The 72089-nt window shown below is 35.0% G+C and overlaps 1 protein-coding gene across 1 annotated transcript; it reads left to right on the top strand.

The window, feature by feature from the left end:
• Nucleotides 1-22848: 22848 nt before the first annotated feature.
• Nucleotides 22849-67299, top strand: LOC101397693 (tubulin alpha chain-like; the record flags this gene model as incomplete). The annotated part of the gene is given in 4 exon segments (XM_014792356.2): nucleotides 22849-23386; nucleotides 23389-23447; nucleotides 65474-65588; nucleotides 67109-67299. Coding segments are annotated over 4 exon segments (903 nt in total), but the record flags the coding sequence as incomplete, so codon positions are not given.
• Between the last annotated feature and the right edge of the window lie 4790 nt (nucleotides 67300-72089).

The following is a 72089-nucleotide window of genomic DNA, read 5'->3' as shown; positions in this document are numbered from 1 at the left end:
AATGATTTTTAATAAAAAGTTTTATAAAAGTTGGATAACCTACCTCAAGATGTTTTATATATGAAATAGTTACCCAAACATTTCAAGTATCAGAATCATGTAATTACTAGAACCCTTTCAATATATATACTAGAAGATTGAGACATGCATACCATAGTTGCCTCTCTTTGTTTGTATTTTATCACTGTATATATTATAGTATTATTGTCAGAGAAGAGAGATTAAGAATTTGGATAATATGAAGTCAGAAGTCAAATGGACAAGTACTGAATTGCGTTCCTATGGTGTGCTTTGTTAGGCATTATTACAAATGTAAGAGTAATATAAAATTGTCACTGTACTCAATGAATTTAAAATTGATTCATGAAGAAAGCTTACACATACACACTTCTCCCCTCACACTTGGCAGTTTATTTCATATTTCAAAGAGGGGGGAAAAAGCATGCTAAAACAGTTACTTTCTTAAATTACTACCATCAAATCCAGAAACTCACCTGCATTGAAGCATATCCTCTGTTTCCTCCGGGTACAACAGATGAATTGTTCCAACTTTTGCATTACCTTCAGTTCCATCTGGTTTCCTTGGGAATTTTTGATCTGTTGATTATTCCCATGTCCCTCTATAGAAAATGATTGCCATCAATGGTTAAAGATATTCAAGTCCCTAAAATAATTTAAAAAGTAGAAACCAATAAATAATAAATACAACGAAAATCTTTTTCAACATAAACACCACTTCAGTTCCTTTCTTATTCTATTTCTTTGTATTTATGGCTAACCTTCAGGAAAGAGGTAAGTGGTAACTGAGGAAGCAGACACACAGTACAAATGACTCTTTCCTAAAGGAATCTTGTTTCTGCTCAGTCATTTTAATTAAAATTATCTTTTCAAGGCACTAGTGACTTCCTGGTGGCCAAATCCAATGGGTATATTTTAGTCCTCAGCTTAATTGATGAACACATTCTTTAACAACATTGATCACAACCGCCTCTTGATTTTGTGAAACCAGGTGTTACAGACTGAATGTTTGTGTCCTCCCAAAATGCATACGCTGGAGCTCTAACCACCACTGTGATGGTATTGGAGGTGGGGCCTTTGGGAGGTAATTAGGTTTAGATGAGGTCATGAGGGTGGGGTCTCCTTGATGAGATTAGTCCCCTTATAAGAAGAAGAGGGACCAGAGCTCTTTTCACCACCTGAGGACACAGTGAGAGGGCTGCCACAAGCCAGGAGGCCTCTTACCAGGAACCAAATCTGCTGGCACCTTGATCTTGGATTTCCCAGCTTCCACACAGTGAGAAATAAATGTCTGTTGTTTAGACTACCCCGTCTATGGTATTTTCTTATAGCAGCTTGAGCATATTAACACACCATGCATTTGTGGTCTTCCTCCTTTCTCCCTGGTCATTCCTTCCAAGCATGCTCTCAGGATTTTTTATCACAGCACATATTTCAAATATTGGAATTCTTAGTGGATTTTTGTTTGTTTATTTTGTTTTGTTTTGTTTTTTGTCCTAAGACGTCTTCTTTTTTCACACTTGACATTACACATTTGACTTTGGTGAGCACATACAATCCCTATAGCTTCAATAACTATCTACAAATTGTGATGACAACTAAATTTATATATCCACCCATGATAATACTCAGTAAATCTTATTTATATATATCAAATGCATTCTTAAAAATTCCACTTGGAAGTTCCACTGATGTCATAAAAGTGTCCAAAATTGAATTCATTATCTTTCCATTCAAATAATCTGAAAAATGTCTTCTTTGACTGTTGCCTTTCACAATCAATGAACTACTAATTATCACATTCTATCAAATCAATTTCCCAAGTATTTCTCAAATATTTTTCAATTCTGTTTCTCTTCATAGCCACTACAACAGTCTAGGGCACCATTTTTTCCCACCTGGATTAATTACAAAAAAAAAAACATAGTAACTGATTTTTTTTCTCTCCAGTATTTATTTTAGGTTTTATTAATATACCATCTATTTATTTTATAATTACAAATCTAAAACATATTTATAAAAAATAAGAAAGTTTAGAAAACATTAAAATTATAACTTCTTATAATACCACCATATTTTCAGTGTTTGGTAGGGAGATGTGTAAAACAAAAAGTAAAGTCTCTCCTCCACACCCACCAACTATTTATTCTAGAGATGGCTAAATGTTCTGTGTACACCTTCTGATATTTTTTATATTTACATAAGCATACATACCAACTTATGCACAACATATATAAAATTTCCTCCAAAGTGTGATCAAGCTATACATATTCTCTGCAATTAACTCTTTCCCATCTAATATTTCATGGAGAGCTTTGCAAATGGTTACATTACAGTATGCATCATTTTAATGGCTGTATATTATTGTATTTTATAGATGGTCCATCAATGAGCACTCCTTATTGATGGACATTTATGTCCAATATTTTGTTATCTCAACCCATATTTTTTTATGCTGCACTGCATAACTTTATGACTACACCCTCTCACATTTCTGCCAGTATTTCTGTAGACCCACTTCTTGAGAAATTCAATTTCTGGGTCAAAAGCTTTTAATTTTGAAATTTATTGTATATTTCCCTCCAAAATAATTGCTCCAAATTACATTCTATGAGTAGAGCCCATTTCCTTGTCATATTCAAAACTTAAATCTTTTAATTATAATTTCTGTTAATCTGAGATGCAAAAAAAATCTTATTTATATAATTGGTATCTTTCATTAGCAAATTTAAACAGCTTTTTATATATTTTTCATTTCTGTATATTATGTAAATTTACTAAACAGCTTTATGCTCAATTTGCTATTTGTATTTTTTCTTATTTATTCATAAAAGATTTTTTAATATAGATATAAAGCCCTGTTAGTTACTTGTGTTGTCTTTCTCCTGCTTTTGTTTTTTTTCTTAGTGTTTTTCTCTCTCAGTGATTTCTGAATTTTGGGCCATGCTTAGAAAGGCATTAGCCACTCCAAGCCACAATATTTGTATTCATTTTCTATTACTTATGCATAATTAGAAACATAAGTGCCATGTGTTTGATTAAAGATATAAGCAAAAATGTAGTTATATGATTAATTTTACTTGTCAGTGATCTTCCTCCAATTAATAAATAGACAATATTGAAGAAATAGAGAAGATTTCTCTATGTGCTTGGGGATCTCACTCCATCTTCAGGCACTATCGGGATTGATGCTCTGTTTATATTCCCTTCATATTTCATTCTGTCTTTTGGATTCTGCCCAAAGCTAATTGCTTTGAAAATGAGTATATCCAGAGATTTATCCCTAGGGCAAAAAGTTCCATGAACTGAAACATCCTAATGTATATTCTAGGAAAAAAATCAAGAAAATTTCAGAATATTAATTACATAAAAATAATGACATAGATTGATTAGCCTTGTCTTCAGAACAATAGTAATAATAATTAAATACTATGCAAAGTGCCTATATTAAATAGGTTCAAGAAGGATGTGTTTATCTTTCCATTGGAAAATAGTTGAATAAACTAATTTTATCATTTATTTGTCATGAAAGATAATATATATCATTTAATTAGGTAGTATAAGCCCATTATTAAAAAATGGGAACTACACTTCTCATGTGGCAATAATGGCTACAAGGTCCTCCTAGAAAATGTGCTTGTGTTCTTTTATGGTTAAAGAATTACAGTTTTACAGGTTGGAAAGTTTGTCATATTCTAATAGGCCAGGAGCCCTGACAAATAGAGGGATCTCAGAAAAAGATATTATCTTTTCAGCTATTGGTATTATAAGTGAAACCTGATAGAGGTGTGTTAAGTGTTTTTTAGTAGACGTCACAAGAGCAATAAATATTCAGATACATAAAAATAAATTATAACTGTAGAAACATTGCAAAGCCTCAAGACAGAAATAAAATTTTAAGCCATAATTGGAAGCGGTTGCCAGAACAATAAGGAAATCACTTTTATAAATCAACACTTCTTGTTACACCAATGTAAATTAAATGGTCAAGTAAAACAAAACATTAAATTATTAATACGAAATGAGAAAATCATTAAGCAACTTATGAAGTCAAATATGTACCTTAGAAGTTGAAATTGGACCACAAGAGAGATAAGATAGAAATATTGCTCCTGTTCACATCTTATTTTACGGTCTCTCAAACACACACATACACACACACACACTTTTCACCCTGAAAGAAACCAAAATTAATAGGGTTACTCAGTCTAATTTTGGTGCCCAAAATAAGTAAGCCCTTGAACATTATTGCAAGACTAGATTCCTTGTTGTTAGTGCTGTCAAGTTGATTCCAACTCCTAGCGACCCTGTGTACAACAGAGCAGAACCTTACCCGGTCTTTTTGAGCCATCCTTTCACCTTCCAGCACTATATCAGAAAATGCTCCACTTTTCTCACTATCTTGACTTCTACAACTGCAAAGCACGCTTTGATTATCACTCTCCTAGGCTACTATGATAGTCTTCTAAGTGGTCCCCCTATATCCTCTCTCCTCTTCCTCAAATGCCTTCTCAGCAAAACCATCAGAGTGATAGTATTAAACATGCAAGTTTGATTAGGTATCTCCTTTTATCATTATTGTTCAATGCCTTATGATTTCTATTAAAGTAAAGATTAAACTTTCAAAATATCCTGTAAAACACTTCACCATCTTTTACATACTTAATTCTCTAACTATATCCTTATCCATTGCCAACCTCTAACTTTTTATTCTATCCAACTAAAATTACTTTAGTTCTTATAATACACTTAGTTCTTTTTTGCCTTTGTCTTTGAAAGATTGACTTATTCTGCTTGGAACTATGTTCATTTCCCCTTCTTGCTTGCCGTTATAACTGCTGCTAATCTATCATTTCCATCTATCTACTTTATCTATTTATCTATCTATCTATCTATCTATCTATCTATCTATCTATCTATCTATCTATCTATGTATTATGGTTACCAGGATAAGCTTTCCATGAGCCCTCAAAAATGGGTTAGGTACACATGTCCTGTGCTTCAACAGCATCCTATACTGTCTTTTTTGGTGTTTTTATTGTAAGCAGATGTTTTGGTTGTCTCCCCAACTATATTTTAAAATTTATGAAAGTATTCAGCGTTCATTTTTATATACTCAGTGCCTCACATAGTGTCCAATATATAGGAGGTCCCAAGAAATATTTGTTGAACTAAATTTGATTGGATACGGGTGACAACAGGGAACAAGACTCCTCAGAGAAAGAATTGATGGGTGCAACCTGGAGTAATGAGACATTTCACGCTTTATGGTAGAAATTGAACAGATGGAGAGAACTAAGGGAGAAACTAATGTAGTGAACAGCAGGAATAAAGGCAAAGAAGAGGAGATGAACATATCCTAATCTTACCAAGAAGTAGCTATGTCACCATAGGCAAATTATTCAATTTTTCTGTGTTTAAATTTTGTCAAACAGAACACTGTGCACCAGTTATCAATCCCAGGGGAGCAGAACACTGGGCATCCATTACCAATCCCAGGGGAGGACTCTAAACACTTCTGCCCATTTCAACTTGGTATTAGAATTGCCAAGGAAAAGACAATGCAGTCTAGCACTGGATGGAACATTGTTTTACTTACATAGAGAAGAAATGGAGCAAGATCAGTTTCAGTAGTGAGCATCAGTCTCCCATGACCAGCAGTTCTCTCCTCACAGCCAACACAGGGCTATTCACCTATATGCACCTCTCTTCTGCCACAGTGGAAGGACCCAGTCTACTCCCCATGAGAGACAGATAAAGTCATGTGGTTGGCAATGTGCCATATGACACACATGCTTAAGCAGAAACAAAAGAGCACACCTTGGGCTTGCAACAGAGAAAGATATTTCCACACAAGGTGAGAAACCCATCACAGGCTGTGTGGCTCTTTATCTCTTGGTAAGGAGTTGTTCCAGGCCCAAGGCCTATTCTTATGTGGCCAGGTGGGGGTCAAAAGACTGCCTGCAGGAGACTGCATTTTCCAACAATTTTCCTCTCAGCAAAACCAGGAAAATAATGGTATGTATTATTGCCATTATTTATAATATATAATCTCATATATAAATTTATGGCAGATTTAAATTGTTCAAAAATGTCTATAATAAATTAATATATTTTATTTTATCATTGAAAATTGCATTAATTATCGATTGCTGTTTAGCAAATTACCCCAAAACTTCATGGCTTAAAACAACAATATTTTTTCACAGTTTCTCTGAGTCAGGAAGCCAGGTGTGGCTCAACTTAGTGTGAACTAAGAGTCAGGATGCCTCACAAAACTGTAATTAAGGTGTCAGCCAAAGCTGTAGTCTCATATGAAAGCTTAACTGGGAAAGGACCCACTGCCAAGTTCAATCACATGATTGTTGGCAGGATTCAGTTCCTTGAAGTTTATTAGACTGAGAAACTCATTTTCTTGCCAGGTGGCCGACTTCTTTAAGCCAAGTATGTGAGAAGAGCCAGAGAAGAAGAAAATACTAGTAAGACAGTAATTGTAGTAATTTATGACCTAATCTTGGAATTGACATCTCATTACTTTTCCCTGTTCTATTCATGAAATGCAAATCAATAAGTCTAACCCACATGTAAGGGGAGAAGATTATATAAGGGTGTGAATAACAGGAGGCAAAGGCAAAGATCATTGGAAGCCAGTTTAAAAGGATACCTAATACAGCCCTTTTTTAAAAAAAGTAAAATGAGCGTATAGCAGTTATGCTGCTAATATGTGGAAGAACCATCATGTAAATGTAAGTTGGGCTCCTAAGACAATGCGTTTTTTTCCAGTGTTGCCCAAACATACATAAGGTAAAATATTAGGTAAGTAGGTGGCATTACAAGGAAAAACATTCTCAATTATATAATGGAAATGCTGAATTAAACAAAGTTAAATATTTTATTTGTAGGATTTCTCAAAAATTTTAATTTAACAAGCTCATTGCTTTGAATCCACAGTGTTTGGTTTATACTATCCAGTTTTTCCCAGATATATTTGATCAAATGACTAGTGTTACATGAAAATCACATTGGGGAAATTTCTTTATACTATGCTGCCTACTGTGGTGAGTTTAAAGGGTGGATTGAAGTGGGAAAAAGAGGTTATGGCTTAGAAGACTATTGTGGTAATTTGGATGTATAGTGGTGAGTATTTAAACTCATTGAGGCAGTGAAAATAGAGATGGAGATAATCTAAGAAAAATCTTTCTGACTCTTCTGGTCTTGGTTTCTTGCCTTTCTCACAAGATGCATGAGTCTTCTGATCTCAAATGCAGGATTTGTTATAAATACTATATGTAAGGAATGCTAGCACTGTTTTGTTTTGTTTGTTTTAGCTACGATAGTGTCTAGATGTCATCCGAATTATGGAAGCAGTCTTTTCACTGCAGTTATTAGAATCAGGGCAATTACATCTAGCCTATGACTACTCACGTGAAACTCCAAAGCATTTCAATGAGCATACAGACAAAAAACTAAACATATATGAAACTCTTCTGTCTATGACAAATGACATGTGTGTTCATTTTGGTTATCTTACAATTCCCAGTAGAACTGGAATAAAAGCAGAATAATAGAAAACAACAATTTCAAGAAAAGTCTGAACTAGGTAAGAAAAAGAAGATAGGCTTTTAATTTTCCAAGGATTTTCTGGGTTATTATGTTGTTCTCTCTATTAATGTTCTTGCTCTTCAGGCATAAGGGCTGCAGGAAATGATTCTCAGATATCAGTCACAGCTATTCCTTCTCAGGTAATGCTGGGAATGTGGTGAGGGCCAGATTGAGTTCATTGGCAATCATTGTTCTTAAAGAATAAAACATGAAACTAAAACTGCTTTCATTGTTTCTCTTTTTTTATTGCAGTAAGAACATTTAATATGAGATCCAACCCTCTTAAGTTTTTGTGTACAACACATTATTGTTAACTATTGGCACAATGTTCTGTAACAGATGTCCAGAACTTATTCATCTTGTATAACTGAAATTTTATACTTGCTGAACAGCAACTCCAATGTCCCCCTCCTCACAGTCCATGAAAACTGCCATTTTACATTCTGCTTCTATGGGTTTGACTATTTTAGATACCTCATACAAGTGGAATCATGCAGTATTTCCATCTGTGACTGGCTTATTTCACTTAGCAGTGTTCTTAAAGTTCTTCCATGTTGTTGCATATGGCAGGATTTCCTTCACTTTTAAGGCTGAATAACATTCCATCATATGTATATACCATATTTGCTTTATCAATTCATCTGTCAATGGACTTGAGACTGTTTCCACAAATTGGCTATCATGAACAATAGTGCAGGGAACATGGGAGTTCAGGTATCTCCTTAAGATCCTGATTTCAATTCTTTTGGATAAATATCCAGAATTGGGATTGCTGGATCATATGGCAGTTTTATTTTTAAATTTTTGAATAATCTCCATACTGTTTTCCATAGTGGCTGTGGAAACATACATTCCCACCAACAGTGTCCAAGGGTTCCCTTTTCTCCACATTCTCAGAAAACACATGATATCTTTTGTTTTTTTGACAATGTCCATCCTAACAGATGTGAAGTAACAGCTCATTTTGGTATCGACTTGCATTTCCCTGATGATTAGTGATGTTGAGTATTTTTTCATATATCTCTTGGCCATTTGTATATCTTTTTTAGAGAAATGTCTACTCAGGTCTTTTGCCTCTTTTAATCACGTTACTTTTTGTCTGTTTTTGTTTTTGCTATTGAGTGGTAGGAGACCTATATATTTAGATGTTAACCTCTTACCAGATATACGGTTTGCAAATATTTTCTCTCATTCTGTAAATTGCTTTTTCTCTCTGTTAATTGTTTCCTTTGCCGTGCAGAAGCTTTTTAGTTTGATGTAGTCCCACTTGTTTATTTTTGCTTCTGTTGCTTGTGCTTTTGGTGACATATTCAAAAAATTATTGCCAAGGCAAAAGTCATGAAGATTTTCCCATATATTTTCTTCTAGGACTTACATAGTCTCAGGTTTTAAGTTTTTAATACATTTTTGGTAGATTTTTCTATTATGGTGTAATAAATAAGTGCAACTTCATTTTTTACGTGTGGATATCCAGTTTTTGCGGCATCATTTGTTGAAGAGAATATCCACACCCCATTGGGTATTCTCGGCACCCTGTCAAATATCGGTTGCCCGTATATGTATGAGTTTACTTCTGAACTCTCTATTCTATTCTACATATCTATAGATATATAGATTTTTATGACAGTACCATACTGTTTTAATTATTGTAGGTTTGTAATATAATGTGAAATCAGAGTGTGTGATACCTCCGGGTTTGTTTTTCTTTCTCAGTATAGATTTGGCTATTTAGGATTGTTCTTTGTGATTCTATTAGAATTTTAAGATTTTTTTTCTATTTCTATAAAAAATGACCTTGGGACTTTCACAGGGATTGTGCTGAATCTATAGAGTGCTTTGGGTATTGTGGACATTTTAATAATGTTAAGTCTTCCAATTCATGAACACAGGATGTCTTTCCACTTATTTGTGATTTCTTTCATCAATGATTTATTGTTTTAAGTATACGTCTTTCACTTCCTTAGTTAAGTTTATTCCTAAATATTTTATTATTTTTGATGCAATTGTAAATGAGATTTTTTTTTAATTTCCTTTTTGGATAGGTCCTTGTTAGTGTATAGAATCACAACTGATTTCTGTATGTTGATTTTGTATCTTGCAAATTTGCTGAATTTGTTTCTTAGTTCTACCAGTTTTTTTTTTTTTTGGGGGGGGGTCTTCAAAAATTTTCACATACAAGAGAATGTCAGCAGCAGACAGAGATAATTTTACATCTTCCTTTCCAATTTGGATGCATTTTATTTCTTTTTCTTGCCTCATTGCTCTGGCTATGGCTTCCTGTACTATGTTGAATAGAAGTGGTGAAAATGGACATCTTTGACTTGTTTCAGATCTTAGAGGAAAATCTTTCAGTTTTTCACCATTGAGTATGATGTTAGCTATGGGCTTGTCATATGTAACCATTATTATATTGAAGTAATTTCCTTCTAGTCCTAGTTTGTTGAGAGCTTTTATCATAAAAAGGCTGTTGAATTTTATCAGAAATTTTTCTACATCTATTGAGATGATATTGTAATTTTTGTCCTTCATTCTATTAATGTGGTGTATTACATTAATTGGTTTTTGTTATTTTAAAGCATATTTGCATCCTAGGGATAAATACCCCTTGGTCTTGGTGTATGATGCTTTTAACATGCTGTTGAATTCAGTTTGCTAGGATTTTGTTAAAGATTTTTGCATCTATGTTCATCAGGGATATTGCCTGTAGTTTTCTTTTCTTGTAGTGTGTTTGTCTGACTTTGGTATCAGAGTAACGCTGGCCTCATAAAATGTGTTTGGAAGTGTTCCCTCCTTTTCAATATTTTGGGAGAGTTTGAGAAGAATTGTCATTCATTCTTTAAACGTTTGGTGAAATGCTCCGGTGCAGCCGTTTATTCTCAGGCTCTTCTTTGTTGGTAGGTTTTGATTACTGACTCAATGTCCTTACTATTTATATGTCTGTTCACATTTTCTATTTCTTCTTGAATCAGTCTCGGTAGTTTGTATGTTTTTAGGAATTTATTCATTTGGTTTAGATTATCCAATTTGTTGGCATATAATTGTTCACAGTAGTCTCTTGTGATCCTCTTTATTTATGTGCTGTCAGTTATAATGTTTCCTATTTCATTTGTGCTTTTATTTATTTGAGTAGTCTTCGTTATTTTCGTAGTTTATCTAGCTAAAAGTTTTTCAGGTTTATCTTGTAAAAAAATCAACTATTAAGTTTGTTGATTCTTTTCTACTGTTTTATATTCTCTATTTCATTTGTTCCTGCCCTAATGTCTATTATTGACTTATTTGTGCTAACTTTGGTTATTCTTTTTCTCTTAGTTTATTCTTTTTTTATTTTCTTGACCTGTAAAGTCAGATTGATTATTTGGTATTTTTTTTTCTTTTTACTGTAAGTGTTTATTACTATAAACTTCCCCTTAGTACTGATTTGCTGCATCCATAGGTTTTGTATGTTGTATTTTCATTTTTGTTTGTTTCAAGGTATTTTCTAATTTTCCTTTTGATTTTTTCTTTGACCTGTTGGTTGTTCAGAAGTGTGTTGTTTAATTTCCAAATATTTTTTAATTTTCTATTTTTCCTTTTACTATTGATTTCTAGTTTCATTCCTCTATGATCTGAAAAGAATTGGTAGGTTTTAAATCTTCTTATATTTGTTAAGACTTGCTTTGTGACCTAACGTGTTCTATCCTGGAGAAGGTTCCATCTGTGCTTGAGAAGAATGTATATTCTGCTGCTATTGTGTGGAGTGTTCTGTATGTGTCTGTTAGGTCCATTTGGTCTATAGAATTGTTCAAGTCCGTTGCTCTCTTATTGATTTTCTGTCTGGATGTTCTATCCATTACCGAATGTAGAGTATTGAAGTCTCCTATCATTATTATATTGCTGTCTATTTCTCCCTTCAGTTCTGTCAATGTTTGCTTTACATATTTAGGTGCTATGATGTTGGGTGAATATTTATTTATAATTGTTGTATGCTCCTGGTGAAATGACCCTTTTATCTTTATATAATGTTCTTCTTTGTCTCTTGTCAGAGTTTTTGACTTAAAGTCTATTTTGTCTAATGTAAGTATAGTCACCCTTGCTCTCTTTTGTTTACCATTTACATGTAATATCCTTTTCCATTCCTTCACTTTCAGCCTATGTATGTCCTTAAATCTAAAGTGACTCTCTTGTAGGCAGCATATAGTCGGATTTTTTTAATCCATTCAGCCACTCTATATCTTTTGATTAAGGAGTTTCACCCATTTACATTTAAAGTAATTATTGATAAAGGACTTACTATTTTCATTTTTTTTCTTTTCTGTTTTGTAGTTCCTCTGTTCCTCTTTCCCTCTCTTGCTGTCTTTCTCTGTGTTTCCTTGATTTATTGTACTGATATGCTTTAACGTCTTTCTCTTTTTGTTTTGCATATCTCTTATGGGTATTTTCTTTGTGGTTACTATGAGGCTTACATAAAACATCTCATAGATATAATCGTCTATTTGAAGCTGATAACAACTTCAATTGCATACAAAAACTCTACATTTATACATCTCCCCATACACTTTAAGTTATTGATGTCACAATTTACATCTTTTATATTGTGTATCCATTAAAGTATATTTTATATATATAGTTATTTGTAATACTCTTGTTTTTTAACATTTCTACTAGAATTAAAAGTGATTTAACAACCACTATTACACTATTACAGTATTTTGTATTTGTTTCTATATTTACATTTACCAGTGAATTTTATACTTTCATAGGCTTTGTGTTGTTACTTACCATCTTTTCATTTCAACTTGGAGAACTCTCTTTAGCCTTCTTTGTAAGGCAGGTCTAGTGATGATGAACTCACTCAGCTTTGGCTGTCTGCGAAAATCTTTCTCTCTCCTTCATTTTTGAAGAGAATTTTTGCCAGGTATAGTATTCATGGTTGGCAGGCTTTTTCTTTCATTTCGAATATGTCATCCCACTCCTTTCTGGCTTACAAGGTTTCTGTTGAAAAATCCACAGATAGTTTTATGGGGATTCTCTTGTACATAACAAGTCATTTTTCTCTTGTTGCTCTTAAAATGTTCTCTTTGTCTAGACTTTTGACAATTTGATTATAATTTGTCTTGGTGTGGATTTCTTGGGGTTCATTGTAGTTGGGACCCACTGTGCCTCTTGAATCTGGGTGCCCATTTCCCTCTCTAGATTTGGGAAGTTTTTCACCATTATTTTGTGAATAAGCTTTCTTCTCCTTTCTCCTTCTCCTCTCCTTTTGGGAATGCCATAATGTGTTTATTGGTCCCCTTGGTGGTGTCCCATAAATCCTTTAAGCTTTCTTCACTCTTCACTCTTTTTCTTGCTGTTTTTTGTTGCTCTTGTTCCTCTGAATGGATAATTCCTAATGACTTTTCTTTGAGTTTGCTGATCCTTTTATATTCTTGATCTAATCTGCTGTTGAACTTCTCTAGTGATTTTTTTAGTTCAGTTATTGTATTCTTTAGCTCCATGATTTCTGTTCATTGCTTTTTTACATTTTCTCTTAGTTAAAGTTTTTACTTTGTTCATTCATTTGCACTCCTGACCTTGCTGAGTATCTTTCTGACAGCTATTTTGAATTCTCTGTAGGTGAATCATACATCTTTGATTCATTAGGGCTGTTTTCTGAAGATTTATTTTGTTCCTTTGTTTGGGACATATTTCCTTTTGTCTTCATTTTCCTTGGCTCTTTGTATTATTATTTGCACATTAGATAGAATAGCTCCCTCTCCCAGTCTTCAGGGACTAGCCTTGTACAGAAAGCCTTCACCAGTCAGTCTGATCAGAGATTTTGGAGGTTTCTCCAACCTTTCTTCTGGTCCACCCCCCCTTTCTTTGTTCTTAGCAGCTCCCAGGAATCTAGAGTATGCCATGTCCCATCACTACTCTGAGACAAGTGAGACTGAAGCCAATTCCTTAGGCAGCCCACAGAAATGCTGGATCATCATATGCTCTGTCCAACTCTTTTCTGCTCTAGGGAGAAGCTGGGGTCTGGGGTTTTTTACCTACTCACTCTATACTGAGTCAGAGGCAGGTGCTAATGTGGCTGCTAGTTCAAAATGCCATCTTTGTTCTCACTGGCCCCCAGGTGGATAGAGTATGTCAGCTCTCATTAGTGCTGTGAGACGGACAAGACAGAAGCCAGTCCTTTGGGCAGTCCCTAGAAAAGTTGGGGTATTATATGTGTGGTCCAGCTCTTTTCCTTCTCAGGGAGACGTTGGGAGTTGGGGTTTTTTGTCTACCTGCTTATGCTAAGCCAGGGGGAGTGGCTATGTTGACTGTAAGCCCAAACTGCCATCTTTGTTGTCACTGTCCCTAAAGTAGCTAGAGTTTGCCAGATCCTATAAGCACTCAAAGACAGAAGCCAGTACTTTGGGCAGTCCCCAGAAAAGTTGGGGTACTAGACATGTGGTCTACCTTTTTCTCTCCTAAGGGATAAGATGGGTTTTTCATCTACACACATTGTACTAATGCAGGGGGAAGAGCTGGATCTGCAGCCTAGGGAAGGACAGCAACTGCCAGCTCAAACTGCTCAAACCTTTCCCTTTTATGTCTTCCTTTCAATCAGGAGATATTGAGAAATCTCCATTTGGTCATTTATTTGTTTCACAAATATAAATAAATTTTGCTCCACTTTTGCATTTTTTCTCTCTATATAAGCATAGAGCATAAGATGCCTTTTTCTCCCTGTACTTTTCTCATCATTTTTAAATTTGCTTGTTTTGCTTCTATGTTGGTTGATTAACTCCAAGTAAAATACCACCAATGCTATCTAAACCTACCTCATTGTGTCTGTTAAAAATAGGTTAGCTTAATATATAAAGTTCACCAATAAAACTCCAAGTACATTTGAGTATTATCTAATATCCATTTACAAGTCCACTTATGACTTTTTCTTGTCTCCTCACTTCTGTGTGATTCTATTGAGTGTTAGTCCATTAGCAGGTTCTGCCAAAGGCAATCTTGAATAAAGACATTTAGTGAGTTGACAAGTAGCTATGATTATTGATTTGTGACAACCAAATATATATAGCTCGTTTTTACTCAGTAGGTACCATAGCATTATATATAAGATATAATTTTACAGTGAAAACCACCTAATAAACATTTTACTTTTCAGAATTTGTCAAACTACTAAATCCAAACACTATAAATCTGTGTTCTACATGCTTATATGTTCTAATATTGCTAATGATGCTTCCTAATGGATAAAAATAACTACATTATTGTATATTTCACAATTACTAGATTCTTTATCATGCATAATAGAAACTAAATTTGAATGTCTTACTTTTGAAATGTATAATCTGAGACTTATACACTCTTATTTTGAATTTTTAGTCAAAGATAGCACTCAATACAATGGAGGAATACAGGAATTATGGAACATTGTTTCTCAATGCCAAGACCAAGGGGAATTCTAGAATATTCACGTCTGAGTAAGTCATTATATCAAAACAAATTCATTTCTATGCTTACCTCAGTATCTTGGCAGGTCTGGTCCACAATATTGCGAATTTAAGTCTAAGGTTTCAAGCCAGAACAGACCTGGCGTTTCCAAATCAGCAAAAGCTTTAGGGAAAAACAAAACCTTGGTCTTATCTAAACCAAGAGTGAAGTCTCTGTCAAGAAGCAATTTAAGCAGAAGGTAGATGATTCTTTCTGAGAGGTTTTGTAGTTGTTTCTTGTCTTGAGAGTAAAATAACACTATAATTTACAATTCTGTAAGTCACAGAAGCAATGATCATAGGAATCAACCAACATTGGATTCACTATGAGATATATCAGAGGTTAGTTTTAAAGCTAGTGAACCTGTTTGGGTAAAGGTTTAGGAGCAAATAATTAATTAGCCTGCATTTTCAAAGGCAACATTGTTATCCAGAAATAATAAAAAATGAGTCAATATTAAAGTACCTTTAATATTTTTAAGTGAATAAGAAATAATAACACTTTACACCAACTGTGTACATTGTATTAGTTATGTCCAGTGGAGCATTTGATTATTGACCCATTTTGCAATTATTTGTAAATTTATTTGAGCATTCATTATCTTTCTATTTATGTGTTGCACTTTGAATTCTTCTTCTTTGAACCAGTTGTAACATCTTACTGGTTCCCTCATTACTAGTGAGTTAACATATTTGTCACATATTTATTTTATGTGAATCACAATTTTGTCTTTCTTAAAAAATTATCCTTTAATACTTTTGGAGATTATCCACTGTGATGCCCAGTGGACTCACCTGACAGAGCTAGTAAACTGTGTTGCCAAAGAAATGTTTCTCATTGGTGGCTTTAGCACAGGCATGTCTTTTCCCGGCTATCAGAATTGTATCACAAACAGCAATAAAATTATAGATTTTCTGCCTCTCTGTTGCTCTAGTTATCTTTTTTTTTCTCTACTGATTTCATGTTTTCCTGTTTGTTTATTTACAGTTGATAAGTCATTCCTCATTGGTGGCCAGCAGTGACTGGGAATTTAGTTTTATATTATGAACATCTGGTGATCTCTGTAAATCTATTAACAATTACAGAGATTTGAACTGTTTGAGGGGGAGACAGCAGATAATCTGTTTTGTAAGTTTCTATTTGTTCATATATTTTTAGTTCAAATCACTTAACAATTGTGTGCCCACTGGGAAGAAAAATAGCCTTTTTGTGTCTGGACCAATAAACCTTTGCATTTCTTTTATTTTGTTTCTCTTGACCTAAAGCTAAAATTGTGAAAATGATGTTAGAAGGTATCTAAGTATTTGTATGTTTATAGGTCTATAATTCAGAAAGATCTTTACCTGTAATAGTGTGATTATGTAATGCTTTCTAATCTTAAGATTGTACTAATAAACTTAATTATACAGTCTCTTAAATTAAAGAAGCTCTGTTCTAATTGTCTTATAGAGAAAAATAAATGCTTACATAAAAAAATTCTTAAAATCTCCCCAAATAAGAAACCTTGAAAGTCTAATATTTTAGGTAAGCTAGACTTCAACAACAACAAATTCTGATGAAAGGGAACTCAGAAATATTTTAAGAATCCAAGTTCATATCGTTAAGGTAAAATTTTAGTAAACAAGGTTAGCTTGATAAACTTGTTTTAGTATTATGTATAATACAAGCATCCATTTTATTCTACTTTTTTCCCCTTGAACTGATATAGGTTTCTTAATCAAGAAATCTAAATTTACCCCAAAATAATATAATGTAAAACATTTCTGAGTTAGCTTCTATGAGAACTAGTGAGTTAAGAAACGTCATATGACACAAGATTAACATGTAAAAATCAATTGAATTTTCATATATTAACTACAAACAATTGGAAATTAAAATTTTACAATAAACACATTCTATTAAACTATTGCTCCCCCCTAAATGAAATACATAGGAATATGTATGGACAAAACATGTATAGCACCCATACATGAAATTTACAAAATCCTGGTGAAAAAATTCAAAGAAGACTTAAATTAATGGAGAGACATACAATATTCATGATTGGAATATTCAACATAGTGAAGATGTCAATTATACCCTTATCCACAAATGATCTCTAGATGTAATATAAATCCTATCAGAATCATAGCTAAGTATTTTGTTGTAGACATAGGCAAGTTATTCTAAAACTTATACAAGCTTTAAAATAGATAAAACAATATTTAAAAAAAGAATCACTCTTTCCAATGTTAAGACATACTACAATAATCAAGATGATATGCTACTAGTGGAGGGATAGACATATAAATCAGTGGAACAGAATAGAGAACCCAGAAATAGACTCACAGAAATTTGTTTAACTGATTTTTTTTTATAAAAGTGGGGAAACAGTTCAATGGAGGATAAAGTCTTTTCAACAAATATTGCTGGAATGACCGGATATCTATAGGCAGGAAAAATGAAACTTGAACTAAACTTCACACCTTATGCAGAAATTTAAAAAAAATAGGTCTTAGACTAAACAGTAAAATGTATATCTATAAAACAATTAGAAAAAAAAACTTTAAAGAAAATCTTGGTTATCCAGGGCTATGCAGACTTCTTAGACTTCAAATAAAAAGCATGATAAATAAAAAGATAAAATTGATAAAGGGGACCTCATCAAAATTAAAAATTTTACTGTGTGAAAGACCACATACAGAGGATAAAAAGTCAAGATACTGACAGGAAGAAAATAGCTGCAAACAATATATCCTATAAAGGACTAGTATCTAGAATATATAAAGAACTCAAAACTCAACGGTAGACTTTTACTTCTGGAATGGCAACATCAGGAGCTCAGTGGACACATTTCCAAGTGAAACAACTATGACTTGTTACAATTATAAAAAAAGAAAAAATTACAGTATCTGAAAAATTTCCTAAAAGAATATAGCAAATGAAGAAACACATATTCAAGAAAATCTACTAAACCTTAGTAACAATAGTGAGTGTGTGTGGCACTTGAGCCATGAGTAACTTTCTCTCTTGCCCCCAATCCCAGCTCAGAATGATGGAAGCTCTGCTCCAGGTGGGAGTAGAACGAAAATACACAGCTCCCTCTCCCCTCAGCTCCCAGTCAAGGGATATGATCTCTCACTTGAAGGGGCAATCCACCAGCATTTCACATCCCCTTCATCTGTGAGTTCCAGAGACTAAATTTCTTACAAATAAGGCTGAGAAGTTGGAGGCTCCATTTCTTCACTCAGGCCCCACCTGTAGGGTAGATGCTCTATCCTATCAGGGGCAGGCCAAGAATAGTAAGTTCCTCATTGCTCTCACTTAAGCTTGATATAGATTAGAAGATCCATGCCAGGAAAGGCATTCTGAGAAGACTAGTGGCTACTAACTTCTTCTGGTGCCTTGGTCATAAAACTTGGCTGTCACATCCACCCCAAACTCTAGAGCCATGGTTCATAGACTTCGCCCAGGAGGAAAGTCCTTCTATAAAAATGTATAGCTCCAAAGAGTTCCCCAAAGGAATTGAATTTATTTTTAAAAGAGTGTGAGAAAGATCAAGCCCAAGAGTGCCCTTGAAAATCATGGAGATTTTGGTGGTAAACAACTAATAGGAGACTGGTAGCTCTATGGTAGCAACAAGCAAAGTCATAGGTTAGCAAGGTCACAAGAAAGAACCAAGGAAATAGACAGCCGAGTATAGAACTCCTGAGGTCAGAATAAACCTTAAAGACTGGCCTCAAAAACTGTTTATGCAGAGGAACCTGGAGGTAGTTGGATCAGACTGTAGAGCAATTTATGACCCAGGGTATGTTTGAAAACATGTAGAGAAATCAGCTGGGTTTTAGTGGAGCCTAATGGCTGAGAATGACACCAAACAAGAAAGACAAATTATCAAAGAGATCAGGGAAAGAGCCAGTAAAACAGAACACTACTAAAACCATTATCATCCAAGAGGCTGCCCCCTTGAATAAAGACATCAGAATATTCACTCTATGGGGGAAGTAGATTTCACTAGAATAGGATAGCCAAGTCACTTAATAGATAAACAAGCAAACAACAACAAAAGCAAGCCTGAGTGGGAGAGGGGAATCAGTATCTAGATTTGCTTCAATATATTACTTTAAATACCCAGTTTTCAACCAAATTGAAACACATACAAAGAAACAGGAAAGGGAGACCCATATATAGAAAAAAAGCAGGCAACAGAAACTACCTGTAAGAGGATCCAGACATAAGATTTAGCAGCAAAGACTTCAAAGCAGCCATTATAAATCTATTCAAAGAACTAAACATAACCATGCTTAAGGGAGGAAAGAAAAGGATTATGATAATTTCTCATCAAATACACAATATCAATAAAGAGATAGAAATTATTAAAAAAATAAAAGCAGTGGAAACTTGGGAGTTTAAAAATAAAATAACTGAAATGAATAATTCACAAAAGGGGCTCAAAGATTTGAACTGACGAAAAGAATAAGTGAACTTTAATATAGATCAATGGAGGTTGTCCAATTGAAAGAACAGAAAGAAAAGAGAATGCAGAAAAATAAACAGAACCTCAGAGAAATGCAGAAGACCATTAAGTACAACAATATATGCATAATTGAGTAGAAGACAGGAGATAAAGAAAGGAGCAGGAAAAATATTTAAAGAACTAGTGGCTGAAAACTTCCCACATTTGATGAAAAATATTAATCTACACATCCTAAAAGTTCAATGAACTCCAAATAGGACACACATACAAAAAGATCCACATCAAGACACATCATAGTTAAAAAGTTGAAAGAGAAAGATATTTGAAAGAAGTAAAAGAAAAATATCTATTCATTAACAAGGAAATTCTAATAAGATTAACATCTGACCCCTTATCAGAAACAGTGGAGGCCAGAAGACAGTGGGATGTTAGTCAAAGTGGTAAAAGAAACTGTATACCAAAAATGTTATACCCAACAAAACTATCTTTCAAAAATGAAGGCACAATAAAGATATACCCAGACAAACAAAAACAGAGAAAATGTTTTGCTAGTAGCTTCATAATAAAATAAAAAAAATATCTTCAGGCTGAAAACAAGTGATGCCAGAAAGTAATTTGAATCTATAAAAACAAATAAAACAAAAAAATAAAAACAGAGATCACTTGTAAAGTAGTTATGTAATTATAAAAGACAGTATAAATGTATTTCTTCTTTTCTTAACTGATTTAAAAGGCAATCATATAAAACAATATGCATAAAATTGTATTATTGGGCCTATAACATACAGAAATGTAATACATTTGACAATAATAGCACAATGTAGGCAGGTGGGAGCAGGACTATATTGGAGTAAACAAATGACATTGTATAGTAACTTAAATCCACAGGAAGAAATGAAGACACTCAGAAATAATAAATAAGAAAGTTAATACAAAAAAGCTACAAATACACTCATTCCCCTTTCTTCTCTCAGCTTCCTTAAAAGACATGGTATCAGGAGCCGGCCCAGTGGGTTAGTGGTTAAGTTCGCATACTCCGTTTTGGCGGCCCTGGTTTCGCAGGTTCGCATCCAGGACACGGTCCTACTCACTGCTTATCAAGCCATGCTGTGGCAGGCGTCCCACATATAAAGTAGAGGAAGATGGGCACGGATGTTAGCCCAGGGCCAATATTCCTCCGCAAAAAGAGGAGGAATGGCAACAGATGTTAGCTCAGGGCTAATCTTCCTCACCACACACACAAAAAAAGACATGGTATCATATAAAGTAATGAAAAGTAATAATTATAACAATAAACAGTTGGGTATTAGCATATCTAGATGTACTATCAGAGGAATCTGGCTCCTCACCAATAATTTTGTGTGATTTTTCAGGCCCAACTAAGAGCAATTAAAAAGGCTTTACCTGGCAGGCCTCCTGAAGGAAGGCTGCCCTCTCCACATCAGACTTGGTGCAGAGCCAATGCCTTACATTCTCTAAAGGAAGTTGCAGTCAAAAACTCAGGTTCTGCTGGCTGGTCATACTCTTATGCATAGTTGTATTCCTAGCCTAGGTGCCATCATACCTAGATTTCCTTATCTGAGGCCTTCAGCCAAAATCCCTTTTGGGTGTCTCTGCCAAAGCCTCATAATGAGGGGAGAAAGGGGAAATCTTGAAGATACTTTTTCCTACTCTGACTTAGTACTCAGTACTTTTCCATCCCTGGCTCTTCCCCTTCACCCTACCGCCAACCACAGAGTCCATAGAACTGCCAGAATCTTTTGTTCAGGGCTCCTTCAAGAATAGAATGATTTCCATGTCTGTGCTGATCCACATGGCTTTGGAGTAGTGTACTGTCCAATGGAGGAAAATGGATTGGGGGGAGTTGGTGCTTTCTCCAGTTTTGACTCTTGCTTATACCATTATAGTAAGTGATTAAAAATTTCACTGTTACATTTGGTTTGGCTTGTTGCTTTAATTAGCTACCCTAACATCATAATTTAGTGCTCTCTCCCAGCTCAGTTGAGCACCTAACAAATTGGTACAGTGAGCAGGGTAGTCAATTAAGCATAGTGCCAATCTGGGAGAGAAAAAGCTTGAAGATCTTGCAGGATACATTTATGAGATGCTAGCAGAGTCTGCAGAATATTCTATTGGGATTCTAGATTGTTTGCAAGAGTCTGAGGGTCCTATGGGGCATTCTGCCAAGGGTCTTGGGAATTGCTAACAAAAGCCATAGATCACTCTTGGAGGATGCTAGTGGATTGTTTATATGTTTTTCAGTTCCAAGAGGGATCTTTGGTCCTTCACTTTAGCCTACAACTCCCCAGCTGAATTCACCCAGTGGGTCAGATTACAGATCCAACAGAGGGGTTCAGAAAAAGTTAAGGAAGCAATTTACCAGCCACTGCTTGTAGCCCTCCAACAATGGCACTGGAGGTAGTCAGGAGGTTCCTGTGAGCTGAGTAACTCTAAGCAGGTCTCTGGCACAGCTAAAGATCCTGCAGTATAGGAAATTTCTAAAACTTCAGGAAAATAAAAGTGTAGAGCTCTTTGGGATCATTTTGCCCGATGGTCCTGAAAAGATCTTAGAGACTTATTTAAAACCTGTCTGAAGGTAATCCTGCTAAAGTTAATATGGGAAATTGGCATGATGTGGGGCACATTACTACAAACTCCATCCCTTCAGAGTACCCTGATAGTATCCACTGCCAGGATAACCGAACTCAAGCAGCAACAACAAGAACAACAGCAGCCACAGCCTTCCCTGCACTGCTCCACTTCAGGAAAGCCTGGGCTTTGCTTACACTGGCCTGCCTTGCAGTCCCTGGGAATCCCATCTGGGAAACAGCTGTTTTTCCTGGTCTGCTGCTCCACCTGGATCTCCATGGCCTCTCCATATCCCAGAAAATTTATAACCAAATCCTGGCAAGTAGCACCTGCAATTGACAAGGTTTCTGTTTCCTCCACCCCTCCCCTATGGGCCTCGTGTCAGGCAGGGGATCCCGCTGGTCTTTTGGGTCTTCTGCCCAGACCTCTCAGCTTTCAGAAATAAACAAGATTAGATGTTAGGTCAATGTTCCTTAGTCTCCAGGAAGGGCCAGAGGCCATATGCCAAGGGAAAACAAAGAGAATTGTACTTCTCGGGCCTTTGTAGATACCAGAGCACAGGTGACTGTGATCCCCACAATCCCTGGCATAAAGATGGGGGAAAAACAATAAATCTCTCTGGTTTTGGGTCTGAAACCACCACTACACAGACTTTTGTCCAAGCCTAAAAACAGGTGGGTCTCTTCGGTTCCCTACAACAAAATGTATTATTAGTGTTGATATGAACTACATACACCAACCTCATGTACCCCCACATCCACTTTTCCCTGTCCACCTATGCCCTGGTCACCTCAGTCAAGAAGGCCTACCACGAGAAGCTGTTCATGCCCAAGATCACCTGCTTTAGGCCAGCCAACTAGATGATCAAGTGTTATCCTTGCCATAGCAAGTACATGGCCTGCTGCATTTTGTACAGGGGGGACATTTTCCTGAAAGATGTCAACATGGCTATCAGCACCATCAAGACCAAGCACTCAATCCAGTTCATAGATTGGTGCCCAACTGGATTTAAGGTGTGCATCAACCACCAGCCCCCCACTGTTGTCCCTAGTGGAGACCTGGCCAACGTGCAACAGTCTATGTTCCTGCTGAGCAACTCCACCACTATTGCTGAGGCCTGGGCCCACCTGGACCATAAGTTCAATCTCATGTATGCAAAGCAAGCCTTTGTACACTGGCACGTAGTGGAAAGCATGGAGGAAAGGGAGTTCTCTGAGGCCCAGGAGGACTTGGCAGCTCTGGAGAAAGATTACAAAGAGGTGAGCATGGATTCTGTGAAGCAGAGGCCGAAGAAGGGGAAGAATACAGAATGGGAGAGTGTGGCTGGCAGGCATTCCTCTCTTTCACTCTCTCATGCCATCCCTCAGCATGGCTGGTTTCAAGTTGCTTACAATTCAAGTTTCTGTATTAAAAAAAGAAAAGGTCTATGTACACCTCTGCTAGCCTTTGCCCATAAGCATTTACAGGAATTGCTACAGTTAGGGCCATTATAGAGAAGCATGTGGAAGACTTTAAACCTACCCGCCTCATGGGCTAGAGCTAATAGCCTGGTCATTTGATTGGGTCACTGGCAAGCCTCGACCTGATATATAAAGCAAACCACCATGTAGGGAAAATACATTTGGATAAAAATCATTTCTGCTACTAAAAAGCTTTCTGTTACCCATGTGGAGGCTCACCAGAGAGGTCCCTACACTGAAAAAGAGAAATATAACCAGTAAGAAGACTATATTTGTCAACTAAATGTGGAGACTAAACTGTCCTCTTCCCCAGAGCAAGAAAATGTGCAACTAATAGCCTCCTAGATCCATGAGAAGATGGCCCATGGGAATTCAGAAACCATCCTAGACTGCGCCTATATGTATGGACTGTCATTGTCCTCAAAAAGTCCTGGGGCAACATGGAAAGACCTGTTTTGTCTGCCAGATTCTAGGCAAGGCTAAATACATTGCACAGGGACAGATTCCTGAGCCAATAGGCCAGGACGTTCTTGACAGGTAGTTTCATATTGGTCCTCTCATCCCATCCAGAGGGTCTCACTGGTTTATGACTACAGATGATACTTTTTCAGGTTTGGCCAAGCCATCTCTATATGTTCCACTGACTTAGGCCACCAAATCCAAGCCCCATGAGACATTTGTTTCCTCTTTAGGTTTCACGAGCACATTGTATTTGGTAACCACCCTGAATTTGAAGCCCAAGCTACACATCAGTGGGCCCAATCATGGGGCATATGATGGACGCTCCATGTTCCATATAACCCTCAAGCCACAGGAATGGTGGAACATTTTAATGGAAAATTAAAGAACAGGCCTAAGCCGGCTGATGGGAGGGGACAAGACAACCCCACTCTGGACTACACATCTCAAGTGAGGAATCTGTGGTCTCAATATAGTAATTCCCTAAAAGAGCATTTCTAAAAAGAGCATTTCCTAAAAGAGCATTTGTGCCATGTTTGACCAGATGGTCTGTCTTCTTCCTAAAATTATACATCCTTCTTTCAGTTTTTGATACTTCAGTCTCTTTGGGGTCCCTGCAAGGGCCTTCCATTGCCTTTGACAATTTTTTGAAGACACAGATAGACGAAAAATTAGATGGCTATTAAACAGCAATGGAAAAGAGATTATATAAATCCATTTTAAAATCTTCTAAAAATTTAGGATTTATGCTAATTCTTAAACATATTTATATAAAAATGTCTTTATGTAAAAATGCTTTTATTCCTGTTGCATATAACCCTTTTAGGAGAAGAAACTGGATAAAAATAAGAGATATTTTTAAAAATGTAGTTTTCACTACTAAACGGAACACACCAATAATAACAACAGCAACAGAAACCTAAAACCTAGCGTCTAAGGAGGTGTGGAGAAGGGGAGAAGACATAAATGATCTTTGATTTTTACAAGTGCTCTTAAAAGCTTTTGCCTCTTTTTGAAGAAAAACCCCCAGTACCATTTTCCAAGCTGCTGTGAGTGCTTCAGATTCATACTGCTGAGCCAATAATCACACTTGACAGTGCTAACTATGAGACAGCAGAGGATGGCCTCAGCTCCTGCACTTTCCACTCAAAACATCTTCACATGTCATCTACAGTCATGAAGCCAATAAACTGATATCATAGATAAATAAAACTGTTTGGAGCTGACTGTCTCAATCAGGTCATTTGAAACCAAGGACTAAGCTGAATTTTATGGAGTGGACAGGAAATCCTAGGGCAGAAGGCCAGGATGGGAGGCCATATTGAGAGCCCTGTTAACCTAACGGCCTGATTAATGTATGTCCTGTTAGGAGTGCCCTAACATTGCAAATTCTTTGTTTCCAAATGGAGAGATCACATGTGCCCTCTGGGATAGTACTTCTTATATGTGTACCCTATTATGACACTGCCTCAGACCTGGAAGGCATTCAGGTCAGCTTCAATTTACTGGCCAGAGTTCTGCTATGACTAAATTGATGCCTCAGGCCAGGGAAAAGAAATCACACAAAAAAACTTAAACAGGAAGCCTCCTGGCTTCCTAACATAGACCTTAATGGGCTACAGGACGTCTTTTCCTGGCTTGGTAACTGTTGGGACTCATAATTATATTCAATCCTCCAGGAAAGCCTGGTCATCTAATTTGGAGAGATCTTGATCATGGCCCTAGTCTACTGTAACTTCAGGTTAGTTACCCGGTTTTTGTCACAACCTCTCCAAGTCTAACCCATTTGGGTCCATGATGGGATAGTCTGTTTCTTGCTCAACTCTTGAAAAATCAAGGGGTAAAGTTGAGGAGTCTGCCTCCTAGTCAAAAGCATTTGTGTGATTTTTCAGACTGAACCACAGGTAATTGCAAAGGCTTTACCTGACAGGCCTCATTGGGGAGAGCTGTCCTCTTCACATAAGACTTAAGTACACAACCAGTGCATTACAGTCTTTAACAGGAGTTGCAATCAAGGACTCAGGCCCTCTGGCCAGTCATTATCTTATGCATATTCACATTCCTAACCCAGGTGCCTTCTTTCCTAGATGTCTTTATCTGAGGCCTTTGGCCAAAGTTCTCTTCAAGTACCTCTGCTGAAGCCTTCTTATGAGGGGAGGAGAGGAAAACATTGAAGGTACTTTTTCCCATCCTGACTAAGTACTCAGTACTTTCCACTCCTAGCCCTTCCCTTTCACTGTTCTCCTGACCCCAGAGTTCAGAAAACTGCTGGAGATTTTTGTTTGGGCACCTTCAACAGTGAGACGACCTCCATGTTTATGCTGATCTATTTGACACTCAACTGGTATGCTGCTCCACAGGGAAAAATGAAATGGAGGAGTTGGTGCTTTCTCTAGTTTTAGACTTTTGCTTATACCATTGCAGTAATCGATTAAAGGCTTTACTGTTACTTTCATTTTGGCTCATTGCTGTTTTAATCAGCTATTATGACACCCAGAAACTCAGCTCTCTCTCCTGGATCTGTTGAGCTCCTGACACTATGTATAGCAATAATAGCACAAAAACGGGAAAGGGGATCAAGTTATACAGGGATGATGTTTCTATCTTTCACTAGAATTAAGTTAGTCTAACTCTGAAGTAAATGCTGATAAATTAAGATGTATATGTACACCATAGTGCAACTACTAAAAAAATAAGTTTAAAAATATAGTGAAAAAATCATTAAAGGTACTAAAATATTACACTAGAAAATATTGTCTTAATGCAAATAAAAGCATTAAAGGAGGATGGGGGAAAAAAGAAATGAGACATATAGAAAACAAAAAGTAATACGGCAGACATATTTCCAAATATATCATATTAACATTAAATGTGAATGGATTAAATAATCCAGTCAAAAGGCAGAGATGGACATATTAGATGTCAAATAAGTTGCAACTATATGCTTTCTACAGGATATACAACTTAGATTCAATCATAAAGATAGATTGAAAATAAAAGGAAGGAAAAAGATATATCAGAAAAACAACAAAATTAAAAAGCTGGAGTGGTTATACTACTAACAGACAAAATAGGTTTTAAATCAAAAATATTTTTAGAGATGAAGATGGATCTTTTACATTGATAAAAGTATTAATTCATCAGAATAACAATTTTAACATATATACACCTAAGAAGAGTGTCCCAAAATACATGAAGCAAGAGTGATAGAACTGGAAGAAGTAATGTACAATTCATTAGTCATAGCAGCAGACTTCAATACCTGACATTTATTAATGGATAGAACCAACTAGTTTTTCTACAACTAGTAGATTAACAATGAAATAAATATTCAAACAATAGTATGCACCAGCTAGACCTAAGAGACATTTATTGAACACTCTATGCAACAACAGCGGAATATATATTCTCATTCACGCATGGAAAATTATCTTGCACTGAAAAAATTAGAGATGTAAACAGTATTTTCTCAACCATAATGGGGTGAAATTAGAAATCAACAACAAAAAGAAATTTGGGATCTTCATAAATATGCAGAAATTATAAAACACAATCTTTAATAACCAATAGGTGAAGAAGACATCTAAAGGGAGATCAGAAATTACATCGGGATGAATGAAAAAAAAAGAACACAATACACTAAATCTTATGAGATGCAGCTAAAGCAGAGCTTTAAGGGATATTTATTGCTGCAAACTCTTATATTAAAAGAAGAAATATTTTAAATCAATAATCTGACCTTTTACCTTAAGCAATTACATAAAGAAGAGCAAAGTAAATCCAAAGTAAGAAGAAGGAATAAAATATAAAGATTACTATGGAAATTAATGAAATAAGGAATAAAATACAATAGAGAACTCAACAAAACTGATAAACTTTTGCTAGGCTGACTACACACACAAAAAAGAAGATATCAATTACTAAAATCAGGAATGAAAGAGGACCATTACTAATCACCTTAAATAAATAAAAAAAATAAAGAAATACTATAAACTACTATATGACAACAAGTTAGATAACTTAGTTGAACTGAACAAATTTCTAGAAAGACAGAAACTACTGAAACTGACTAAAGAAGAAATAGACAATCTAAATAGACTTTTAACAAGTAAAGACAATGAATCAGTAATCAAAAACTCAGACCCAGATGGCTTTTCTGGTGAACTGGACTAAAATATTTAAAGAAAATTGAATAATAACTCTTCACAAACTCCTATAGAAAAGAAAAGAAGAGAATGCTACCCAATTTATTTTGTGAGATCCGTATTACCTGATTCTAAAACCAGACCAAGTCTTATAATGAGAAAAGAAATCTACAGACTAATAACTCTTATGAATATAGACATAAATATCCTCAAAAAAATACTAAATAATCAGATCTTGCAATATAAAAAAAAGGTTTACAAATCATGACCAAATAGGACATAGCCAACAAAAGCAAGGTTGGTTTGACATCTTGCTATCAATCAAGGTAACATGTCATATCAAATTTTTAAAAAGCAAAACAACAATGCACGATCATCTCGCTAGATGCAGAAAGTATATATGACAAAATCCAACACCTTCTCATGATAAAATAACTAAAAATGTCGGAATAGAAGGAAATTTAATCTACCATATAAAGAACATATATAAAAAGTATAGAGCTAACATCATATCTAATCGTTAAACATGAAATTCTTCCCTAAGATCAAAAACAAAACAAGGATTTCCAGTCTCACCATGTCTATTCAACATTGTGCTGGATGTTCTAGCCAGGGCAATGTGGCAAGGAAAAGAAATAAGAATCACCCAAATTGGAAGGGAGGAATTAAAATTATCTCTATTTGAAGATCACATGATCTAGGATATAGAAATTCCTAAGAAATGCATGTAAAAACTATTAGAACTAATAAACAAGTTCAGTAATTTTGCAGAACACATGAGCAATATAGAAAAATCAATTGTATTTGTATACAAAATTAAATTAAGAACACAATTCTATTTATAATAGCATCAAAACCTGAAATAATTTGAAATATATTTTACAAAGAAATGTAAAACTTGAAGGACCTAAATAAATGGAAAGACATCCCATGTTCATGGGTCCAGAAACTTAATATTGTTAAGATCATAATACTCCCCAAATTGATCTACAGGTTAAACATAATCTCTATCAAAGTCTCAGCTGGATGTCTTGCAGAAATTGACAACTGATTCTAACAATGATATGGACATGCAAGGAACAAATATTAACCAAAACAATCTAGCAAAAGAAGAACAAGATTGGGGGACTCACACTTCCTGATTTCAAAACTAACTACAAAGCTACAGTAATCAACACACTGTGGTACTGGAATAAGGATAGACTCATAGACCAATGGAATAGAACTGAGAGTCCAGAAATAAATTCTCACATTTATGTTTAATTGAATTTTGAAACTTATACCAAGACAAATCAATGAAGAAATGAAAGGCTTTTTAACAAATTGTCCTGGTTAAAGTGTATATCTACATACATAAGAGTGAAGTTGGACCCCTAACTGACAGCATATACAAAAATTAACTTAAAATGGATTAACTATCTAAATATAAGAGCTAAAAGCATAAAACAAAAATAAACAAGCAAAAACCTTTGAAGACTTAGGCGTAAATCTTCATGATCTCCTAGTAGGCAATGGTTTCTAAGATATAATACTAAGAACACAAGCAAGAAATGATAAACAGATAAATTGGGCTTTATGAAAAGTAAAGACTTCTGTGCTTCAAAGAACACAACCAAGAAAGTCAATAGACAATCCACGGAGTGGGAGGAAATATTTGAAAAACATATAGCTGATAAAAGATCTGTATCTAGAATATATAACACACTATTACAACTCAACAATAATAAGACTAGTATCTCAACTTTAAAAAGAATGAGCAAAGGTCTAAATAGATATTTATGTTCATCATTTCAATTAATTCCACAGTTTGTGGGCTGTAGATAATACACTAACCAGTAGATATTATCAAGCTGGCACAATAAATCATTGTGAACCTCAGTTACAACATCTGGTCCAACTTGTGAGATTTAATTCAACCAATTTCTCTTAAGTAACCTTGTAAAAAAGAAAATGTTTTAAGAGAGATACGTCACACACTTATGAATAAGATACATTTCTATTTCAGAAGGAGCTCATAGTCTGATACTTTTAACATGGGTAAATATAACAAACTTTGTTAATTCTTGCCTCTTTGAGAATTTGTGATAGTTGGATAGGAGCTGAGCTCAATTTCAGCTGCATGCTACACACAAATATATATTTGCTACAAACCTCACTATTATAAATATAAGTAAAATGAGAATGTCTATATATTCAAGGCAATAAAACATATTTGCATCTTCCTTTAAAATTTACTTACAGAAAAACAATGTAATTGCTATATAACTATAGACCAGGCAAGTTCTATATAGGCTGATGCCTTAAAAAAATTATCTCATTTAATAAGAATAATTTTTAAAGATGTTTTATTAACTTATTTGTAATAAGCCTCTAATAGCCTCTCCTCTTGAAAGATATTCATCAATTAAGATTTTTAGACTTTCTTTTATCAATGCTTTTTATCAAGTAGTAATTATTTCTACAATGTTGCTATAGTGTTATACCTTTGGTTACAGCATGGATACATATTTGTCATCTATACAAGCTAAACTGATTTGCAAGAAATTAGTGTGATTCACTTCTACTCTGAACATATTTCAGCATTAGTTGATTGTACAACATCAAAAATATGCCATTATATCTTCAAGTTTTTAAAAAAAAACCTCTATACAAGCAGTGTTTATGAAAATATACTCCACCACTTCCCATTATGAGAACCATGAAGACTTGTACAATTATATAACATCTTTGTGTTTTAGTTTCCTTATCTGTAAATTTGTGATAAATGTATGTCTACATTATAAAGTTGTTGTAAGGATATATCTGTCTATCTATCTTTATATAGAGATATAGACAGAGACAGAGACAAACAGACAGAGACTAAGAGTGAGTGCTTGGTACTTAGTAAACGGTAAGTGTAAGCTATTGGTATAAAGAAGTTATTAGTAACAAAGATAATTATGGATATTATTTATTACAAAAATACTGAAAAAAGTCACAGAAAAGTTAAATAACTTGCCTAGGGTCACAGATTTAGTAAGTGATAGAATCAGAATTTGAATCCAATCAAACTGAGTGTTGAATTTGAGCCTTAAATTATAAACAACACGGCCACCAGTAGTGCATAATGTCTCACTGTGTTTCATACAGAATATTTTTTTCCTTGTTTGCCAGTGTTTCAAAAGATAGTAGTTAAAAACAAGAACATTAGAGTCAGAACATTTTACGTTTAAGTTATGAGTCTACCTTTTACTCACTATATGTCCTAGAAAAAAAATTATATGACTAGTCAGTCAGTCACTTACTCAGCAAATGCACGTAAATTATATAAAGTATATACTACGTGTCAGGCATTATGGCAGACAGGATGATGCACTGCTCAGGTCCCCATGCAAGAAAGTCGTTGCTGCCCAGCTGCAAGAAGTGTGGTTAACTGACAGTCTCCCTCAATAACTCCTGCAGTCTCCACCTAAGCTCTCAAGCTAACACGCTCTTCTTGGGGTGGTGATTGCTAATGACACAGCAAGATGGTGGTACAAGAACCTCATCTTTTCCATGCAACTTGGGACTCCTTTGATGAGCAATCTTTGCTCTAGAGCTACACATTTGCCTGGCAGAGGCTTTTGTCTGATAATTTCCCCTACCCAGTCTTACTTCCTTCACTTTTCCTGCCACACGTATGACTCTCCAATAAACCTTTTATACTTCCAACTTCATTTCATTGTCTATTTTCCAGAGAAACGAACTTGCAACAGACATCGTACTAGGTATTGTGGAAATAAAATGTGTTCATTCTTCTCAATAAGATGGTCATCAGCCTTAGAGATATTACACATAGAAAAAAAGAATAAAGGTAAGAAAAATTGAGACCAAATTGTTAATTAAATATTTTTGCTGACCCCTTATAGCATTCCATTGTTAACTGTGCAAAGTCAATTGAGAAGCTTATATTTTTAAGCCAACATTTATTGAGTGTTTAGCATGTGTTAGGGACTGCTTTAAACATATTGCACAGGGCCGGCCCCATGGCTTAGTGGTCAAGTGCGCGCGTTCCGCTGCTGGCGGCCCGGGTTCGGATCCCGGGCATGCACCGACGCACCGCTTCTCTGGTCATGCTGAGGCTGCGTCCCACATACAGCAACTAGAAGGATCTAGAAGGATGTGCAGCTATGACATACAACTATCTACTGGGGCTTTGGGGGGAAAATAAATAAATAAATAAAATCTTTAAAAAAAAACATATTGCACAAATCAACTCATTTAATCTTATCTACATCCCTATGTGGAAAAGATTATTCCCATTTTATGAGTGAGCAAAAAGATACATAGGTTACATAAATTTACCAATGATATATTTTGTAAGAAAGCGAGGGAACAGTGTTTCAAACCCTGGTAGTTTGACTACAGGACTCATGCTCTTAGACTTTATGTACCACTGCCCCTTTATAGTAATTCCATTAAAAAAGAACAAGAAATAAGACTATTAGATGTTGTCTTCTGCTTCACTGCATGGAATATGAATAAATCATTTGTAGTTAAATTATCATTATTGTTATTTTTATAACATTTGATTTCTGTTCTGCCCTGGCTCCATTTTGATGTATTTGCCTAAAGCAATAACTTTCCATCTGATGTACTTAAGTTGTGTGGAATATTTTAATCTATCTTATAAAATATTACTTTCGTTTGAATTTTGGGGCTATATTACAAGTTGCACAGTATTTTCTAAAATTTGCTCATGGACATATGTTTCCTTTTTCCTTATTTTCTTAGGCTATAAAAAGCAATCCCCAATCAGAAGGAGAAGCATAGTACAATTTCTTCTGTCTGTGTTTTCCGGTTTCCTAATTAGGATATTTCCATTGGTGAGGATGTTTCACAACAAAATCTGTTCTTTTTCAATATTGCTATTATTTTAGTAGAAGAATTTAAGTGTAAATCTACGTAGCATAGAGATAGCATCACACTTTGATTTATTTCCTCCCTCTGAAGTGGCCACGGCAATCTGGCTGTGGAGTCTCTGATACCTTGTTTAATGAGGTAGGGAGAGAATGTGTAGTTGTAGGGAATCTGTGTTATTTCATTGTCTCTACCCCAGGGGTTAAAATTACGTAAACTTCTATCTTCTCAAATCATTATAAGAATTGGTTGATATATATTTAAATACAAACAAATATCTATTTGGGTGAATATTTGTGGCAAAATTAGATGGCCTTTTTCCTTCTGATTTCTTTCCTTTTCTTTTCCATTCTGTTGTCTTGAATATTTTTTTAAAACATTTTTAAAATCACCTTAATATATGAGATCTTAATAAATTTTATGGCAATTAAATATTTTGATATCAAAGAATTTTTGAATATGGATTCTAAAATAATAGAATCAAGGAATCCTTGCTTGAATGGAGGGGAATTCTTCTATGTAGGTGAAGTAGGCTACTATCTGTGGTTTAAGTGGAAGAACATCACAAGTTCCTCTGCTCCAAAATATTTTATCAGTCTGGCACAATGCCTAAAATAATGCAATAATAACATTTGTGTTATATAAAGTCTTAAGGATGTTTCATGATTATGTTATCTGGCATAACTCAATGGCTTATTATTAAAAAAGAAAAACAATAATAATAACAATAACAAAAGTTTTTCTTATCCATTTTCACACAAGGACAAGAATTTGACCTCAAGGGACTATTCTAAGAAGTTTTGAAGGTGCAAGGGAGTTTTAGAACAGCCGCTAGGAAGTAAAATGTCAGGATGACATGCTTGTAGCAGAAGGTAAATTGACCAAATATGAATAGCTCATCTCACTAGTTCAGCCTGTTCTTGGGTCTCTCTTTTGGATTGATTGTCATGTGTATTCTCTCTGCTTCTCTGTGAGGTAAGATTACAGAGGCTGGTGGTCTGGGCCCCTGTGTTACCGAGCTTTCATTTGTCCTGTCCACATGGAACTTAGTGACACGTTTCCTGGGTTACTCCCTGCATAAGCCATGGTTTAGATATAGAAAACACAATCAAGTCTCACTAGCTTGAGTAAAACAGTACTTATTAAAGGACAAAAAATGAGTTACAAAAACTTTGGAAGAGCTGAAGAAGCAGGTTTTATACAGAACTTCTAGAAAGAAATGAAGATCCACAATTCAAAACTAGCTTAGCAAAAGATTTGGTATTGCTGTTACCACCACTACTTATTTAAGATTTACACTGCCTCTGTTATAACAGGAAAACTGTTAAATCAGAAGTCAGATACAATCATTGCTCAACATCAACAAATATAGTGATCTAGCAAACACTATAGCCTCTGTCACTGTTGCCACAGAACAAAAATGCTTCTGCCACTATATTTTCAGAAAAGTCATTTAACTAATGAATTAGCTTAATTTCTCCTTTGAAGTCCTTAGTGGGCCATCTGCTTGGTCATATATGAAAAATTTACAATTAATGGGGGAATAGGAAGCCTAGTTTTTAATTTTCTGGGCTCTATTATACTAGAAGATAGGCAAAAGGAAAATTGGTTCCGTCTTGTGTGTGGCAACCTTCAGTCTTCACCAGAAGCTTTGTACCAACAATTCCACACATTTTGCCTCCCTGGATGCTGCCCCTTGCTCTGGAATACTGTAGTCTTTTCAAAGATTAGAACCAGTTAAACGGATAAGTAGTAGAGAAATTAACATCTACTCTCTTCCAGGCATGGGGCCAATCACATTGAACATAATTTCAACATAAAGTATTAATAAGTACTGGTGGGTTAATGCATGAAATTTCCTTTAGATGATCTCAAGTTTCCAGTCAGCATTTACTAAGCAATAGTTTTACCAAGAATTGGGTTTGTTTGTTATGTCCACCTGGATCTACTGCTAATAAGGAATATTATGTGTACTGCTCAGACAAAATTCTTAACTTTCTCTTGTTTTTGATAGGAGCATTTTTGTCTTTGAATTTGCTCTTTTTATTCTTCCTATTTGACTCACCTATTTGACTCATGTATACCTCTATCAGGTATACATGAACCACAGTTCAGCCATACTTCAATATTAATATATTTTCCTCATATAAATTTGGAATATTCCCTATGTGGTCATATTCTCTTCCATAACCAATGTAACTTCTCCAGATTGCACACAAGCAGACTCTCCTTAAAATCTCTTATTTTGTGATCTTTATCATAGTAAGACCATAATCTTTAGGGGATAGTACCCCAACATGTTTACTCTATCATTCATTTGCTCATTTCTCAATCAGTGCTCCTCATCCAATCTTTTACAATTGACACTTTTTCCCTCTCCCTCTTTATTTTTAGCAAACACCTGAAAAATGCACATCTTGATAATTATGAATATTTTCATTATAAAAATAATTATTAACCTGGGTTAATAAAAATAATTAATAACCCTGGGTTACTCTGTTAACTTCATATTTGTTTATCTAACTCCATATTTAACACTCCTCTTTGCTATCTTTTGGACATTTCAAATATAACATGTTCAAAACTGTGCTATGAATCCTCTAACTTAAGCCTATTTCTCCTATCATCTCCTTCATTTTGATTAATACCAATTTCATCCTCCCAGCTCATCAGGCCAACTTTTAAGTCATTATTGATTTCTATTTTTCTCTTACCCACCACATGTGATTCACTAGAAAATCCTGTTGGTTATTTCATAAAACTATACCCAGAATTTGATCACTTTCCTATCACCTCCCATTGCTACCATTCTGTCCCAAATCAACTTTATTTCTCACCTGGATTATTTTGATAGAATTGGTCTCCTTCCTTCATCCCTTGCCCCCTCTTCAGCCCTTTACACAGTAGTCAGACTGATCATTTTAAAAAATGTTAGATCATATCACTCATCTACTTAAAACTTTCCAGTAGGTTTTTTATTTCATTCAGTAAAAACTCGAACACTTATAATATCCTATGAGACTTACATGCTATGGCCCCCTATTACCTCTCTGACCTCATTTCTTACTCTCCTTCATATGACAGTCAGTTCCAGCAAGACACATTGGCATTTATTTTTGTTTCCTTGAGCATACCAGGCATGCTCCTGCCTTGGGCTATTTTCACTTGCTGCTCACTCTGCCTGGAATGTTCTTCCCCAAAATATCCATGTAATTTCTTCTTTGTCTCCAGAAAATTTACTCAAACATTAGCTATTCAATTATACCTTCTCTGTTCACCATATTTAAAACTTATCCCCCAACATACCCTATCCTCTTTTCTACTTTATTTTCCTTCACAGTGTTTATCACCATCTAACATAGTACTTGCTATACTTATTTATTTTATTGTCCATATATCCTAATTAAAAAGTAGTTTTCTTCCCCTTTAAATGTATCCTCAGGACTCAGAACAGTGTGAGTCATATGTTGATCAATCAATAAGTATTTCTTTCTTTTTTTTTTTTTGTGAGCAAGACCAGCCTTGAGCTAACATCCATTGTCAATCTCCCTCTTTTTGCTGAAGAAGATCAGCCCTGGGCTAACATCTGTGCCCATCTTCCTCTACTTTATATGGGACGCCACCACAGCATGGCTTGCGTCTGGTGCGCAGCCGGGATACGAACTGCGAACCCTGGGCTGCCGCAGCAGAGCACGCGCACTTAACCGCTATGCCACCGGCCGGCCCCAATAAGTATTTCTTGAATGAACATAGAACACCAAGTAAATGTTTTACTAAGTGTCTATGTCCGAATCGATAATATTCTCCCTTTTATGAAAATTCAATGCAGCACATTATCCAAATTTACATTTTACTATATGGATCCAATGTAGGACAGTGATTAATAAAATGTTAGGCAATCATTACATTTTTTGGTTACTAGAATTTTGAATGAGCAAAACTCATGGGATAAACAAAAGAAAAATCATTTTTTTTTTAATTTTCATTGTTTATTTTAAATACATTCTCAGATGTCAGATTTCCCTAACCTTGGATGCCAACTTGGCAGTTCCCATAGTATTTCTATTCATTACTAAGTAATTAAAAAATCTGTCAGTTGGTTTAAGCCACAATCACAGTCTCAGTTCAATAATTAGAATGTCCAGTCTAAGATGTTAATCAAAATTCTGAATTTAACTTTAAATCTTCTTCCTTCAGAACAGGTATACCTCCTAGTGAAAAAGTGCTGGAGGGATAAGGGAACAGAGGAATTAAGATAAAACCATTCTTACTTAGACTGGCATCACTGAAAACTGTCTTCATGCTCTTTGGACTAGAGAAGAAAAACTGCCTCTTTTGCTTCTCAGCCATTTCGTGGGACCTTTAGAGAGTCTCTGGTATGACCCTCTCTTGTGAAATCCCTTTTACTCAGGTGGATGCATTTCCATACTGAATGGCAAATGTATGATGCTTTTTTCAGGCCATTGACATTTACCTCCAGTTCTTCCTGCTGAGTTTTCCTCTCCTCCACTAGGCTATTATATCATTGATGGCCCTGGCAGGAAACCAATTGCTCATTCAAATTGAGTAATTGTAGGAGCACTTAAAAATGGATAATTTGCAAAGTTGTCCAGAGTGTTTGGAAGAGAAATAAGGTATAGTACAATAACCTAGGGCCAGCAACAGTGTGGATCCTAAGCCTAGAGAGAAACAGGAATAGTTACCAGAATCCAGAGAAAGAGAGCAAGAGTGAGAGTGAGAGAGAGAGAGAGAGAGCTGTAAAAGAACTTGAAAAAGCTTTTATGAGAAGGACTTGACCAAATGAGGCAACATGGCAAGGAGGGAAGCAGGGGAATAATCACCCCCAATTTATTCTTCTTCCACCTTCCAGTCTCCCATTACTGCCCTTCATTAAACATACCCAACCTAAAGCTGAGCAAAATAAAACTTGGCGGTGCAGTCCATTTAAGCAATACTCTCAGGATATAGGGAGGGTAAAGAATGTATCTAAAGAAATAAAGGAGTAATGTTTAGCACAATACTCCTATTCGAAAATAATTAAGATTAATTCCCATTAGCGTTCGTGCTTGCTCACTGTTCGTCTCTCTCTCTATTGATTTTCTAGTCTAAAACATACACACTCTTTCCACCAACAAAATCTTTCGTATGGATTTATCGCAATATATCAGCACACTCATGGCTATGCCACCAACCAGCTAGTTAGCCTATCTCTTATAACTTACATTTCTGAGAAAGGAGTTGCATCCCTGTCCGTAGTATCCTCCAACATCAAAGCTATCCAAAAGTCCCATTGGAGCCTTCTCTCACTAGGCTTCAGATGAAGAGTCAGGCACCCCAATATACCTCTTCCATTTATAAAAGGAGGACTATGAAATGAAAAATACAACTTTCTTCAAAGACATCTTCATTACAAATCAATTCCATCTTCCAACTTTAACTCCACTTATTATCTTCCTGGAATTCCTGGAATGGCATGTTGTGACTCAGGGAATAGGGAAGACCCAAAGAGAGGGAGATGGGGAATGGCCAGTCTGTGGAGCAGTCAGAACGCATATAACATTTATGGATTAAGTTCACTGTCTTATATGGGCACGGTTTGTGGCGCCCCAAAACAATTACAATAGTAACATCAAAGATCACTAATCACAGATCACCATAACAAATATAATAATAATGAAAAAGTTTGAAATATTGCAAGAATTACCAAAATGTGACACAGAGACACAAAGTGAGCAAATGCTGTTGAAAAAATGACACTGATAAACTTGACGCCGGGTTGCCACAAAACTTCAATTTGTGAAAAATGCAGTATCTGCGAAGCACAATCAAGTGAGGTGCAATAAAATGAGGTGTGCCTGTAGTACTCTTGGAAATTATAAACCATCACTTCAGCCTGCACTTGTTCTTTAAAGATACCTTAAACTTTCACCTATTTGCATGTTTCCTGTGTCTGTGGTCACATTCTCCTCTTTCTGTTGCTCTGCTCAAGACAAAAACTGGCATAAGTCTTGTCTTTAATACTAGGGGCTTACCCAAAATAAGTCAGAGGGAGAAAATCAAATACCGTATGATCTCACTCATAAGTAGAAGATAAAAACAACAAAAAACAAACACATAGAGACAGAGATTGGATTGGTGGTTACTAGAGGGGAAGGGGGGAGCAAGGAGGGTGAAAGGGATGATTAGGCACATGTGTGTGGTAATGGATTGTAATTAGTCTTTGGGTGATGAACATGATGTAATCTATGCAGAAATAGAAATATAATGATATACACCTGAAATTTATATAATGTTATAAACCGATGTTACCGCAATAAAAAAAATATGAGGGACTTACCAACTTTGAATCTAATTAATACGTTCCTTTGTAATCTCAGCTTTCTGACGTGCTTAAAATAATTGTGATACTGTAGATTAACCAATATTTTCTATTTTTTAGGGTGGGGGTTGATATTCTCTTGAATTTTTACACCTTCTGAAGAAGTGTAACAACGTCTTAATCAACTTTCATCGGGTTTTATCTATTATTATTTTCAATAACCACTGTTTGGTTTTCTCATCATCTTTAGTCTATTTTCTATTCCATTAATTTTTACACTTATCTTTCTGATTTTCTTTTTTTTTTACTTCCTTCATGTTAATTAGCTATACTTCTTTTCTAATAGTAAGTTGGGTGGTTAGCCATTCAATTTGTATTATATTGTTTCTTTTCTTATATAAGTATTTACAACTTATAATTGCATCCCCAAATTTTGATATGCAGTATTTTCCTTCATTGTTTACGTTTTATTACTTTTCACTTTGAATCTTTGTAACAAGTTTTGCTTAGTAGTGCTTTGTTAATTAAAGTTTTTTAGCTTTATTTTCCTTATTAGTCATAATGTTAACCTGTAGTCTGAGATTAATCTTTGTATGATAGATACATAATTATTAAACTGTGTTTAGTTATGCTTTATGACTTGAACCATTCTCAATTTTAGTAAATATTTTATGCTTGCCTAAAAGACTGTGCACACTTGAGTCATTGTGTTCAGGGTTCTATATATATCCTTTAGATCAAATTATTTTCATAGAAATCTTATATATATATATATTTTTTTTTTCCCTGGAGTGAGCTATGAATTATTGAGAAAGATGGATTAAAATCTTCCACTATAATAGTGGATTTGTTCATATTTTTTCTTAAATTTTGTCAATGTTTATTTTACATATATGATGCTATTGCTCTTTGCAATTCCCTTTAATTTTTAAAAAATTTTTTTTATTACCTTGTAGTGATTCTCATTATCCCAAATAAACTTCTAGGTTTAACACTACTTTTCTGATTTTTCCGTTTTTTGTACACAAGTTATTACTTTTTATACATTCTTCAGCACTATGTTGTTTTAAGTCACAATATATCTTGGAGATAATTCTTCTTCAGTACATAGTGTCTTTGTTTAAAAAATCTGCATAAATCCATCATTTTATGGATGTACCACAATTTATTTAGCTGAATGCTATTGATAGACATCTAGATTATTTTAATTTTTTTGTTCTTAGAGACCATGCTACAATTAATTATCTTCAGCCTATAGTAGTTCAAAAAATTGCAAATACAAATATATGAGAAATTCCTAGGATTCAGTCAAAATTGTCTTCTATAGCCTTTGTGATTAGTCTGATTTTACAAATATTCACAATATATGGAGCATAAACTTTTGATGTTATTCAAAATCCATCCATAAAATATTAGAAAATATTAAGGTTTTACACTTACTCCTTTAAGTGTGTTTTGATAAATAGTATCTTACAAGAATTTAAAAATTATACTCATATATAATTGTAAAAGTTTGCTTGTAATAACCTTTATATTTTTAAATACTGCAGGATAGTAGAGATGTTGCTTTTATTTCTCATATGTATAAAATTTTATTTTAAATCATTTATTATAAAGTTATATCAAGTTTAATAGTCTTCAAAAATCAGTTTCTTGTTTTTCTTCTCTGATATGATTATTTTCTATCTGTTTCCTTTATTTTTTTTTCTTTACCTAAATATTAGTGAAGGGTATATTTTGTTAAAATTCCAAAGATGTGAGGATTATCTTGAAAATTGTTTTCTAACTTGATTTAATTGCTCTCAGAGAATTTATTATGTATAATTTCATATACTGATATATATTGGCACATCCATCACATGGACAAGTTCTGTAAATGTTCCCTATGTAAGGGAAATATTTATATTTTGTATTGGTCAAGTGGAATATTGTAAATACAGTCATTAGATCAAATTGTTGGTCAACTTTACATGTCTTTATTGACTTAATGTCTTCCGGTTCAATTCACTTTAAAGAAATGTATAAAACTTTCACATCATGATTGTGTATCTTTCTATTTCTGTCTATATTTTTGTTAGTTTTTGCTTTATATGTTTCAAGGCTACATATTAAGATGAAAGCAAATTGGGAATGTTTACCTCTTCCTGGTGAACAAAAAATCTTACCGTTTGGAATTGCCATTCTTTATCTCTAGCAATGCTTTTTTCTAAGGTGAATTTTGTATGATAATAATATTACTACACCTGCTGCCATTCAGTTGGTGTTAGTTTGGAATTTTTTTCCCAATGATTTATTTTACCTTTTCTTTATGACAAAGATATGTTTCTTGTAATCAATATATAGATTTATTTTTTTAATTTTTAAATTCTATCACAATATTTTTTCTTTTCATGGAAGTGTTTAGTCCATTAAATGTATTGCATTAAAAATGTTTTAAATCTACCATGTTATTTTGTGCTTTCCCTTTATTCCCTTCACACTATGTACCTTTTCTTTCCTGTTTACTTCCTTTGTTTGTAGAGATAAAGTATTTTTGATTATTCCATTTTATCTTTGTTAGTATAATATGTGGATAGATGATAGATAAGAGATATGCCATACATGTTAGTATATATACATGTAATTCCTCACATCCTAATAAGGTTATGCTAGAAATCATGATGTGTATCCTTGTCATGGAAAATTCAAATTAAATGTAATTTTTACCCTCTTGATACTGTTTTCATTAATTTAAATTATTTATATATACATATTTTAAATCCAGCATATGTTATTGTTGTTTTAAAAAGTCAAAATTTATTTGGACCCATGATCATGTTTACATTTTCTATTTATTTAATTCCTTTGTGTATCTTCAAACTTTTACAATTGATATATTTCTTTCTGTCGAAAATCCTTCATTAGTTCTTTTTAGTATAGGCTAGCCAAAGGTAAATTCTGTTAAGTTTTGTTTGTCTGAAAATATGTTTAATCGTTGTGTTTGAAAATTATATACATCGGAATGTGTTTTTCTGAAAATGTGTTATATCCTTAAAAGATATTCTTACTAGGTATGGCATTTTAGATTAGCGATAATTTTCTTTGACCTCATTGAATACATTACTCATTCTGTTGACTTCTGGTTTTCATATATACTGTTGAGAAGTTTCCTCTCAGTCCAAATTATTACTCTTTTGGATGTTTATTTGTTTTCCACTGATTGATGTGTTTAGGATTTTCTGAGGTTTTTGTATATCGCACTTTTACTTTGATGTGTTGGAGTGTTTATTTTTATTCATCATCCTCAGGATGCATTGAGCTTCTTGAATATGTGGATTTATGCTTGCAATCAGTTTTGAAAAATTCCCAGTAATCATTTTCTCTGAGATATTCAAAATCTGAGACTATTCAAAAGTCATGAAATATTTTCTCTGACTTATCTATTTTCTTCTTCTGGAAATCCAAATTAGCATATTCACTATTCACTATAACTATCTTTTTTCATACCCTCTCTAATTTTCCTTTTTTATATATATATCTTGTTGTTTTATTTTGTGCAATCTTTCTTTGACTTTACTTCCAGTTTACTAATTTTCTCTTCAGTTCTGACTAACTTGCTGCTAATAATGATATCTCTTTAGTTAATAATATAAATTATAGTTTTTCAGATTATTCTTTTGCAGATATGCTCTTTATACTTTTTTTTTTTTTTTTTTTTTTTAGTTCTTATTTTTAAGTTCAGCTTTTATCTCCATCAAAAAGTAATCAAGGTTGTTTTGTGGTCTTATTTAGTAAAATCTTATTATCTTTAATTAATATCTTACTTAATGAAATCTAAACAGAAACAATATTTCTACCCTGCTTCTGGTGTTTGGAATGATTAACTATAAACTGCTTTGATTTTACTTCTTATGATTATCGTATTTTCTTATATCTTATCTTACTCTATTATTTTAGGTTCACCTTTTATATTGACCCTACGTTAGACAAAAACAATATTCTTTTATATAGGAAACATTGCATTAGATTTATTATGTTTATTATTTTCTTTGTTCATTATTTCTTTATACAACCCAAATCTGAACATTTGATATTTTTCTTTCCTCCTTGAGTAACACTTCAGAACATAGATCAACAAGCCTTTTCTCAAAAGGCCAGAAATAAATATTTTAGACTTTGCAGCCATACAGTCTCTGTTGCAACTATTCAGCTCTGTCTATATCATCAAAAGCAGCCACAGATGACATAAAAAAAAAAATAGGTGTTGCTGTGATGCAATATAAATTTATTCACAAAATAAACAGCTGGCCTGTGGACCACAGTTTGCCAATATCTGCTTTACAATTTCCTTTAGCAATGATCTGTTTGTGGTAATTTGTATAAATTTTCATTTGTCTAAAAATATGGGTTTTTCTTTCCTTGTTCATTCTTATTTTTAACAGATTTGTTGTGGTATTATTAATATACAATAAAATTTACCACATTTAGGTATACAATTAAATTTGTCAAAAATCCAGAAATATAAAAATTAAAACCACCAAATCAATAAATAGTGTTCAGTAAGAGTTTATTGTGGATATAAGAATAGTTCACAAACTAAGAGCTTTCAAAATAAATTTTATTTATTTTCAAAAATAAAAACTAATATGAAATTCAGTGGCATGAAGTTACACAATGGCTTATAAAGTAAAAATGAGGAAGGTGTTACCCTTTACAATGATTGGTTATTATAATAGAGCCTTCCAGATAGCAGGGGATTGGTTAAAATTGATTATCTCATACTATTTTTAGGAGGATGACTTAGGTTTCTTTTATGATTGTCAGAGGCATTTACAAGAAATAGGCTAAGTCAAGTTTCACATACATTCATGAAATAAGCTAAAATTAGTTTTGCTTATGTGGCTTAAATAGTTTTGTCTACTCAGGTAATTCTCAAGTTTCGTATTTAATTTTAACAATTTCAATGATTTTTATTAAATTTACAAGGTTGTGCAACCATTTGTACATAGTTTTACAAATATTCCACGCTGCAAAATAATCCCTCATGCCTACTTGCAATCAATCCCTGTCCCTACCTCCAGTCTTAGGAAACCACTAATATACTTTCTATCACAACAAATTTGCCTTTTCTGAACATTTAATGTAATCAATTTATATGATATGTCTTTTCTTTCTGGAGTTTTTCACTTTGCATAATGATTTTGAGGTTCATACATGTTGTAGAATGTACCAATATTTAATTCCTTTTATTGCTGAATAATATTCCATTTTATGGATGTACTATATTTTGTTTATCCACTCATCAGCTGATGGGTATTTGGGTTGTTTACACCTTGCACCTATTATGAAGAAAACTATTATGAACTTTTCTGTACAAATTTTTTGTGGACATAGATTTTTAATTCTCCAACATTATTTTTTTTATGGATTATGCTTTTGCTTTCATATCTAAAAACTCTTTGCTTAACACAAAGTCACAAAGATTTTCTTCCGAAAGTTTTATAGTTTTAGTTCTTTTAACTATGAATGAATGAACTATCATTCATTTTGGCTTAGTTATTTGTATATAGTGTGTTATAAAGGTTTAAATTCATCTTTGGTACGTGGATATTCAATTGTCTCAGCACCATTTGCTGAAGAAACTATCCTTTTTCCACTGAATTTACTTGGTCTCCTTGTTTAAAATTAATTGACCATAAATTTAAAGACTTATATCTGGAATCTCTATTCTGTTGCCTTGATCAATATTTCCATTTGTATGTCTGTAACTTTGTAGTAAGTTTTGAAATTGGGAAGTGTAAGTTCTCCAACTTTGTTCTTTATTCTATTTTTATGATAGATTTGGCCTTTTGGGTCTTTTGCATTACTATGCATGCACTTTAGGATCCACTTATCAATTTCCTTAAAAAAAAAAATCCCCCTGCCTGCTGGAATTTATAGGAGGATTGAGTTGAATCAATAGGACAATTTGAGGATAAATGTCATTTTAATATTATGACATCTCCCAAAATGAACATGAAATATACTGCATTCATTTAACGCCTCTCTAAATTTTCTCAGCACTGTCCTGTCGGTTTCTGTCTACAAGTCTTACACTTCTTTGGTTAAATTTATGAAAATGTGTTTTAGTAATTTTCATGCTATTTTGAATGGATTTTTCTTATTTTTTACATTTACTGCTAATGTATAGAAATGAGACTGATTTTTGTACATTGGCCTTGTATCCTGTGACTTTACTGAAGTTGCTCACTAGTTATAATTTTTTTATGAATTCCTTAAGAATTTCTAAATAAGGATTTATGCCACTTGCAAAAGGAGAGTATTTTCTTCTGTCTTTTCAATCTGAATGCTATTTATATATTTGGTTAGCCTGATAACTAGAACCTTCAGTACAATATTTTTTTAAAAAAGTGGTGAGAGGGGACATCCTTGCTATGTTCCCAATCTTAGGGAGGTAGCATCTAGTCTTGCACCATTAGTTATGATGTTAGCAGTGAGTTTTTCGTAGATGTCCTCTATTCATTTGATGACATTCCCTTCTCTTCCTAGTATATGGAGAGTATATATTATAAAAAGGTGTTGGATTTTTTCAAATGCTTTTTCTGTGTCTATTGGGATGATGAGGTGCTTTTTGTCCTTTCTTCTATTAATGTGATGTATTACTTTTTCATGTCAAAGCAATCTTGCATTCTTAAGATAAACCCCACTTGGTTATGGTGTATAATCTTTTTACATGTTGCTGGATAGATTTGCTTGTATTTTGTTAAGGATTTTTGAATTTATATTCATAAGAAATATTGTTCTGTAGTCTTCCCCCCCCCCCAGCTATATGGAGATATAATTCACATATACCATTGTGTAAGTTTAAGGTGTACAACATGCCGATTTGATATACTTACATATTGCAAAATAATTACCATGTTAGCATTAACCAACACCTCCATCATGTTACATAATTATTATTTCTTTTTTGTGGTGAGAACACTTAAGATCTACTATCATAGCAACTTTCAAATAAATATTACAGTATTGCTAACTATAATTATTATGCTGGGCATTAGATCCCCAGAACTTACTCATCTTCTAACTAGAAGTTTGTACCTTTTGACTGACATCTCCCCATTTCCCCCACCCTCCAACTGCCAGTAACCAACATTTTAGTCTCTTGTTTCTATGAGCTTGGCTATTTTAGATTCCACATATAAGTGATGTCATTCAGTATATGTCTGTCTTTCTTTGACTTATTTCACTTACCATAATGCCCTCAAGATCCATCCATATTGTTGGAAATTGCAGAATTTCAATCTTTCTCATGGCTGAATAATATTTCATGTATATACAATAGTTCCCCCTTATCCATGGGGTACTGTTCCAAGACCCCCAGTGGATGCCTGAAACTATGGATAATACTGAGCTCTATATATACTATGTTTTTTCCTATACATGCATATCTATGATAAAGTTTAATTTATAAATTAGGCACAATAAGAGATTAAAAATAATAATAAAGTAGAACAATTATAACAATATAATAAAAGTAACTGTAGATCTTAGCAATCTCAGCATATGACTTTTTTTCTTTCCTTATTTAGTCAAGAACTTTCACCTTTTCACTTAAAGGAAGCCCTTTATGACTTTTTTTTGGCATATCTGAATTGCCAGCATCACTACTCCTGCATTTTGGCCATTAATAACTTACATAAGGGTTACTTGAACACAAGCACTGTGATACCATGACAGTTGATCTGATAACTAAGATGGCTACTAAGTGACTAATGAGTAGGTAGTGTATACAGTGTGGATATGCTGAACAAAGAGATGATTCATGTCCTGGGTGGGATGGAGCGAGACGGCAAGAGATTTCATCATGATACTCATAACTGCATACAATTTAAAACTTATGAATTGTTTTCTGAAATTTTCCATTTAATATTTTCAGAATAAGGTTGACCACAGGTAACTGAAACTGTGGAAATCAAAACCATGGATAAGGGGAGACGACTGTATATACCACATTTTCTTTATCCACTCATCCATTGATGGATACATAGGACATTTCCATATCTTGAGTCTTATAAATAAGGCTGCAATACACATGAAAGTACAGATATTTATTTGAGATCTTGTTTTCATTTCCTTTGGATATATACCCAGAAGTGGGATTGCTGGATCATGTGGTAGTTCTATTTTTAATTTCTTGAGGAATTTCCATACTCTTTTCCATAGTGGCTCTACCAATCTACATTCCCAGCAACCATGTACAAGAGTTCCCTTTTCTCCACATCCTCACCATCATTTATTATCTCTTATCTTTTTGATGATGGATATTTTAACAGGTGTGAGGTGATAGCTCATTGTGGTTTTGATTTGCATTTCCCGGAAGATTTGTAACGTCGATCACCTTTCCATGTACCTGTTGGCCACTTGAATATCTTCTTTGGAAAAATGTCCATTCAGGTCCATTGCCCATTTTTCACTTGGATTATATGTTTTCTTAGCTATCGAATTGTATGCATTCTTTATATATTTTTGATATTATCCCTTTATCAGATATGTGGTTTACAAATATTATCTCCCATTCTGCAGGTTGCCTGTTCATTTTGTTGATTTTTTTTTTTTGCTTTGTAGAAGGTTTTTAGTCTGATGTAGTACGCTTGCTTATTTTTGCTTTTGTCACTTCTGCTTTTGGTGTCATATTCATGAAATCATTGCCAAGACCAATGCCAGGAAAATTTTTCCTTAGGTTTTCTTCTAGAAGTTTCATGGTTTCAGGTCTTACATTTAAGTATTTAATCCATTTTGAGTTAATTCTTGTGAGTGGTGTAAGATAGGGGTCCATTTTCATTCTTTAACATGTGAATATGCAATTTCTCCAGCACCATTTGGATATGAAATTTTACCCATTGAGTATTCTTGGTTTCCTTGTCAAATATTAGTTGACTATTTATGTATGGGCTTATTTATGAGCTCTCGATTTGGCTCTATTGGTGTCTGTTTTTATGCCAGTAGCATTCGGTTTTGATTACTATAACTCTGCAGTATAGTTTGAAATCAGGAAGTGTGATGTCTCCAGCTTTGTTCTTCATTCTCAGGATTGTTTTGTCTATTTGGGGCCTTTTGCAGTTCCATACAAATTTTAGGATTGTTTTTTCTATTTCTGTAAAAAAACACAAATAGAATCTTCATAGAGATGGCATCGGGTAATATGGACTTTTAATAATATTAATTCATCCAATCCGTGAACATGGGCTATCTATCCATTTATTCGTGTCTTCTTCAGATTTTTCACCAATGTCTTATAATTTTCAGTGCACAGATCTTTCACCTCCTTGGCTAAATTTATTCCTAAGTATTTTATTGTTTTTGATGCTTCTGTAAATGGGATTGTTTTATTTATTTCTTTTTCAGATAATTTGTTTTTAGTTTATAGAAATGCAACTGATTTTTGTATGTTGAATTTGTAACCTGCAATTTTACTGCATTTATTAGTTCTAAAGTATTTTGGTGGACATTTTAGGATTTTCTATATATACGATCATGACGTATGAAAACAGAAACAATTTTACCTCTTCCTTTATGATTTTGATACTTGTTATTTCTTTTTCTTCCTGATTGTTCTGGTAGGACTTCCAGTGTTATGTTGAATAAGAGTGCTGAGAGTGAGCACCTTCTCTTTTTCCTGATCTTAAAGGGAAAGCTTTCAACCTCTTACTATTGAGTAAGATGTTAGCCATGGGCTTGTCATATATGGCCTTAATTATGTTGGGTTATGTTCTTTCTATACCAAATTCATTGAGAGTTTTTATCATGAATGAATGTTGAATTTTGTCAAATATTTTTTCTGCCTCTATTAAGATGATCAAATGATTTTTATCTTTCATTCTCTGATTGCAATGTGTCACATTTATTGATTTGCATATGTTGACCTAGCCATGAATTCCAAAGATGAATTCCATTTGATCCTTTTAATGTATTGTTGAATTTGGTGTGCCAGTATTGTGTTAAGAACTTTTGTATTTATATTCATCAGGAGTATTGGCCTATAGTTTTCTTTTCCTATAGTGTCCTTATCTGGCTTTGATATCAGACTAATGCTGGCCTCATAAAATGAGTTTGGTAGCATTTCTTCTTTTTCAATTTTTTTGAAAGAGTTTGAGAAGGATTGACATTAATTCTTCTTTAAATGTGGTAGAATTTACCAGTGAAACTATCTGGTTCTAGGCTTTTCTTCAATGAGAGGTCTATGATTACTAATTCAATATCCTTACTTGTTATTGGTCTGTTCAGATCTTCTATTTCTCCATGATTCAGTCTTGGTAGGTTGTATGTCTCTAGGAGTTTATCCAATTCTTCTAGGTTGTCCAGTTTTTTGTTTATAATTATTCATAGTAGTCTCTTATAATCCTTTGTATTTTAGTGTTATCGGTTGTAATGACTAGTCTTTCATTCATAATTTTATATATTTGGGTCTTATCTCTTTTTTTCTTGAGTAGTCTAGCTAAAGGTTTGTCAACTGTGCATATCTTTCAAAGAACCAACTCTTAGTTTTGTTAATCTTTTCTGTTGTTTCCCTATTCTCTATTTCATTTATTTTTGCTCTAATCTTTGTTGTTTCCTTCCTTCTGATAACTTTGGATTTACCTGTTTCTTCTTTTTTAAATTCTTTGAAGTGTAAAGTTAGATCATTTATTTGAGATCTTTCTTTTTTCTTACTACTGGCATGTTCTCTTTAGAATTGCTTTTGCAGCATCCCATTGGTTTTTGTGTGTGTATTTCCAATTTCATTTGTTTCAAGAATTTTTTTGATTTTATTTCTTCTCTGAGTCATGTGTTGCTCAGGAGTATTTTGCTGAATATCCACATATTTGTGTATTTTCCATCTTTACTCCTGTTATTGATTTCTAATTTTTACTATTGTGGTCAGAAAAGATACTTGGGGTGATTTCAATCTCCTTAAATTTGTTAAGACTTGTTTTGTGACATATCATAAAATCTATCCCGGAGAATATTCTATGTGTGCTTGAGAAGAATGTGTGTTTTGCTAAAGTCGGATGGAATGCTCTGCATATTGTCTGTCAGGTCTATCTGGTCTAAAGTATGGTTCAAGTCCAATGTTTCCTTTTTGATTTTCTGTCTTGATGATGTATCTATTGTTGAAAATGAGGTATTGAAGTCTCCTAATATTATTGTATTGTTGTCTATTTATTCCTTTAGATCTGTTAGTATTTGCTTAATATATCAATGTTGGCTGCATATATATTTACTGTTGCTATGTCTTCTCCATGAATTGACATCTTTATCATTATATAGAGACTTTCTTTGTCTCTTGTTACCATTTTTGGCTTAATATCTATTTTGTCTGATATAAGTATACCTCCCCATGCTCTCTTTTGGTTTTCACTTGAATGGAATATCTTTTTCTGTTCCTTCACTTTAAGACTATGTATGTTCTTAAAGTTAAAGTGAGTCTCTTGTAGGCAGCATATAGTCGGGTCCTTTGTTATTCATCTCACCATGATATGACTTTTGATTGGACAATTCAACCCATTTACACTGAGAGAAATTATTGATAAGTAAAGACTTACTAATGTCATCTTATTTCCTGGTCATTTTGTAGTTCTCTTGTTCCTTTCTTTTTCTTTTGCCATCATCCTTTGTGAATTGTTAATTTCCCATAGTGGTATGCTCTTATTTTTTATAGTTCAAGTTGGAAGCATAGGCTATTGATTTGAAACATTTTTTTTGAGTTTGTGAACTTAAACCCTTTGTGGTTGGAGAACAGACTTTGTATGATTTCATTTCTCTTATATATATATTGAGACTTGTTTCTTGGCTTGGCAAATTTTCTGTCCTGAAAAATGTTCCACTTGCACTTGAGAAGCATATGTTTCCTGCTGCTGTTGGGTGGAGTGTTTTATAGATATCAGTTACATGATTTTAGTTAATAATTTTGCTTAAGTTTCCTATATCTTTGCTGATTCTCTGTCTAGTTGTTTTATCAATTATTGAGATTGCTGTATTAAAGCATTCAAATAATATTGTTGAATTTTTATGGGTGAATATGGATGGAAATAGTTTCCTCTAATGCATGCACTCATACTTCTTTCCCACTGTTTACAAGGACAATACTTCAAAATATGTAGGCCTTTTCTATAATGTTTTAATCACAGAAATAATCTTAATAATACAATGTCTAGCTCATGGTAGGCCATCAGTAAATATTTGTTGTTTAAGGAAATAAATGAACTAATAGTTTTTTATTCAAGTGAATTCAAATAATAGAAAGAAACCTAGTAAATCCCCACCTACCCTTTGAGATCATTCTGCATTAAGATAATAAATTTATTATGCATACAAACTTTTACATTGTGACCATTCATTGTTTATAAATAGCGTGGTGAATACTATTGTTTGGTTTGGAGTTAAATCATAAATGCAAGAAGATGCATTAAAAAACTTTGAACGCCAATATCCTCCATCAAATTCTATCAAATATCTCAGTTATGTTTTCACTTTTGAAGTAGAAATGAGGCATGTAACTAGAAGATAACAGAGAGATCTATTTGGCAGTTATTTTAATACAAATACCAATTTCAAAGCATATTTTTTTTAATAAACCTTGGTAATCCCAGGGTAATAAAATTCAAATAAAAGAAGTTTAATTGAGGAATTAGAGGTTGCAAGTATAGTCTAAAGTACACTTTAAACTTGGCAGAACAAAAAATATTTTGAAGAGAAATCACTCATGATCAGACGTCTGTCAACAAAGAACAAACAGTCTTCAGCAATAACATATAAATCAAGGTGAGATTAAGTTTTAATCAGTGCTAAACAATTCATGCTCTATTGGGAGTTTTTATGTGGATATTGAAGAAAATGGCAAATAAAACATTGATTATATATTATTCGCTCAATGTTAAGAAAACTAAGCAGAAAAAATTCCCAATGCCTCTAAGTGAAAAGTTGATAACAACTTACTCAACCAGATTGAATAAATGCTTTGCTGATTTTACAATGTAGAAGCCATAATTTATCTCATTTTTTAACTTAAAAAAACAATTAAAACTGTTAATGATTACAATAAAGGGCTATTTAAAAAAATGCAAATGCATTGCACCAATATTGTAAGATTTTATGCTTTTCAGAATTATATTTATTATTGACTGTGATGGTAGAGAAATGAAAAAATAGCCTAATCTGTTTAGTTTTTATTTTTATTGACATAATCCCATAAAATTTTACACAACACAAAACTCATCATTTTTCAGTGTATAATTCAGTGGGTTTTAGTATAGTCACAACGTTGTGCAACCACACCACATCCCATTCCAGAACATTTCTATTACTCAAAAAAATTTTTTTTACCCATTAGTAGTCACTTCCAATCCTCCCTGCTTTTTCTCCCCAACACGACCCCTGGCAACCACTAATCTACTTTCTATGTCTGCAGATTTGTTTATTATGGACATTTCATATATGTGGAATCACACAATATGTGACATTTTGTTTCTGGCTTATTTCACTTAGCATAGCGCTTTCAAAGTTCATTTATGTTGTAGTATGTACTTGTATATCATTCTTTTTTATAGCTGAGAAATATTCCATTGCATGGATATAGTACATGTTGTTTATCCATTCATCCATTTATGGACATTTGGTGGTTTCTCTCTTTGGCTATTGTGAATATTGCTGCTATGAACATTTTTGTACAAATTTTGTGTGAACACATGTCTTCAGTTCTTTTGGGTATATACTTAGGGTATATGCTGGGTCATATAGTAAATTTGTGTTGAACTGTTTGAGGTATTGCCTAAACTGTTTACCAAAGTGGCTGTACCCATTTATAATCCCACCAATGTGTGAGGGTTCCAATTTCTCCACATTCTCACCAACACTTTTTATTGGAGTTTTGTTATTGCTATTATTTTGTTGAGAATTATTGTAAGTATGATCTACCTATTAGTGAATATCCAATTTTCCTTCTGTTACAGGTATCTAATTTCATTCCATTGTGGTGATAGAAAATACTCTGTATAATTTATTTTCTGTGGCTAACATGTTCTATCCTGCAGAATGTTCCATGTTAACTAGAAAAGCATGTGTATTTTGCTATTATTGGGTGGAGTGTTTTATAGATATGCTAGGTCTAGTTGATTTATTGTATTGTACGAGTATTCTATTTCCTTGTTGCTTTTCTGTGTAGTTGTTCCGTCCTTTATTCAAAGTGAGGAATTCAAGTTTCCAAATATTACTGTTTAATTGTCTATTTCTCAATTATTTCAGTTATTGTCTCACATATTTATAGTCTCTATTATTATGTGTACCTATGCTTACAATAATTTTATCCTCTTGAGGGATTTAACTTTTTTATCCTTAAAAATGGGCTATTTTCTAGTGACAATTTTACCATAAAATCTATTTTGACTGATATTGGTGTAGCCACTCCTGTTCTTTTTTGGTTATGCTTTTCATGGTATACATTGTTCCATCTCTTTCTTTCAACCTATTTGTGTCTTTGAATCTGAAGTGTAAGTAGAGATTTTCTAATGTACCATTTTAAATCCTTTGTCATTGTTTTACATATATATGTATAAACACACATATATACACACACATACATGTATATTTTTACATATAAAACTTATTATATATGATATACATGATGCATAATATATTATATATAATGATATAATTATATAATTACATATAAATTACTAAATATATTAAATATACATTATATATAATTGTAATACATAATTATTACAATTATAATAATTATATATTATATAAATTGTATATGATAACATGTTTATATATATTCATTTATTTTCTTAGTGGTTGTCCTGGGGCTGTCCATCTTAATTTTTAACAGTGTAGTTTTTAATACCAACTTGATTTCAATAGTATAAAAAACTGCTTTTATTTAGCTCCCTTTTATTTTTTATTGTCACAGGTTACATCTTTATACATTATGTGCCCATAAATATAGATTTATAATTATTGCTTTTGTAATTGTCTTTTAGACCAGATGTGAAAAAAATGGAACTACAAACAACAAATACAATATTAGTTTTTATATTTACCTGTGTATTTACCTGTATCTGTGATTTTTATGTTTTTGTGTGGATTCAAGTTACCAATCTGATGTTCTTTTGTTCAGCCTCAAAGACACTATTTAGCATTTCTTGTAGGTCATGTATTGTAATTATGAATTCTTTCAGTTTTTCTTTACATGAGGAGCCTTAATTTCTTCTTTGCTTTTGTAGAATAGTTTTTCTGAGATAGAATTCTGGGTTGCCATTCTTCATTCAGCAATTTAAATGTCATCTCACTATCTTCCAGCCTGGAGAAGTTCTGATCAGAAATCAACTGTTATTCTTATTGAGGATTCTTTGTATAGAATGAGTTGCTTCCCTTTTGCTGTTTTCAGGATTTTCTCCTTGTATTTGAACTTTGACAGTTTGACTATAATGTATCTAAGTGTGCAACCTTAGAGGAGTTTGTTGAGCTTCTTGGATGTGTATAGTCATGCCTTTCATCATATTTGGGAAGTTTTAGGTTATTTCTTCAGATGTTCTTTCTGCCTCTTTAGCTCCCTCCTCCCTTTCTGGGACTATCATTATGCATATGTTGGTATGCTTGATGGTTTTACACAGGTCTCTGAGGATCCATTCATTTATATTCTTTTTCCTTCTCTTACTCAGACATGATAATCTCAATAGACCTATCTTCAAGTTTGCTGATACTTTTTTCTGGCTATTTATATCTGCTGTGAAATTTTTATTTTAGTTATTATAATTTTAAAATCCAGAATTTCTATTTGGTTATATTTTATAATTTGTCTCTTTATTGAATTTTTTTATTTTTAAGACACTGTTGTCATACTTGATTTAGTGCTTTAGACATGGTTTCCTTTAGCTCTTTGAAAATATTTAAAACAGCTGATTTAAAGTCTTTGTATAGTAAGTCCAATGTCTAGGCTCTCTCAGGACAATTTTTATTGACTGCTTTTTTCCCTGCATACTGGATTCATCATACTTTCTTGTTTCTTTGCATATCTCATAAGTATTTACTGAAAACTGTACATTTTAAAGATTATAAAGTTAATAAAGTTATAAAGTGGCTGCTCTGGAAATCAGATTCCCCCACTTCCCCTAGGTTTATTATTATTGGTTCTTCTTATCATTGTTTTTTGTTTAGTAACTTTTCAGAACTAATTCTGTAAGGTTTCTTCTTTTTTGATGTATGTGGCCACTGAAACCTTTGTTCCACTAACTTAGTTGTCAGCAAATGACTGGGCAGAGAGATCCTTAAATGGCTAAAAGCCAAAAAAACTCCTTGTCTTTAAGAAGGACGAATGCCTTCCATATGCAGCCAGGTAGCTTACGACTCTGGCTTATCATTCACTTCCTGCTTGTGCATGGCCTCAAGGTCAAACACAGATAAGAGCACAGGACTTCCTCAGGTCTTTACTGAGCATGCATATAGTCCTGTGCATGCATATGGCCTTCTCATGGCCAGAACATGTCAGAGCTTTTCAAAGCCCATTCTGTGCTGAGGTGTGCATGTAGGGTCATGCCTTCATCACTCAACCAGACAGTTTACAACTATGGATTAGCCTTCACTTCCTGCTTTTGCAGAGCCTCCGGGTATACAGAGGTTATAACACAAGGCCCTCTCAGGTCTTACCTGAGCATACACACAGCCGAAAACATGCATGTGGTCTTGTAGATACCTAGGAATGTGTTGAAACATTTCAAAGACCTGTGGTTATTTTATTGTATGTCTCAACTGCTAGCCAATCAAGCATCAGTGACATTAAATTTCTTGCCTAGAAATGTTTTCCAAAAATTTACCTTACCTCCAGAAAATGTTTTTAGCACTATGTGATTTCCCAGTCAGGTGAAATAAAGACAAGCCTTTTGAATGGAGTCTTCCAGGGAACCAGAAGACAGGGCAAATAATGAGGGTGTCTTGGGAATTAAATTTTAAAAAAGCTCCACATATGTTCTGCTCCCTCCATTATACCAGGAATATGTTGCTAGTTTTTTCACTGCTTTTCAGAGAGGTGAAATCATGGAGGTACTTACTCTATCATTTTTTTTTTTTTTTTTTACTGAGGAAGATTCACCCTGAACTAACATCTGTTGCCAATCTTCGTCTATTTTGTCTGTGAGCTGCCACCACAGCATGGCCACTGATAGACAAGTGGTGTAGGTCCATGCCCGGGAATTGAACTTGGGCCACTGAAGCAAAGCACACTGAACTTAACCACTAAGCCACCAGGGCTGGCCTACCACCATTTTTACTAACATCATTCTGATGGTTGATTCTACATGATTTGACTTAGGAATACCCAAATAGCTGATAAAACATTATTTCTGGGTGTTTCTTTAAAGGTGTATACCAGAAGAGATTAGCATTTGAATCAATAGATTGAATAAAGAAGATGCTCTCATCATTGTGGGTGGGCATAATCCAATCCCTTGAGGGCCCAAATAGAATAAAAATGCAGAAAAAGCATGAATTCTCTCTCTCAGCTGAGCTGGAGCATCCATTTTCTTCTGCCTTCAGACACAGCTCTCCTTGTTCTTGAGCCTTTGGACTTGGACCAGTACTTCCACCATTGGCACCCTGGTTTTCAGGCATTCAGGTCCAAACTGGGACGTATACCATTGGTTCTCCTGGTTCTCAGTTCCTTGAGCTAGGACTGGAACTACACTACCAGGTTTACTGAGACTGCAGCTTGCAAACAGCACATTGTGGAACTTCTCAACTGGTACAATCCTGCAAGCTGATCCCTTACAAAAAAATCTCTTTATATTTATATCTTTATATATTCTATTGGTACCATTTCTCTGTGGAACACTGAATAATACAGATTTTGGTATCAAGAGATGTTCTAGAGAACGAGAATTTTAAGGATGAGTTTTCTGAATTTGTTATGGTATTTCTGGAGTTGGCCCTCTAATCTGATTATATTTGAATACAGTAATAACTATTTCCAAAAGTAAAAAGAGAACCAACAGATTGCTGTCAAGATGGCAGTGTAGGCAGACTCTGAACTTACCTCCTCCCATGGACACAACAGACTTACAAATACTTTTGGAAAAATTACCCCTGAGAGAGAACTAAAAACCAGATAAGAGGAACCCCTGCAATATGAGACAGTCCCGACTGAGGTGGAAGAGACAGAAATTCCCTTATGGAGTGAAAAAAGCCCCCTCCACGAGCTGCAACACTTCACAGCTACCTGGGAGCAATCCAAAGGTATGCAGCCTTCCCTGGAGGAGTGGCAGATCTGAGCAGGGGGAGTGTTGTTGCTATAAGCATTTTTTGGACCCAGCACGACCAAGATGAGTGTCATAATATCTGGCCTTGCTGGCTACTAACAACAACAGGGCAACAACAGAGAAGCTATTGGACATAAGAAAAAAAAAGCCAGCTCTTAAAGGGCCAACACCCACAAATTCACCCATTTCGGAAAGCAACCTAAAATCACCAGAAAGAAAGGTGCACAGTCCTTTCATGAAAAGAGACTCACCAGATAGGCCCTAGGTGCATCTCAGAGAGAGGTGACACCTCTCCAGGGACTGAGACATTGGCGGCAGACATTGTTGAGACCTGGTACAGGCATGAGGACAGTCACTGGCAGATGCCATTGTAGTTCTTCCACTGGCCTCTCAGCCCATGGTCTACCCCACCCACTAGAGCACTGATTTAATCCAGCTCAGCCACGGAAAGCAGCTCACCCTAGGGACTGGCCCCACTCAACAACAAGCCCTCGGGCAATTTGTGGGTCTGCATAGGCAAGGTGCCTGGATTCTATGCAGCCAGGTGACTGGGTCAACCTCTGCAGGGCAGGGCATGCAAGAGCAATGGGTGGAGTTTGTGGGGCATTGGTGGAGTGCGTGGGGCCTCTGCTGTGGGGTGACTGGGTCCGCTTCAGGGGGGTCAGGGCATGCACACAGGGCAGGACCATATTGACAGTGTGTGTGGCCCTGTGGGAAGTGGGGCTTGTCAGCTACAGAAGGCTTGTGCTTATCAAACAGCCACAGAGGGGATTGGTCCCACCATCCAAAGCCTGAAAAAACTGGGTGCTCCCCTGCCTGGGGCCAGCCCCACCCAGCTGCAATGCTGAGAGAACTGAAAAGAGCCTTATAGGCCTGAGGCCTACAGCAAGTGTAAGACCCTGAGCCTAACAATCAGCCACACTGGGGGTCTACTGACTTAACAGAAAAACTTCAACAGGAATGTGCTATTTGACCTTTCAGTCAACTTTTCTGGGGCTCCCCACACCAGATAAAGAGAAGGAAGGATCCATAGCATCCAGAAGCAGCTAAGAATTATAACCAGCTGGCAAGAGGGACAGCTCATTCTCCCTTGGTACCTACAGCAAGAGCAACCCTGCCACAACAGAAGGACACACATAGTCCACATGGGGGTCACTCCTGGAACATTTGGAACTGGTGACAAGAGGGAAGAACACACTGCTGGGCCTCAAAATGCATCTCTTACATAAGGTCACCTCTCCAAGATCAGGAGATGTAGCTGACCTACCTAATACATAGATACAAGCACAGAGAAAGAGGCAAAATGAGGAGGCAAAGGAATATGTCTCAAGTAAGAGAACAGGACAAAAGCCCAGAGAAAGAACTAAATGAAACAGAAATGAGCAATCAACCTCACAAAGAGTTCAAACAAAGAGTCATAAGGATGATCACTGAACTTGGGAGAATAATGGATGAACTCAGTGAGAACATCAACAAAGAAGTGGAAGATATAAAAAAGAACCAATCAGAAATTAAGAATACAATACTGGAAATGAAAAATTCACTATAGGGACACAAAAGCAGAGTACATGATACAGAAGAATGGATCAGTGAGCTGAACAAAAGACTAGAGGAAATCACCCAAACTGAATAGATTAAAAATAATGAATTAAAGACTGAAGACAGTCTAAGGGACCTCTGGGACAACATCACATCAGGTGCACTAACATCCATATTATAGGTATCCCAGAAGGAGAAGAGAGAGACAAAGGGTCAGAGAATCTATGTGAATAAATAATAGCGGAAAACTTTCCTAACCAAAGGAAGGAAACAGACATCTAGGAACAGGAAGCACAGAGAGCACCAAAGAAGATAAACCCAAAGAAGACCACACCAAGACACATTACAATTAAACTGTCAACAATTAAAGATAAAGAAAGAATCCTAAAAGCCACAAGAGAAAGGCAACAAGGTACATAAAAAGGAAACCACATAAGGCTATCAGCTGACTTCTCAGCTGAAACTTTACAGGTTAGAAGAGAGTGGCATGATATTTTTAAAGTACTAAAAGGAAAAAACCTATAGCCAAGAATACACTACCCAGCAAGAATATCATTCGGAATGTAAGGAGAGATAAAGAGTTTCCCAGACAAGCAAAAATCAAAGGAGTTTATCACCAAGAAACAAGTCCTACAGGAAATGATAAAGGCACTTATTTAAGGGGGAAAAAGAAGAGCACAAAGAGGAAAAACCTACCTATTTCCAGGATAAGAGGGTAACAGATACAAATGCACAAAAAAGAGGGTAGATATGGTACCAAAAACATAAAATGTTGGAGGAAGGGTGTAAAAGAGTAGAGGTTTAAGATAGAGGTCAAACTAAAGAAACCATCAACTTAATATAGATATTGCTATATATGTAGGTTATTATATATGAACCTCATGGTAATTGCAAACCAGAAACCTATAATAAATACGGAGAAAACTAAGAGAAAGGAACCCAAACATAATACTAAAGAAAGCCATCAAACCACAAGGGAAGAGAGCAAGAAAAGAAGAAAGGAACAGAGAAGGACTACTAAAACACCCAGAAAAAAAGTAACAAAATGGCAATAAATACATACTTATCAATAGCTATTTTAAATTTCAATGGACTAAATGCTCTGATCAAAAAGCATAGGGTGGCTGATTGGACAAAACAAACAAGACCCATATATATGCTGCATACAAGAGACACACTTCAGAGCTAAAGACCCTCACAAACTGAAAGTGAGGGGACAGAAAAAGATACTCCATGCAAATGGCAATTAAAATAAAGCTGGGATAGCAATACTTATATCAGATGAAATACTTGAAAACAAAATGTGTAACAAGAGACAAAGAAGGGCACTACATAAAGATCAAGGGAACAGTCCAATAAGAGGATATAACACTTGTAAATATCTATGCACGCACAGAGGAGGACATAAATATATAAAGCAATTATTAACAGACATAAAAGGAGAAACAGACAGTAACACAATGATAGTAGGGGACTTTAAAACTCCACTTACATCAACAGATACATCATCCAAACAGAAATCTGTAAGGAAACATTGGCCTTAAATGACATACTTGACCAGACGGACTTAGTAGATATATACAGAACATTCCATCCAAAAACTGAAGAATACACATTCTTTTCAAATGCACATGGAACATTCTCCAGGATTGATCATATTTTAAGCCACAAAACAAGTCCCCATAAATTTAAGAAGACTGAAATAATACCAAGCATCTTTTCTGAGCACAGTGGTATGAAACTAGAAATTGACAGGAGGAAGACAATCAGAAAAGCCACAAATATGTGGGATTAAGCAAAATGCTAGTAAACAACAATTGGGTCAATGAAGAAATCAAAGGATAAATAAGAAAATACCTGGAGACAAATGAAAATGAAAATACGACATTCCAGAATTTATGGGATACAGCAAAAGCAGTTCTAAGAGGGAAGTTTAGAGCAATACAGGCCTACTTCAATAAACAATAAAAATCTCAAATAAACAATCTAACAGTGCACCTAAAGGAACTGGAAAAAGAAGAACATACAAAGCGCAAAATCAGTAGAAGGAAGGAAATAATAAAAATCATAACAGAAATAAATGAAATAGAGACAAAAAAAAAAAAAACAGAAAAAATCAATGACCAAGAGCTGGTTCTTTGAAAAGATAAACAAAATTGACAAACCTTTAGCTAGACTGACCAAGGACAAAAGAGAGAGGGCTCAAATAAAGAAAATCGGAAATGAAAGAAGAGAAATTACAACAGACACCTCAGAAATACAAAAGATTATAAGAGAACACTATGAAAAGCTATACACCAACAAATTGGATAATCTAGAAGAAAAGCATAAATTCTTGGAAACGTACAGCATTCCAAAACTGAATCAAGAAGAAATAGAGAATTTGAATAGATCAATCACCAGTAAGGAGATCCAAACAGTAATCAAACATCTCCCAAAAAAGAAAAGTCCAGGACCTGACAGCTTCCCTGGTCAATTCTATGAAACATTCAAAGAAGACTTAATACCAATCCTTCTCAAACTCTTCCAAAAAATTAAAGAGGAGGGGAAGCTTCCTAACTCATTCTACAAAGCCAACATTACCCTGATACCAAAACCAGACAAGGACAACACAAAAAAAGAAAATTATAGGTCAATATCACTGATGAACATCAATGTGAAAATCCTCAACAAAATACTAGCAAATTAGATACAACTAGATACAATTAGATACAAGATTAAAAGGATCATACACCATGATCAAGTGGGATTTATTCCAGGGATGCAGGGATGGTTCAACGTCCACAAATCAATTAACATGATAAATCACATTAACAAAATGAAGACTAAAAAAATAAATGATCATCTCAATAGATGCAGAGAAAGCATTCAACAAAATAAAGCACCCATTCATGAAAAAACTCTGAATAAATTGGGTATAGAAGGAAAGTACCTCAACATAATAAAGGCCATATATGACAAACCCACAGCTAATATCATTCTCAATGGTGAAAAACTGAAAGCTATCCCTCCAAGAACAGGAACCTGACAAGGATGCCCACTTTCACCACTCCTATTTAACATAGTATTGGAAGTCCAAGCCAGAGCAATCAGGCAAGAAAAAGAAAGAAATGGGGTCCAAATTGGAAAGGAAGAAGTGAAATTGTCACTATTTGCAGATGCCAGGATTTTATATATAGAAAACCCTAAATAATCCAACAAAAAAACTCTTAGAAACAATAAATGAATAGGGTAAAGTTGCAGGATACAAAATCAACATACAAAAATCAGTTGCATTTCTATACACTAACAACAAAGTAGCAGAAAGAGAAATTACCAATACAGTCCCATTTACAATTGTAGCCAAAGAATGAAATACTAGGAATAAACTTAACCAAAGAGGTGAAAGATCCGTACACGGAAAACTATAAAAACATTGTTGAAAGAAATTGAAGAAGACACAAAGAAATAAAAGATATTCTGTGCTCTTGGATTGGAAGAATTAACATAGTTAAAATGTCCATACTTCCTAAAGCAATCTACAGATTCAATGCAATCCCTATCAAAGTTCCAATGACATTTTTCACAGAAATAGAACAAAGAATCCTAAAATTTATATGGAACAACAAAAGACCCCAAATAGCCAAAGGAATTCTGAGAAAAAAGAACAAAGCTGGCAGTATCACACTCCCTGATTTTAAAATACACCACAAAGCTATAGTAACCAAAACAGCATGGTACTGGCACAAAAACAGACACACAGATTAATGGAACAGAATTGAGAGCCAGAAATAAACCCACACATCTATGGAGAGCTAATTTTCAACAAGGGAGCCAAGAACATACAATGGAGAAAGGAAAGTCTCTTCAATAAATGGTGTTGGGAAAACTGGACAGCCACATGTAACAAAATGAAAGTAGACCATTCTCTTATACTATACACAAAAATCAAGTCAAAATGGATTAAAGACTTGAATGTAAAACCTGAAATAGTGAAACTTTTAGAAGAAAACATAGGCAGTACCCTCTTTGGCATTGGTCTTAGCAACATACTTTCAAGCACCATGTCTGACCATGCAAGGGAAATAATAGAAAAAATAAACAAATGGGACTACATCAAACTGAAAATCTTCTGCACAGCAAAGGAAGCCATCAACAAAATGAAATGACAACCTAGCAATTGGGAGAAGACATTTGCAAACCATATATCTGATAAGGGGTGAATATCTAAAATATACAAAGAACTCATACATTTCAACAAGAAAAAACTAACAACTCAATTAAAAATCAGCAAAAGACCTGAACAGACATTTCTCCAAAGAAAATATACAGATGGCCAACAGGCACATGAAAAGATGTTCAACATCATTAACTATCAGGGAAATGCTAATCAAAACTACAATGAGATATCACCTCAAGCCTGTCAGAATGGCTATAAATAACAAGACAGGAAACAACAAGTGTTGGAGAGGATGTGGAGAGAGGGGAACTCTCATACACTGCTGGTGGGAGTGCAAACTGGTTCAGCCACTATGGAAAACAGCGTGGAGATTCCTCAAAAAATCAAGATTAGAACTACCATATGATCCAGTTATTCTACTGCTGGGTATTTATCCAAAGAACATGAAAACATGACTGCATAAAGATACATGCACCCCTATGTTCATTGCAGCATTATTCACAACAGGCAAGGCTTGGAAGCAACCTAGGTGCCCATCAAGGGACAAATGGATAAAGAAGATGTGGTATATATACACAGCCATAAGAAGTGATGAAATCCAGCCATTTGTGGCAACATGCATAGACCTTAAAGGTATTATGCTAAGCGAAATAAGTCAGAGGGAGAAAGTCAAATACCGTATGATCTCACTCATAAGTAGAAGATAAAAACAACAACAATCACATAGAGACAGAGACTGGATTGGTGGTTACCTGAGGGGAAGAGGGGAGGGAAGGGAGTGAAAGGGATGATTAGGCACATGTGTGTGGTGATGTATTGTAATTACACGTTACTACAAAAAATAAAATAAAAAGAACTGATAGTTCATGGTATAAACTATTTATACAGATAACCAAAATATCTGCATTGGATACTCTTAATCAACTGCTTATAAGAAACAAGGAATCAAGTGACTCGGTATACATAACTTTCAAACATATTTGGAAAATTAAGAATAAAATGACATTGGTTGGTTGCTCCTAATATTACTGAACAAAGTAGTAAAAGAAAAAGATGAGCTCAGCGATTTGAATTCACAGCTCATGTACTGCATAAATGACCTAAAAGCTTCTATGTGTGCCCTGAAGGAGACTCATCTCCTATAGCTGCGGGGCTAAAACTGCTGAAAAGCAAATGGAGACCTTCATCTTGTGACTTGCTGAATTACAAAACAAGTTGAACTTCCAGCCTTGCATGTTGTCCACTATTAAAGTGAAGGTTCTGATTTGGAAAGAATGAAATCCTCTAAGTTAGGATGGGGACATATAGGAAGAATCTGACGAAGTGGGACATTGATCCCTAAATTTTGATGAGTCTTCTTTGACAGTGGAAAAGGTCTCCCCACCCACCACGTGAAAGGGGCCTTCCCAACCCAGCAAAGGTAGCTTCTCACTCCCAGTGTCACTGATACCTCCAGTGGTCATAGTTTCCTCATCCACAGTGGTAGTGGCCTCCTGAGGGGATTAACATTGTATTGCTTGAGAAAACTGTAATGGCTTCATCTGAGGCAGTTGCCATGCAAGACAATATTGATTTTCCCCAGGACCCACACACACCACCTCTCTTTGATTATGGACCTTTAACTAGACTCAAGTCCTAGCAGGCCCCTAAAGATGAGATACAAAGAGTGATCTATGAGAAAGTGTGTTTCACTTCAAAAGAACGTACTTGAGTGTACTAATTTGTACAAGCAGAAATCGAGGAACATGTGTGGAAGGAACAGAAAACTGGACCAGGCAAAATCTACTGACATGGGCTCACTAAGCAGAGATTCTGCATTTAATGTTGCAGCTCAGGGGAATAGTAAAAGCTCTAATTGTTTAGTTGCTTTAATGAAACATGGGCCAAAAGATGGCCCATCATGAGAAAATCAGACATGCTCAACATCCTTTGCTTTAATGTAGAGGAAGGGATTCAAAGACTTAGAGAGATTGGATTGTTAAAAGTGGTCTTATCATTTAAGACCTAATCACCCACACTAGGAGGGTCCAGAAGACATACCTTTCACCAATACTTTGAGAAATAAATTTGTGATGGGAGCCCCAATATCCTTGCAGATGCCCTCTATGATTGCTCTTCTCCGTAGGTCAGACCTTTCAGTGGGAACTACAGCCACTCAATTGGAAAATCTAAGGCAACGAGAGCAACTGGATCCCAGAATGGCAGAGGCCAAGTAGCAGCACTCAACTGCCAAAGGCAAGGTGGGTGTAGTTACCATAATGGACTAGAGAGTCAAAGCAGCAGTAAGAGTAGTCAGACTTGCACAGACCTATGGCACTGGCTAGTTAATCACGGTGTTCCTAGAAGTAAAATAGATAGGAAGCTTAATAAATTCTTAGTTAATCTGTATAAGCAGAAAAGCTCTAGGTCAAGTGAACAAAGTCTAACTCAAATCATAAAAATAGAGAGTCATGGCACTTCAGTCAGTTCCTGCATGAGCTAGTTTACAGACCCAGGATCCCTTAAATAAAGGAGAGGCTGGGTCCCTTTGAGGAAGGACCCCAGTACACTACCAAAAATTTATACTGTTACTTTTTCTCCCAGCTTTCCTCAGAAGGACCTACGGCCTTTTACCAGAGCAACTGTGCATTGGAGAAAAAGAAATAATCAGATTTTTTGGGGACTACTAGACATTGGTTCAGAACTGACATTGATTCCAAGACACCCAAAACATCACTGTGGCCCTCCAGTCAGAGGAGGGGCTTACAGGGGTCAGATGATTAATTGAGTTTTAGCTCAGATTTATCTCACAGTGGATACAGAAAGTCCCCAATCCCATTATGTGGTTAGTTACCCAGTTCTAGAATGCATAATTGGAATAGACATACTCAGCAGCTGGCAGAATCTCCACATTGGTTCCCTGACTTACGTAGTGAGGGCTTTTATGATGGGAAAGCCAAATGGAAGTCATTAGAACTATTTACACCTAGCAAAATAGTCAAATAATAAGCAATATCACATTCCTGGAGGGATTGCAGAGATTAATGCCACGATCAAGGACATGAATGATGTAGGAGTAGTGATAGCCACCACATCCCCACTAAACTTTCCTATTTGGTCTCTGCAGAAGACAGATGGATTTTGGAGAATGACAGTGGATTATCATAAGCTTAACCATGTGGTGACTCCAATTGTAGCTGCTGTACCAGATGTGGTTCATTGCTCAAGCAAATTAACACATTCTCCGATACGTTGTATGCAACTATTAATCTGGTATATGCCTTTTTCTCCATACCTGTCCATAAGGTACACAAGAAATAGTTTGCTTTCAGCTGGCAAGGCCAGTAATACACCTTCAGTGTCCTACTTCAGGGACGTATCAATTATCTAGCCCTATGTCACAATTTAGTTTTCGGGGATATTGATTACCTTTTCCTTCCATCAGATATCACACTGGTCCGTTATATTGATGACATTATGCTGATTGGACTTAGTAAATGAGAAGTAACAATTACTCTACACTTATTGATAAGACATGTGCATGTCAGAGGGTGGAACTAAAATTCAGGGGCCTTCTACCTCTGTGAAATTTCTAGGTGTCTAGAGGTGTGGAGTATGTCTAGATATTCCTTCTAAGGTGAAGGATAAATTTACCCTTCCCACAACCAAGAAAGAAACCAGGTTGTTGGCCCCTCCTACAACCAAGAAAGAAACACAACATATAGTGCGCCTCTTTGGATTTTGGAGATAACACATTCTCTATTTGGATATGTTATTCCAGTCCTTTTGCTGACAACCCAAAAGGATGCTACTTTTGAGTGGGGCACAGAACAAGTGAAAGCCACACAACAGGTCCAGGTTGTAATGCAAACTCCTCTGCCACTTGGGCCATATGATCTAGCAGATCCAATGGTTCTTGAAGTGTCAGTAGTGGATAGGGATGCTGTTTGGATCCTTGGGCAGGCCCCTTAAAGGTGAATTGCAGATCAGGCCTTTAGGATTTTGGAGCAAGGTCATGCCATCATCTGCAAATAACTACTCTCCTTTTGAGAAACAGATTTTGGTTTGTTACTGGGCCTTACTAGAGAAACTTAGTAGAGACTTAACCATAGGCACCAAGTTACTATGCAACCTGAGCTGCCCATCATAAACTGGGTGTTAACTGACCCACCAAGCCATAAAATTGGGTTCACACAACACACTCCATCATCAAATGAAAGTGGCATATATGTGCTTGGGCCTAGGCAGATCCTGAAGGCACAAGTTAGTTACATGAAGAAGTGGTTCAAATTCCCAGGGTTAACACTTCTGATACACTGCCTTCTGTCTCCCAGAATGCACCTATGGCTTCATGGGGAATTTCTGACGATCATTTGACATAAGAAGAAAGAAGAAAAGAATCAGGCCTGTTTTACAGGTGGGTCTGCACTATATGCAGGCACCATCTGAAAGTAGATAGCTGTATCACTACAGACCCTCATTGGAACATCCATGAAGTACCGTAGTAAAGTAAAATCCTCTCAATGGCAGAACTTTGGGTAGTGCACCTGGTTATTTACTTTGCTTGGAAGGAGAAATGACCAAGCATGTGATAAAACACTGATTAAAGGGCTATGGGCAGGGCCGGCCCTGTGGTTTAGCGGTTAAGTGCACGCGCTCCGCTACTGGCGGCCCAGGTTCGGATCCCAGGCGTGCACCGACGCACCGCTTCTCTGGCCATGCTGAGGCCGCGTCCCACATATAGCAACTAGAGGGATGTACAACTATGACATACAACTATCTACTGGGGTTTTGGGGAAAAAAAAAAGGAGGAGGATTGGCAATAGATGTTAGATCAGAGCTGGTCTTCCTCAGCAAAAAGAGGAGGATTAGCATGGATGTTAGTTCAGGGCTGATCTTCCCCCCCCCCAAAAAAAAAGGGGCTATGGGCAATGGTTTTGGCTGGATGGTCAGGGAGGTGGAAGGATCATGATTGGAAAACTGATAAAGAAATTTGGGGAAGAAGTATGTAGAAGTATGTATATTTACTCCTCTGAATGAGTAAAAAATATGAAGATATTTGTGTCCCATGTGAATGTTCACCAAAGGGTGACCTCAGTAAAGGAGGATTTTAATAATCAAGTGGATAGAATGACCTGTTCTGTAGATACCAGTCAGCCTCCTTCTCCAGTCACTCCTGTTATTGCCCAATGGGTGTATGAACAAATTGGCCATGATAGCAGGGATGGAGGTTATGCATGGGGTCAATAACATGGACTTCCACTAAGGATGACCTTCCACCAAGGCTGATTAGGATACTGCCACTGCTGAGTGCCCAATCTGCCAGCAGCAGAGACCAACACTAAGCCCCCATTACAGAACCATTCCCTGGGGTGATCAGCCAAATATTTGATAGCAAGTTGATAACATTGGATCACTTTCATCATGGAAGTGGCAGTGTTTTGTCATTACTGGAATAGACACTTTCTCTGGATACAGATTTGACTTCCCTGCACACAATGCTTCTGTCAGTACTATCATCCATTGACTCACTGAATGCCGTATCTGCCATCATGGTATTCCACACCGCATTGCTTTGGGTCAAGGAACTCGCTTGTCAGCAAAAGAAGTGCAGCAATGGGCTCATGCTCATGGAATTAACTGGTTTTACCATAACTCCCACTATTCTGAAGCAGCTGTATTGACAGTTCAATGGAATGATCTTCTGAAGTCTCAGTTACGGCACCAGCTAGGTGGCAATACCTTGCAGGGCTGGGGCAAGGTTCTCCAGAAGGCTGTATATGCACTGCATCAGCATTCAATATATGGTGTTGTTCTCTGATAGCCAGGATATTCACAGGTCCAGGAATCAAGGGGTGGAAATGGGAGTGGCAACACTCACTGTTAACCTTATTTATATTGTTTTAAATATGTTTGTGTATATATATACACATGCAAACATAAATAAATAAATATATATATATATTCTCTCTTCTTTCCTTATGTAACAGAACATGTATTGAATTTATACCTTACAGAGTATTTAAGTATTGTTAACTTTACACCATATTATTTAAGGAATGGGGTATCAAGGAGAAGAGTAAACAACACTCAAAAACTTTAATTTCTTTTCTGTGGAAGGAGTTAGTGTGTCTTGGGTTGTAGGCAGGATAGTTGTATCATGTTAGGTGGAATTATGACCTTGTCATTGTCTTTATTTAGAGATTAAGTATAGTTTAAGAAGATGTGTATAGATGTCAAGTTGACAAGGGGTGGACTTGTGATGGTTAATTTTATGTGTCAACTTGACCATTCTAAGTCTTGCCCAGATATCTGCTAAAACATTATTTCTGAGTGTGTCTGGAAGGGTGTTTCTGGAAGAGATTAGCATTTGATTCAGTAGCCTGAGAAAAGAGATCCACCTTCTACAATATAGGCAGGCATCATCCAATCTATTGGAGGCCGCAATGGAACAAAAAATCAAAGGAGCAATGAATTCTCTCTTCTTGAATTGGGGTGTCCATCTCCTCCTGCCCTCAGACATTGGAGCTCTTGGTTCTCAGGCCTTTGGACTATGGGACTTACACTAGTGGCTCCCTGGTTCTTAGGCCTTTGATCTCAGACTGGGAGCTATGCCACTGGCTTCCCTAGTTCTCAGGCCCTTGGACTAGGAGTGAATTATACCACCCACTTTCCTGGTTCTCCAGTTTGCAGATAACAGATTGTGGGACTTCTCCACCTCTATAACCACGTGAGCCAATTCTTATAATAAATCTCTTTATCTATCTATCTATCTATCTATCTATCTATCTATCTATCTATCTATCCATCTATTCTATTGGTTCTGTTTCTCTGGAGAACCCTGACTAATACAGTACATATGTTAAATATTAGTTAAAGTAAATAAAACAGATCTCTATCTCATTATAATAAAAAGTACACTTATAGAAAAAAAGTAGAAAGAAAAGTAATACCAATAAATACATGTATGTGATATATGCTAGGCACTGACTACTTTGTCTTATATATATCAACTTAATTAATACACACAGCAAGTCCAAGAAGTAGGTATGATTATGATTCCATTTTACACAAAAATAAACCGAGGCACAAATAGATTAAATAGATCATCCATAGTTGCATATTCAAATCCAAGCAGCCTGAATCCAAAATCAGTGTTTTAAACAACCAACTGTATTACCTCTCCACAATTTTATGCTATTTACATAAAGTTAAAGTGTGCATAAGCTATATCATGTAATATTTTCTACATATGCACTAAAAGCAAGGTGAATGTATATATATGTTCAAGTCCAACATCAACATATTGGGAGGGAAAGGGTAAAAGAAATATATTCATAAAGGTGTATACAATAATCTAATGACTGCATCTGTAATGTTTTATTAAAAATATGAAGCAAAATTTGAAAATTATGACACAACTGGGTGGTGAGCACATAGGTGCTTGTAATATTATTCTCTATATTTCTGTATGTCTTTGTAAATTTTTATAATAATAAAATATTTTAGATTTTTTTTAAAAAATAAAAGAACATGAGCTAAGAAGTTCCAAATAAATAAGACATTTTTTAGAATAATGAGTTGGTATTCTAGCAATATATATTTTATATCTATATATCTGTCTATATCTATCACTATCTATCTCAAGTCATTTATTTAAAATATGTGTATATATATATACATACACACCCACATATATGTTTATATCCTAATTGTTCTATTCCTCTGGAGAAGCTTGACGAATACAGATTTTGGTACTGAGACTGGTTCTAGAGGAACAGAGTCTTAAGAATGAGATTTGTGAATTCATTCTGGGGTTTCTAGAATTGGTTCTCTATCTTATTAGATTTAAATGCTATAATGACTCTATTTCCAGTAGCAAAGAGAGCACTGATAGTCCACCGCAGCACGCGGCAATAGAGATATGCAAATCATTACCATTGGAAACTCCTAATTAAATACTGATAATGAGAAAGGTTCTGGGTGACCGTGTATTTGGTAACTTAAAACATTTTTGTTCAAACTAATGAATATAATGAGATTGTCCAGTTGCTCCTAACAGCATGAAAGAAAGTGAAGAAAGAAAAAGTTGAGCTTGGATATTTAAATTCCTAGCTCAAACTCTACATAAATGACGAAAAGTTTTTATGTCTTCCTTGAAGAAAACCTTTATTTCCTATAGCCACAGAGCTGAGATTGCTGAAAATCAAGTCCAGAGCCTCATCACGTGAATGGCTAAATTACAATGCAAACTGAATTCCCAATTCACAAGGTTTCTACTCTTAAAGTGAAGGTATTGATTGAGAAGGAATGGGATCCTAAAAATTGAATGGAGATATATGAGCAGATCCTGATGAAGATGAGGATATTGACTGCCTAAATTCTGCTAGGTCTTCTTTGTCAGCGGAAAGAACTTTTCCACCTCCAGCTGAGGAAATTAGCCCTGCTTTCCCTGAGGAGCCTGTAATGGCCTCTCCTGAGGTATTTTCCTTGCAAGACACTGCTGATTCTCCTCAGGACCGACTCTACCACCACTCTTGGTTTCTAGACTTATAACTAGACTCAAATCCAATCAGGCCCTGAAAGGTGAGGTACGAATTGTGACCCAGGAGGAGGTGTGCCGCACTCTAAAGAACTACATGATTTTTTAAATTCATATTACAATAAATCCAAAGAATATGTATTGGTAAGGATATTAAAAATGTGGGATAATGGTGGAAAGAACATAAAGTTGGATCAGATTTTGGATTTAATGCTGAAAC

This window comes from Ceratotherium simum, chromosome X (assembly GCF_057802395.1).
Source record: "Ceratotherium simum simum isolate JZ-2026a chromosome X, ASM5780239v1, whole genome shotgun sequence".
Lineage (NCBI taxonomy): Eukaryota > Metazoa > Chordata > Mammalia > Perissodactyla > Rhinocerotidae > Ceratotherium > Ceratotherium simum.
Note: the sequence above shows the minus strand (reverse complement) of the source record. Positions and strands in the feature narration are given on the sequence as shown.